We start from the raw sequence: 72,089 nt of genomic DNA, 5'->3' as shown, positions 1-72,089 counted from the left end.
TACGGTCCAATTCAAATGAAATTCCAAATGTGTTTATCCTAAATATGATGACAAAAGCAAAAATGTGTATGTGTATGAATAAAGTGGATGATTATAAAGTTTGAACATGCCCGTATGTGTATATCTCTAGGTTTGATATATGAATTTGAAATCACGAAATCCCGGCTTAAAAAATGTACCTCCGTTTAAATGAATTACAAAAGCTAATGATGGAGTCGAATTCCAAAATTCCAATCTTAGGTTTGTAATTCTGGTGCATCAAGGTATATCACGCATGTTCAAAAGTATCGTTATCTCATAGGACAAACTGTGAAACAAATTGATCAACCATGAGTGCACAATATCTCAATTACGCTAAAGTCCCTCAAATATAGACACCTCACTCTTTATCTGAAGTCAACCCCCCCACCACACACACACACACAGAGAGAGAGAGAGAAGTCATTCTCTCCCCCAAACACCAACACACGAGCACATTAACACCCCTCTCTCTTGTAAAGTCCGGACCCCAACATAGGTCTCTATCACTTTGTCTCTCGGGCATGCACACATCTCTTCCCTCACTCTCTAGGTCTCCCACTATCTCTCTTACCCAAGCACACGCACTATGTAGAGTGTATATTTCCCATACACACAAAACGTCGCCCCAAACGTCTATCTCCCTAGTTATGTGGTTCTCGCGCACTCACCTCACACACCACCCCCACTGCAAACAACCACACTTTGTCTCCTTGTGCACCACTCTCCTATTTCTATCTCTCCCACATGCGGACCCGCCCCAGCTCCTTCCCTGTATACATATATGTCGTGACTCTTTGCATAGCTCCCTAATGTATAATCGTTCTCGATTTCGCACATTGTTCTCTACACCATCTATTCTAGCTCTCTCATGAAGTCCCTATCACACACACGATGACTCGCTTCCCTTGCGTCTCCGTTCATAGGCCAATTTCGGACAACATCAACATTGTCTCCCTATCTATACACCATTTATGGACACAAACGACCCCTCTCGCCCCCCCTCTTCCTCTCTCTCTCCCCGTCGCTAGCTCTCTCTTTCTCTCGCTCTCACACCCCTCTACCACACACACACTCGATGTCTCTTCCAAATAGTCTGCTCCCCCCGCCCGCACCCGTGCTATCTCGCTACTACACATGTCACACCATTCCCCCTTCCCTTATACTAGGTTTACATCATCAGTGGTCTCTCTACTCCACATACACTCTCTCCCTCTCACACACAAACGCATGCACAAACACACACAGACACGCACAAACACCCATTTACCTGGATCCTCATCTCTCCTCATGTCTGCATGTGTATCTACACACTCACTCTCTAATTACGTATATGTGTCTCCATACAACACAAAGCCCCATGTACATGTCTCTCTCTATCCTCCACACACATAGACACAAAGAATCTGTTATCATTGCCTCAATCTCTAACATATCACACACGCTCTCTCTCTCTCTCTCGCAAACACGCTCAACAAGGGTTTCCCCGTGAATAACTTACCGTCTATTCATGAACAGTCGTGGCAGTACGGCGAACGCGAGACGTGAAAAAGAATAAATCTACACGTGCTTAGACCACCTAGTATGACTACTAGGACTAGAGCAAGCCAAAAAGCGCGCCGCCGTCACCCCCTCCTTGTCGGCGACGGGAAAATCTTCATTTTACACAGTCGAGAAGTCATTGTGCTAAGGCCCCACATGCCGAGGCGTTGAATAGAATGTAGATTCTAGTTTACGGAAGCAAGTGTCGATAATACGTTTGTATCTCCATACTTATATTTCTTCTCTTATAAAAAACCGAGTTGGTGATGATGGTACGTGTGCCATCTTGCAATATAGACTGTCCAATCTATACCTGACGGATGGAAATTAAAATAAAAGATACCCACACCCCTCTCCACATTTGCAGACAAGGCCTTCCCTCGTTCATCCTTATCTCCAACAAACCTCATTGTTGAGCAATTAAGAAAGGAAGCCTCTGGAACAAACTGGCCTGGTGGCCGCTGCCGGCGTCGTCAATCCCCATGCCTCCGCTCAGTTCGACCACCAACCACCACCACACCCCACTCCTCTTTACCTTATCTCATATTTCTCGAGATATCATTAGTTTTTACACGTGGGATTACTCCCGCAAGGGTCAATCACAACAAGTGTTTTATAAAAAATGCATCTTGATGTTCCGTGCAATTCACGGATCTTGCTAGTACTCCTACACAAGACTAAGTTGGTGATGCTGGTGTGTCTGCCATCCATCGTTTCTGACCATTAGATCTACATCTAACAATTGTGAGGTAAGTTGTTGCCTTTTCTCACCAACATCCCACTTGTCTACCAATTTGCAGAAAAACCCATAATTAGTATCTTAAAACCAACCACATCCCTCCCTGACCTCACCAAAACAGCCCAAGGAATATATTCTAATTGAAACATAATATATCTCTAGTGACATATGTATATCAAAATTAGAGTGTTTTTTACCAAGTTTGTGAATAAGTATTATTCTAATTATGATTCGTTGCAACGGACATGAACATTGCTAGTATTTCCAACCATGCATTTCTTTTCCTAGTATTCCATAGTTTCGAGTTTTCCATCAAGATATTAGTCACTCATGGTTGATATTTACTTTCAATCATGTACACATATGCACTATGTAACTAGCCTTGCTTATTGGCTTCCAAAGCTTAACTTTCACTCCTACTTACAATATGTAGAGTATTTAACAAAAAACTACCACTTTCAACCAGCCCTAGGAGGAATCTATTGTACAAAAAATAGCAAAAACATACCAAAATTTCTTAATCCACGCCAAAAACTACCTAGTACTCCTACCGATTAGGTTCGTTTAAACCCATTTATGACGAGGCAGCTTAAACCAACACATTTTGTTTGACCGTTGACACGAGGGACCCACATCTGACCTTCTATCCTGTTATTCCCCCTCAAATCATTATTTTTCCTGAACATTACTTCAAACAGTACCGATGCGTGTTCGTCGGTGGCGCCGGTGATGAGCGAGTTGGCCGCCGCTTCGCCGGACGGGCCGAACGCCGCGCTGGCCTCCGCACGGGTTGGCAGGCTGGCCCGAGCGTGACTCACGAGCGAGCAAGCCGCCGCGCTGGCCTTCGCTCGAGCCAGATGGCTGTCCTTAGCGCGGCACGCGCGAGCAAGCCGCCGCGCTGCCTTGCCAATCTAGCTAGCCAACCTTACAGACAAGCAGCTGGACGGAGCTATCTTGGCTAGCTAGCGGCCGCGAGCGCCTTACAGAGTTGGCATCCGGGCTGCCGCAACATGGGCTCCGCACCGCCGGCGGTTTTGACCTTGCCTTCTGCCGGCGACAGTAGCTGCGTCCCATGGCCGAGGATGACTAGGTGGACGGGCCGGAGGTAGGAGGTCACTCGAGGATTTTTGTTGGTAAGAGCATGTACAATGGTTGATAAGGTAGTCTTATCTTAAGTCTGCCACGTATGCAAGTGGTAGTAGTTTCTTGGCATTTTAGTGGTTTATTGCATTATTAGAACAAGTACAATAGAGCCGAGTCAACGGGCTATAAGAAATAAAATACTACTACATGTTGGCTATAAGATGGGCTGTAGATGACATGGCACTGGCTTATAGCCAGCAGGTGGCTATACTATTAACCATGCTCTTAGGGGTTTCTTGTAAGGAACAATGTATGTACTACTAGCGACAAAAGGTGATTCTAGGTTGCGTTGTACTCCAATGAGTACTACTAGTGGTCGCGGGAGTGTATACCTCGTTTTGTGGGTTCGATCCCGGCCGAACGCACGGCGGCCTTTTTTTAAAATAGTACTACTACACTTCACTGCGAGCCAATATTTTACACGGGTAGTTTGAGTTTTGAAGTCAAACGGACATGCGGCCCCACAATCTGGGTGCACTGAACAGCCTAGCCACGTGAACAGGTTTTCCTTCCCAGCATCCTGTGGCTCGCATGCTCGCCCTAGCCGCACCTCGCTTGCAGCTTCCAGCTAGTAGCATATTTAAACTAGCGCCTCCCAATTAAGCCCGAGGAGCCGGAAAAGCCTGGCGGGGCATTGGGAACTGTGCAATATGGCTCTGTACGTAAAGTGCTCTACTACTACTCTGTAGCTTGTGGCGTTGCATGCATGGACTTCACTCCATTATCGGCTCTACTATAAAAGAAATTCCTCTTGCCGTGTTTTTTTTAAATGGAGGCAAAAGCTTTGCTTCATCTCATTCATAAAGAAGGAACTACTAACAAAGTTCGACGAGATCCATTACACCTCCACAAAGGAAGCGAAAAGCCTAGTCTCGCTGTATCAAATAACTCAAATGTTCTGCCCCCGCAGTAACCGTCGCTGATAAACAGGCTGCTAGTGTGTGCGTGAGAGGAGCGGCTGAGTAGGCCAGCTACGTGAGAGGAGCGACTGAATAGAGCACCGAGAGTACCCACTAGGCCACTACGCAGGTGTACTTCCCCTGCATTGATAGTACAACGATGGTTCTAGAGAACAGTAGTACCCTCCACTTCCAACTGTAGCTCCTTGGCCCTGAGATTCAAGAGTTCAAAACTGGTGCACTATACAAGACTAGACTAGAAGTACAGTACATCGCACTACTAGTTGAGAAAAGTAGTACTAGTACTGCTACAGTACAAGTACGTACTCCTCCGTCACATAATGTACGACGTTTTTTGACACTAGTTGGCGTGTACAAAAAATGGCAAAAACATACCCAAAATTTCTTAATCCACGCCAAAAACTACTACCTAGTGCCAAAAATTTCTTACTAGTGCTATTATTTACAGTATAATGCAATCCCATAACGTTTCATAATGCTAGTACTAGTACTCCATGGTACCAAAAACTACTACCTAGTGCCAAAAATTTCTTACTAGTGTTATTATTTAGAGTAGTAAATAATAGCCTCACCCCTTCGCTGAGGAACGATCTACAGTTGGAAGGGACGAGGCCCTGCGGTTACTACGCTCTTATCTCCTCCTCGCCAGTTCCCCTCCCCCCGAAGATAAGGCAGTTCGTCGCTGCTCTCATGGATTCGCTAGGCGGTTCTCCTCCTCGTCGGGGCTGGGAGACCTTGGACGACGATTCTCTGGGAGAAATCGCACGCCGCTCCGACGTCCTCACCGCCGCAAGACTTGGTGCTTCCTGCACCAACTTTTTCAAGACGCTGCTTAAATAGGCTTGGGAAAAGGCCATGCTTGTTGGTCTTCCATGCGTCCTCGAGGAGAAGGTTCTTCTATGGGACAATTCTTCGAACAGTCCACCGCTCCCTGGCCATGGTTGCACGTTGACTCCGCTAGAGTTGACGACGTTGAGAGGTAGTCGGATTTTGTCCGATGAGCAGGTCAGTAATGGAGTTTGATCATGTAGCACTTAGTTATTCCATTTCCATCCCGTAATTTCTCCGCTGCCCGTCGTCTTATATATAGGTCTGGGTTGGTGCCAACGAAGATTGGCTTGCGTACCTCCGGCCGGATACCACCATGATTTTGCACAACATCCACAGCAGTGCGGCCATTTCGGTAGACCCCTTCTCCACCATTGGGATCGGCCTTCCGGACTGGCTGGGCAAGAATACGTATGATGATGCCTACATGGGATTGAAGAAGATACCAATTGCGGACCCGCCGACAAAGCGAAGCGGCTACGACGATTACTATCTCATCGCGGTGTTCGACATAAGGATTGCCATCAATGCAGGAAGCAGTAACGGCAGAGGCTGGCGCATGTTGCTGGCGGCAGATTTGTACCCCTACACGTTCGAAGACGCAGTGCGCCATGTAGGCCGCATCTTCGCGGTGACAAGCCAGGGGACTTGTTTCATCTGGTTGACATCCTACGGTACGGGAGATTACAAACAGAATGCACAAACCATCATTTGCATCCCTAACGGTACTCCATTATTTTGCAGGGACCAGTCATCCCCCGATCAAAATAAGATCGCCGATCCTGGATGTGCATTTGCATCCGTGATTCGGTCTAACCTGGAACCTTGTAGCTGACTTTGGCATATTGGGATCAACTATCTTAGCAGTCGTTACCCATGGTACCACTGATGTGCAACATGGTCACATAATCTACCACGATCGGACCATCACCATCTACCCAGGTATTCCATTTTTTAACCCTCTCGCCTTATCTTTCATTGTTGTACTAGTAGTATACTTTGTAGTGCTAGTAGGAGTACTTTTTACCTTGGAGAACGCGTATAGCTAGCTAGGCCCTTGAAGACTTGAACCCACTATCTGCCATCATTTTGTTTTTCCATGTCTTACTATCTCATCCATATAGCCAAGAGTGGCTATATATAATAAGCCGGTTATTTTACTTCCTCTATATCGGACTAGTACTATTTGCTGCACAGTATTACTGACCGCCACATTTCAGCACAACATTATTATGCATGGACCTTGACTATGTACGTCACCATGTGTCCAGATCTGGGATGTCGCGTGTACCAGATGAACGGCACCGAGTTCGACCCCCGTGATGCTACGTGGGTGCCGAGGAACACTCTTGGAGAGTACTCGCTTTTCATCGGGGACAGCTACCCCATTGTGAAGCGGATGCCACCTTCCGTGCACGACACGGAAGGCCTGCCGTTCATGAAGCATGGTTGTGTCTTCAGTGCGCACCGCTGGATGAACGACATGCTGGGACACGCTATCCCTGATTTATGCCGCTTCAGCTTGGATAAGTCTCCATCGTGTGGAACCGGGCTAGAAAGCTGCGACAATGATTCCCGTTGCCCACCGCTATGGATCGTGCCATCCATGAAGAACACCTGGGACTGGAACCTGGAGGAGGACATGTAGCCCATCTATAACGTGTAAGTGGAGTACGGTAATTGTGAACGGTAGCGCTGTGAATATATGTAGACCAGTCATGCACAAATTTATCACATGAGTTGGAGATGAACTTGTGTGGCATACTGGCATTTGTCCTTTAGTATTTATTACTAGTAAATGTGTTATGTGTACGTGCAACTTGTGTGGTTGTTGCACGGGCTCCAACATGCTCTTTGAGAAAAAAAAAGGTGGCACAACTTTGGATATACGTGACGTGGCGGCATCATACAGTAGCATCGTTCGCTATAGTTGTACTAGTACACTCCTACTAGGACGTCAACTCCTATAAAATCTTGCGCTTGGCTCTTTGCCTCTTCGGGAGGTTCAACAGTTCGTACTCGTGTGAACCTTGCACTTGGCTCTTCGCCTCTTCGGAAGGTCCAACAATGATGATACTACAGTACAATATGCTTCTGGCAATCTGACACCGATTGAACTGCTGCACGTCCACCGCGAGGGCGAGGGCGAGGGAGAGGGAGAGGGAGAGGGAGAGGGCGCTGTAGTCAAAACCCTCTCCTCGTCCTGCGAACCACCGCGCGCGTGGGCGAGGGAGAGGCGTAGTAAGCAAGCTTCTCCTCGTTCGGCGAGTTGACGGGACACATCAAAGCACTACTAGTACTAGTAGTAGTAGTCCATACTGCGTCCTTTCTGATTAATATGGCTTAATTTGAAACGAGAAAAATACACTGGCGGTCAACGTATGTAACAGTACGCTCTTTACGGTCACTATATATAGTTTTGCGGCGATTATGCGATCACTAGCTCATCGTAGAGCACCGTATTGCACCCTACTGACCAGCCACATAGTCGACGTGACACTTTGTTGACTGGTTAAATTGTCACCTGGTTTCTGGGTCCCACCTGTCAGTTGGCAGAGTAAAGAAATCAGTTAAACAAAACTTTACGCAGGCGCGACACGAGTCCAACCCTTGCGCGCGAACCGCCCTGGCTGTGTATGTGAATGCATGCACGTGTCCTCCCTCGGTCTTCCAACAAAGAGTGTACTACATGATGTAAATCTACACTTCCAATGCATTTAGCCTTTAATCTAAATCGATATTGATTGACTAATGCACCAACTTGTGCTGTAGGTATAGGCTACATGTCTATCCTTAATTACAGCATGCAACGACCTTCATTTAATCTTCTTATCTCAATGGTCGCATGCACACATAAGTCTGCTACTTTTGGGCGTTAATTATGCCCTGGTCAATGTGTAAATCTCTAAATGTACAGTCTTTCACGGACGTAGGGAGTAGGTTGAGCACTTGAGCGTGAGCGTGTGTGTTGCGTCGTGTGCTGTGTGCCGCATGGGTGCGTGAGTGTTGTGTGCGTCCATGTGTACGTGTGAGTGTTGCATGTTGCATGCATGCATGCATGGGGCTTACTCCCTCCCATTGACATGTTCATATTTCAAGCTTCCTCTGTTCCCTTGATACGTCTCCAACCTATCTATAATTTTTATTGCTCCATGCTATATTATCTACTGTTTTGGACTATATTGGGCTTTATTTTCCACTTTTATATTATTTTTGGGACTAACCTATTAACCGGAGGCCCAGCCCATAATTGTTGTTTTTTGCCTATTTCAGTGTTTTGAAGAAACAAAATATCAAACGGAGTCCAAACAGAAAAAAATCCTTTTTGGAACGTGATTTTCTTCTCGGATAAGACCCATGAGACTTGGACCCTACTCCAAGAAGTACCAGAGGCGGTCACGAGGGTAGGGGGCGCCCATCCCTACAGCGCGCCCCCTGCCTCGTGGGCCCCTCGGTGCTCCACCGACATACTCCTTCCTCCTATATATATACCCACGTACCCCCGAACGATCAGAACAGGAGCCAAAAACCTAATTCCACCGCCGCAACTTTCTGTATCCACGAGATCCCATCTTGGGGCCTGTTTCGGAGCTCCGCCGGAGAGGGCCGTCATCACGGAGGGCTTCTACATCATCATAGCCCCTCCGATGAAGTGTGAGTAGTTTACCTCAGACCTTCGGGTCCATAGTTAGTAGCTAGATGGCTTCTTCTCTCTTCTTGGATCTCAATACAATGTTCTCCCCCTCTCTTGTGGAGATCTATTCGATGTAATCTTCTTCTTTTGCGGTGTGTTTGTTGAGACCGATGAATTGTGGGTTTATGATCAAGTCTATCTATGAACAATATTTGAATCTTCTCTGAATTCTTTTATGTATGATTGGTTATCTTTGCAAGTCTCTTCGAATTATCCGTTTGGTTTGGCCAACTAGATTGGTAGTTCTTGCCATGGGAGAAGTGCTTAGCTTTGGGTTCGATCTTGCGGTGTTCTTTCCCAGTGACAGAAGGGGCAGCAAGACACGTATTGTATCATTTCCATCGAGGATAACAAGATGGGGTTTATTTCATATTGCATGAATTTATCTCTCTACATCATGTCATCTTGCTTAAAGCGTTACTCTGATTTTAACTTAATACTCTAGATGCATGCTGGATAGCGGTCGATGAGTGGAGTAATAGTAGTAGATGCAGAATCGTTTCGATCTACTTGTCACGGACGTGATGCCTATATACATGATCATGCCTAGATATTCTCATAACTATGCTCAATTCTGTCAATTGCTCAACAGTAATTTGTTCACCCACTGTAGAAAACTTATGCTCTCGAGAGAAGCCACTAGTGAAACCTATGGCCCCCGGGTCTATTCTCATCATATCAATCTCCGTCACTTTAATCTTGTTTTGTTTTTACTTTGCCTTTTACTTTTCATTTTGCATCTTTATATCAAAAATACCAAAAATATTATCTATCGGATCTCACTTCCGTAAGTGACCGTGAAGGGATTGACAACCCCTAATCGCGTTGGTTGCGTTGAGCTCTTTGTGTTGTGTAGGTACGAGGGACTTGCACGTGGCCTCCTACTGGATTGATACCTTGGTTCTCAAAAACTAAGGGAAATACTTACGCTACTCTGCTGCATCATCCCTTCCTCTTCGGGGAAAACCAACGCAAGCTCAAGACATAGCAAAAAGGATTTCTGGCGCCGTTGCCGGGAAGTCTACGCAAAAAGTCAACATACCAAGTACCCATCACAATCCCTATCTCCCGCATTACATTATTTGCCATTTGCCTCTCGTTTTCCTCTCCCCCCAATTCACCCTTGCCGTTTTATTCTCCCTCTCTCTCCCTATCCTCCCTCTCTATTTGCCTCTTTTTGCCCGTTTGCTTTTGTTTGCTCGTGTGTTGGATTGCTTGTTTGTCGTGATGGCTCAAGATACTACCAAATTGTGTGACTTCACCAATACCAACAATAATGATTTTCTTAGCACTCCGATTGCCCCTCTTGCCAATACTGAATCTTGTGAAATCAATACTGCTTTGTTGAATCTTGTTATGAAAGATCAATTCGCCGGCCTTCCTAGTGAAGATGCCGCTACTCATCTGAATAGCTTCATTGATTTATGTGATATGCAAAAGAAAAAAGATGTCAATAATGATGTCGTTAAATTGAAGCTATTTCCTTTTTCGCTTAGAGATTGTGCTAAAGCTTGGTTTTCGTCTTTGCCTAAAAATAGTATTGATTCTTGGAACAAGTGCAAAGATGCTTTTATCTCTAAGTATTTTCCTCCCGCTAAGATCATCTCTCTTAGAAACGATATTATGAATTTTAAGCAACTTGATCATGAACATGTTGCACAAGCTTGGGAGAGAATGAAATTAATGATACGTAATTGCCCTACTCATGGTTTAAATTTGTGGATGATTATACAAAAAAATTATGCCGGATTGAATTTTGCTTCTAGAAATCTTTTAGATTCGGCCGCGGGAGGCACTTTTATGGAAATCACTTTAGGAGATGCTACTAAACTCCTAGATAATATTATGGTTAATTATTCTCAATGGCATACTGAAAGAACTTCTAATAAAAAAGTGCATGCGATAGAAGAAATCAATGTTTTGAGTGGAAAGATGGATGAACTTATGAAATTATTTGCTACTAAGAGTGTTTCTTCTGATCCTAATGATATGCCTTTATCTACCTTGATTGAGAATAACAATGAATCTATGGATGTGAATTTTGTTGGTAGGAATAGTTTTGGTAACACGCTTATAGAGGGAATTTTAATCCTAGGCCTTATCCTAGTAATCCTTCTAATAATTATGGGAATTCCTACAACAACTCTTATGGAAATTATAATAAGATGCCCTCTAAATTTTAATCTAATATTAAAGAATTTATTTCTTTGCAAAAGAATTTTAATGCTATGATTGAAGAAAAATTGCTTAAGATTGATGATTTGGCTAGGAACGTTGATAGAATTGCTCTTGATGTTGATGCTTTGAAACTTAGATCTATTCCACCTAAGCATGATATTAATGAGTCTCTAAAAGCCATGATAATTTCAATTGATGAGTGTAAAGAAAGAACCGCTAGGATGCGTGCTTCCAAAGATGCCTTTATTAAAGCGTGTTCTTCTAATTCTTATGAAAATCAAGATGAAGATCTAAAAGTTATTGATGTGTCTCCTATCAAATCTTTGTTTTGCAATATGAATCTTGATGAAACTGAATATGATCTTCCTTTACCTAGAAGGCGTTCAAAAAATTCGGAGTATTTAGATCTTTATGATGAAATTGACGAAAGTGGGATTGAAAGAAATAAAAATTTAGATGTTGCTAAACCCACTATATTGGATTTCAAGGAATTTAATTATGAAAGTTGCTCTTTGATTGATTGTATTTCCTTGTTGCAATCCATGCTAAATTCTCCACATGCTTATAGTCAAAATAAAGCCTTCACCGAACATATTGTTGATGCCTTGATGCAATCTTATGAAGAAAAACTTGAGTTGAAAGTTTCTATCCCTAGAAAATTCTATGATGAGTGCGAACCAACTATTAAAATTAAAATTAAAGATCATGAGTTTTATGCTTTGTGTGATTTGGGTGCTAGTGTCTCCACTATCCCCAAAACTTGGTGTGATTTGCTAGATTTCCGCGATCTTGATGATTGCTCTCTAAACTTGCATCTTGCGGATTCCACTATTAAGAAACCTATGGGAAGAATTAATGATGTTCTTATTGTTGCAAATAGGAATTATGTGCCCGTATATTTCATTGTTCTTGATATAGATTGCAATCCTTCTTGCCCTATTATTCTTGGTAGACCTTTCCTTAGAACGGTTAGTGCGATTATTGATATGAAGGAAGGGAATATTAGATTCCAATTTCCATTAAAAAAGGGCATGGAACATTTTCCAAGAAAGAAAATAAAATTGCCATATGAAACCATCATGAGAGCCACTTATGGATTGCCTTCCAAAGATAGCAATACCTAGATCTATCCTCGCTTTTATGCCTAGCTAGGGGCGTTAAACGATAGCGCTTGTTGGGAGGCAACCCAAATTTTTTTGTTTTTTTTGTGTTTTTCTTCTGTTAGGGAATAAATAACCCATCTACCCTCTGTTTGGGTGTGGTTTTGTGTTTTAATTAGTGTTTTTGCCAAGCTAGACCTATTGGATCTTCTTGGATGATAGTTATTTGATCTTGCTGTAATTTCCAGAAACTTTGCATTCAGTGCCCGAATTACTAAAAATCATCAGAACCTGATAAAATACTGATTCAAATTGCTGCTGATCAATAAACAAATTATCCAGGTCTTCTAATTTTGGTAGATTTTTTGGAGTTCCAGAAGTTTGCGTTAGTTACAGATTACTACAGACTGTTCTGTTTTTGACAGATTCTGTTTTTCGTGTGTTGTTTGCTTATTTTGATGAATCTATGGTTAGTAAAATAGTTTATAATCCATATAGAAGTTGGAATACATTAGGTTTAACACCAAAATAAATAAATAATGAGTTCATTACAGTACCTTGAAGTGGTTTTATGTTTTCTTTCTCTAACGGAGCTCACGAGATTTCTATTGAGTTTTGTGTTGTGAAGTTTTCAAGTTTTGGGTGAGTTCTTTTGATGGATTATGGAACAAGGAGTGGCAAGAGCCTAAGCTTGGGGATGCCCATGGAACCCCCAAGATAATCCAAGGACACCAAAAAGTCAAAGCTTGGGGATGCCCCGGAAGGCATCCCCTTTTTCGTCCACTTCCATCAGTAATTTACTTGGAGCTATATTTTTATTCACCAACATGATATGTGTTTTGCTTGGAGCGTCTTGTATTATTTGTATCTTTGTTTGTTAGTATGCCACAATCATCCTTGCTGTACACACCTTTTGAGAGAGTCATCTATGAATTAAAATTTGATAGAATACTCTATGTGCTTCACTTCTATCTTTTGAGCTATGTAGTTTTGCTCTACGTGCTTCACTTATATCTTTTGAGCGTTATAATTTTGCTCTATGTGCTTCACTTAGATCTTTTAGATCACGGTGGTGGTTTGTTTTAAAGAAACTATTGATCTCTCATGCTTCACTTAAATTATTTTGAGAGTCTTAATAGCATGGTAATTTGCTTAATATAAATATGCTTGGTGTTCAAGATATGTGAAATTTTCTTTTGAGTGCGTTGAATACTAAGAGAAGATTGAAGCATGATAATTGTTTTGAGATATGGAGGTGATAATATTAGAGTTATGCTAGTTTAGTAGTTGTGAATTTAAAGAATACTTGTGTTAAAGTTTGTGATTCCAGTAGCATGCACGTATGGTGAACCGTTATGTGATGAAGTCGGAGCATAATTTATTTATTGATTATCTTCCTTATGAGTGGTGGTCGGGGACAAGCGATGGTCTTTTCCTACCAATCTATCCCCCTAGGAGCATGTGTGTAATACTTTGCTTTGATAACTTCTAGATTTTTGCAATAAGTATGTGAGTTCTTTATGACTAATGTTGAGTTCATGGATTATATGCACTTTTTCCCATCCTTCCACCATTGCTAGCCTCTCTAATACCGCGCACCTTTCGCTGGTATCATACACCCACCATATACCTTCCTCAAAACAGCCACCATACCTACCTATCATGGCATTTCCATAGCCATTCCGAGATATATTGCCATGCAACTTTCCACCGTTCCGTTTATTATGACACGCTCCATCATTGTCATATAGCTAGCATGATCATGTAGTTGACATCGTATTTGTGGCAAAGCCACCATTCATAATTCTTTCATACATGTCACTCTTGATTCATTGCATATCCCAGTACACTGCTGGAGGCATTCATATAGAGTCATATTTGTTCTAAGTATCGAGTTGTAATTGTTGAGTTGTAAGAAAAATAAAAGTGTGATGATCATCATTTTCTAGAGCATTGTCCCAAGTGAGGAAAGGATGATGGAGACTATGATTCCCCCATAAGTCGGGATGAGACTCCGGACAAAAAAAAGAGGCCATAAAAAGAAAGAGAAAAGGCCCAAATAAAAAAATGAGAGAAAAAGAGAGAAGGGACAATGTTACTATCCTTTTACCACACTTGTGCTTCAAAGTAGCACCATGATCTTCATGATAGAGAGTCTCTCGTTATGTCACTTTCATATACTAGTGGGAACTTTTCATTATAGAACTTGGCTTGTATATTCCAATGATGGGCTTCCTCAAATTGCCCTAGGTCTTCGTGAGCAAGCGAGTTGGATGCACACCCACTTAGTTTCTTTTGATGAGCTTTCATATACTTATAGCTCTAGTGCATCCGTTGCATGGCAATCCCTACTCACTCACATTGATATCTATTGATGGGCCTCTCCATAGCCGGTTGATACGCCTAGTTGATGTGAGACTATCTTCCCCTCTTTTTGTCTTCTCCACAACCACCCTTCTATTCCACATAGTGCTATGTCCATGGCTCACGCTCATGTATTGCGTGAAGATTGAAAAAGTTTTGAAAAAGTTAGAGTATGAAACAATTGCTTGGCTTGTCATCGGGGTTGTGCATGATTAAATACTTTGTGTGGTGAAGATAGAGCATAGCCAGACTATATGATTTTGTAGGGATAACTTTCTTTGGCCATGTTATTTTGAGAAGACATAATTACTTTATTAGTATGCTTGAAGTGTTATTATTCTCTATGTCAATATGAACTTTTGTCTTGAATCTTTCTAATCTGAATATCCTTACCACAATTAAGAAATTTTGCATTGAAATTATGCCAAGTAGCACTCCGTATCAAAAATTCTCTTTTTATCATTTACCTACTCGAGGACGAGCGGGAATTAAGCTTGGGGATGCCTGATACGTCTCCAACGTATCTATAATTTGTGATTGCTCCATGCTATATCATCTACTGTTTTGGACTATATTGGGCTTTATTTTCCACTTTTATATTATTTTTGGGACTAACCTATTAACCGGAGGCCCAGCCCAGAATTGCTGTTTTTTTGCCTATTTCAGTGTTTCGAAGAAACAGAATATCAAACGGAGTCCAAACAGAAAAATCCTTTTTGGAACATGATTTTCTTCTCGGATAAGACCTAGGAGACTTGGACCCTACTCCAAGCAGTACCGGAGGCGGTCACGAGGGTAGGGGGCGCGCCCCCCTGCCTCATGGGCCCCTCGGTGCTCCACCGACGTACTCCTTCCTCCTATATATACCCACGTACCCCTAAACGATCAGAACAGGAGCCAAAAACCTAATTCCACCACCGCAACTTTCTGTATCCACGAGATCCCATCTCGGGGCCTGTTCCGGAGCTCCAACGGAGAGAGCCGTCATCACGGAGGGCTTCTACATCATCATAGCCCCTCCGATGAAGTGTGAGTAGTTTACCTCAGACCTTCGGGTCCATAGTTAGTAGCTAGATGGCTTCTTCTCTCTTCTTGGATCTCAATACAATGTTCTCCCCCTCTCTTGTGGAGATCTATTCGATGTAATCTTCTTCTTTTGCGGTGTGTTTGTTGAGACCGATGAATTGTGGGTTTATGATCAAGTCTATCTATGAACAATATTTGAATCTTCTCTGAATTCTTTTATGTATGATTGGTTATCTTTGCAAGTCTCTTCGAATTATCCATTTGGTTTGGCCAACTAGATTGGTAGTTCTTGCCATGGGAGAAGTGCTTAGTTTTGGGTTCAATCTTGCGGTGTTCTTTCCCAGTGACAGAAGGGGCAGCAAGACACGTATTGTATCGTTGCCATTGAGGATAACAAGATGGGGTTTATTTCATATTGCATGAATTTATCTCTCTACATCATGTCATCTTGCTTAAAGCGTTACTTTGATTTTAACTTAATACTCTAGATGCATGCTGGATAGCGGTCGATGAGTGGAGTAATAGTAGTAGATGCAGAATCGTTTCAATCTAGTTGTCACGGACGTGATGCCTATATACATGATCATGCCTAGATATTCTCATAACCATGCTCAATTCTGTCAATTGCTCAACAGTAATTTGTTCACCCACCGTACAAAACTTATGCTCTCGAGAGAAGCCACTAGTGAAACCTATGGCCCCCGGGTCTATTCTCATCATATCAATCTCCATCACTTTAATCTTGTTTTGTTTTTACTTTGCCTTTTACTTTTCACTTTGCATCTTTATATCAAAAATACCAAAAATATTATCTATCGGATCTCACTTCCGTAAGTGACCGTGAAGGGATTGACAACCCCTAATCGCGTTGGTTGCGTTGAGCTCTTTGTGTTGTGTAGGTACGAGGGACTTGCGCATGGCCTCCTACTGGATTGATACCTTGGTTCTCAAAAACTGAGGGAAATACTTATGCTACTCTGCTGCATCATCCCTTCCTCTTCGGGGAAAACCAACGCAAGCTCAAGACGTAGCATCCCTCCATATGGTGATACTCCCTCTGTTCCCAAATAGTACGGAGTAAAAGCCTCCCTCTGTTCCCAAATACGGAGTATTTGTCTTTCTAGAGATTTCAACAAGTGACTAGGTACGGAGCAAAATGAGTGAAGTGAGCGTAGAGGCATAGGGATAATGTATAAAGGAAGTCCTCGCGATCCATTTATTCCCCATCTCGGTCAGAGAGAACTATTCAGCTAGTCTCTTCTTCTTCCTCCTCTCTTCCCCATCATCGGCTGCATACCATATCCCCCCACTCACTGCAAGACCACACGAGGAGAAGCTTCTTCGCTCGTCCGCCCGAATCCACTTCCCCGCTGGCTCGCAGGCACCGAAAACCCCAATGGCAGAACCGACTCACACGTAGAGCCGCGATTGGAATTCCCTCCCCGATGTTCTCTTGGAGCAGATCTGTAGTCGTATGGACCTACTCAGCATCGTCTGTTTGGCCACATGCTCAGTGTCTTTGTACCGTCTACTCGTCTGCAACCAGCTGACTCTTTTCAAGACACCCTGCTTGCTGATGCCCGATCCTCGCAGATGGCCCAGACACCGACTTGACGATCCTACGGAGGTTGCCGTGGTGCCCCTCGACATGCTACCACTACCCGTCCACCTGTCCTTCATGCGCGGCCACTACTGGGCGAGCATGAAGGCCAACTGGATCGTCCTCATCCACCACACCGGTAGTCCGTGGCGTCTCGTGGATATCTACACCAGCGAGAGATCACCCTTCCATTGTTGGATACCGCCGCCATCGAGCCTCGCGGCCCGCCGGACACTCCTGCCTACTACGCACGAGACGCGTCAAGCTTTTGGCTCGACCTCTGTTTGCAGAAAGTTGTAATCTGCGAAGTGCCCACACCATCAGAAGACTACATGGATTACAAGCTCATTTCCTTGTTCAACAAGGGATTAGTCTATCTGGAATCCGGTCGCCATACATGGTTATGGCTCATCATCAATCCTGTTGAGGAAACATTTCTGTCTGATGCTATAGTGCACGATGGCATCGTTTACGCGGTCGACGCACAGATTGGCTACCTATATTGGTGGAATCTATCGTCGTGTAATTGTTCTATCTCATCTCATCTTTACTGTATGAATACGACTGCCTGTTCATTTGTTACAAATTTAGAATGCATAGCATGTCTATAACCACATCATTGCTATATGTTCCTCTCATTTCCTAGATTTTTATGACCACACATGTTATTGTTAGAGTTGATATGAGAACAATTGGCATCTAATGATTGTTAGAATACATATTATGAGCATAACATCATGATTGCTATATGTTACTCTCGTTTACAAGATTTTTATAACAACGCATGTTATTGCTTAGAGTTGATATGAGAACAGTAGTAGTAAGTGCTATGGTAGAATATGAGTAGGCGCTGTCATAGCTGTTTTCCTCTCATTGTTACATGATGTTTGAACCATGACATATTGCTAGAATATGAAAGCCATTGGCTTATTTTTTTAACTTGGGGTATGATTATGACCACGACATTGCAATTCTCTGTCTATGATATGTGTCACTGTTATAATAATCTTAATTCCACACATACTCTGAACATGATTGTTTATTTTTGTCCTTTTGGTCTCCAATTTGAATTGTTGCAGCAGACGCAAATGCGCTGGCCTTCATGATTCCAGGACCTGGAATCATACCAGCTGATGGGTGGTGGTTTATCACTCGTTCAGCTGACGGCGGTCATTTGATGCTCATTCGCACGTATCAAATTGACCAAACCATTACATCAAACCACATGCAGTACAATGCGTGGGGCGTTCGTGACATTGATGGCTATGGCTGCTTCGTGTTCGAGAAAGATCCCAGCTCCATTGGGCCAGGCGTATTCAACTGGAGGCGGGTTTACAGCCTCGACAACCACTCCTTGTTCCTCGGGCTCAATTATCCGATCATCCAACCAATCATCGATCGTATCACCGGCGATGATTACTGTGCTATGCAACTTCCATTCATGAGGGGGGGGGGGCTGTGTTTACACATCATACCATGGGTTTCATGAATCACCATATCCAGATAGTCGTTGACACAACTTGTTGCCAGATAATCTTCAGTGTGTGAAAGGCATCAAGCTTCCATGCGATGGATGACTTTTGCAAACCCGACATGCGGCGTTGTGGTTCATGCCAACAGCAAATATGCACAACTTGATTCATGCTGATATCTAGACTGAGCCATGTATTCTGCTGCTATAGCACGACCCTCTTTTGTTGGATATTATGTACTATTGTTAGTTTGAAGCACTCCTCTGGTTTGAAGGATAGATACCTTCCTGGGATCAAGTGCATCCTAACTCACCTGCGTAGGATGTACTGATAATGATGATGGAGATGCTGTGCAGAAGCCATATATATATCAGTTAGGCTTCAAGTGCGTACTTCTTAGTTAAACCTATGTATAAATTGTGACACTAAATACGACTAGTAAGTAGTACAGTAGCAGTACTAGTATACATCGGTCAAATTATTCATCATGTCCATACATTGAATTGACGTGACAACACGCTGCACGTGAGGTGATACAAGAATCCCGGTGGCGTGTTCGGGTATTCTGGACTTCAGATTTGGAGTACCACTTATCTGTCAAAATCTTTCATCATTCACTTAAAACAGTCGATTGATCATACATTGAGTACCATATAACTGGAATTACCGATGCAAGTCGCAGAAGGATTGGCCTGTGCTGCCGGCTGGCGTCAAGTTTGATCCCATGGATCAGGAGCTGTTCGAGCACCTTGAGGCCAAAGTGAGTGCTGACAGCGCGAGATTTCAGTCTCTCATCGATTTGTTCATACCAACCATCGACAGCGAGCACGGCATATGTTACACCCAACCTGAGAAACTTCCAGGTAAGACACCGATCGGCCGTCTACTTGCACAAACATATTCCTTTGTTTATAGCTCTATTTTATTTTTAGACACAGACCTGGTGAAGCAATTACAATTTGACAGTTAATAAAAAGTGAAACAAGTGACTGCAACATGCCAAAGATGTTATGAAAATGCCAACTAGGTACACTAAAACCTGTATTCCACAATACTGCAGGTATCACACTAAGTGGCCTAAGGAAGCATTTCTTCCAGCGCAATTCCAGGGCGCTCAAAAGGGGCGCGTGGATGCGTCGCAAGATACAGTTGGAGTGCGGCATGCACGCGATGTGGCACAAGACCGGCAATACCTTGCCGGTGATGGTCAACGGCCGGCAGACGGGCAGCAAAAAAGGTTCTGGTGCTGCACACCAACAAGAACTTCGACCAGCAGAGGACCAACTGGGTGATGCACCAGTACCACCTCGGGGACCTGGAGCAAGAGAAGGAGCGGGAGCTGGTCCTCTGCAAGATTTTCTACCACACGAACACTAGGGCCAGGAGTAAAAAGATTATAAGTTGGTTTGGTATTGGTAGTTGTACTACCTTGTCGTCCGCAAGTTGGTATTGTTATTAACGATATTTTGGTATGAACTTGCATTTGCTTCCAACCATCATGCCGAGGGTTGACATGGATATAAAGCTGAATCATTTGTTTCGAAACGAATTTTCAGGCATCTGATTTTTATTTGATGGGTAGCATAAGCACCCGCCGTTCGAATTCCCAGTTCTCCAATTTTTTCGGAACAAGTGCATGCACTTATTATCATGATAAAAAAACAATATCCATGTTGCATCCCAGTTATCAGTCTGTACTTGCAGAATTCTCTCGTTTATTGAGCACGTATATTGTTTTTCAGGTCAAGCAAGTTTCAACTGGGCTGTAGATTGCCCAGGGTTGTTTTTTTTAATAGTCCCAACCCATGACGACAACGGGGCACAAAGATCCAGCAGGCATCTACTGGCCTCTGGCCCGCCAGCGTTAGTTATATTTTGTCTTACAACAGCCGCAGGCAGTTTTTTTACTGAATCAAACACACTGCCCAGTTCTATTTTCCTCTTGAAACGCATGTCCTACATCCGTTTTCTAATCTCTACATATAGTTTTACTAGTTCATATACACGTATCATTATATTGAAAACACATAAAATTCCCTTTTCATATTTACTTCCTTATTTTTGTTGTTTTTTCCCACCCAACGCTGATTTTTTACCACTGGTTTTCCCTTAAACCAACTAAATTGTCCCACGTCTTATTTGCTTACAAAAACAAAACAATTTTTTTGGCAAATCAATAAGTTCTTAAAAAAATGTTTATCATTTCAGGATTACAACAGTTCGGACTCCACCAAAATATGCAAAATAAGGTTGGACTTTTTGACCGTGGTCCTGGGCAGAAAATGGGCTGTAATAAATTACTTAAATTAGCAAATGGGCTGCAAATTATAAAAAATAGCAAATGGGCTTTATGTTGTCTGCCACAGATTTGGAGGCTGACTTGTGGGCCTACTAAGTTCATGCGTACACAAGGTTTTTCAAAAAAGAAACTTAGTCAACAATCGACTCTACCAGCGTCAGACCGTTAGATGTCAATCTAACGGCAATCGTGCTTCTTCAGTCTCTGATCTTCCTGCCCCAGCCATCCAAACTAGCGCCGTCGGAACCGCCTGCTCTCGCCTCCCGTGGTCGGCAGTGCTGCCGGGAAGGCCTCACGGCCCCATCATACTCGCACCCCTGGCCTGTCTATCCCTCTACTCACCCACACCTCCTGTTATTTTCCGGCGACGGCAACCGAACCAGTCAACCCTCGTACTCTCCACCGCGTGGGTAGCCACTGTCGTGTCTTCCCCGGCTCCGTGTCGTTCCCTTCGTAGGCCTCGCCGTCATCCACTGCCCTGGTGCTCTCGGCGCAACGTGGTCAACGATGTCCATCCAACGGCCGTAGTGCTTCTTCAACCTCTGGTCTTCTTGCCCCAGCTGCCCAAAGCAGCGCCGGTCGTGCCGCATGCTCCTGCCTCCCGTGGCCGACTGTGCTGCCGCGGAGGCCTCACCGTCCCCATACTACTCCCACCATTGGCCAGGCCATCCCTCCACTCACCCACTTCCCCTATTGTTCTGCGGCGACGGCAGCCTCACACCGCAGCTGAACCAGTGAACCCTCGTACTCCTCTCCGCGTGGGCATCCACTGCCGTGTCTTCCCCGGATCCGTGTCATCCCCTTCCTAGGCCTCGCCGTCGTCCACCGCCGTGGTGCTCTCGGTGCAGCGTGGTCAATGTGGTCAACGACCGACTTCCATCGGAAGAGTACTGTACGTGGAGAGGCTGACAGCTGGGTCCACGGCAGCCGCAAGGAAGTGCCTCCTTATTACGCGCAAAATAATTATTCCTCCACCTGACAGCAGGGACCCACCGGACAGGCCACTAGTATTTCGCGGAAAAAACATTTCCCCCTGACTGCTGGGACCCACCAGACGAGCCACTGTATTTCGCAAAAAAAAATGTTTGCCCCTGACTGTTGGGACCCACCGGATGGACCATCGTATTTCGCAAAAAAACGTTCCCCCCGCTGTCAGCTCGGACCCACCGAAAGTGCCTCCTTATTACGCACAGAAAAATGAATACTCCCCCTGCTAGCTGGGACCCACCATGGTGGGAGGATGACTTGTGGGCCTACTAAGTTGACGAGGATGGAGGGCTTTGTCAACTTAGTTAATATGAACGATTCTAGCTCCGGTGACCATACGATGTCCATCCAACGGCCGTAGTGCTTCTTCAACCTCTGGTCTTCTTGCTCCAGCCGCCCAAAGCCGCGCCGGTCATGCCGCGTGCTCCTGCCTCGCATGGCCGGCTGTGATGCCGCGGAGGCCTCACTGCCCCCTACTACTCCAACCGCTGGCCCATGCTATCCCTCTACTCACCCACACCCCCTGTTATTCTGCGGCGAGGGCAGCCTCACGCCGCAGCCGAACCAGTGAACCCTCGTACTCCTCTCCGCGTGGGCATCCACTGTCGCGTCTTCCCCGGCTCCGCGTCACCCCCTTCCTAGGCCTCGCCGTCGTCCACCGCCTTGGTGCTCTCGGCGCGGCATGGTCAATGTGGTCAATGAACGACTTCCATCGGAAGAGTACTGTACGTGGAGAGGCTGACAGCTGGGTCCACGGCCACAACCCAGTTTTTTTGTGATTTGCCAAGTCGCTTTGTCAGGCCTGTTGGGCTGCAAATCTTTCAAGACGAGGAGAGCTTCATTCGGCTGGCCGAGAAAATGGCCCATCAGTAATGAGAAATGGGCTGTCCATTTTTAAAACACATCAAACCGACAATTAGTTTAAAATATCTTTTTTTTCATTTCAAGATTTTAAATTACATTAATTTTTATGCGTGGAGAATTTGTTGGATGTTATATTGATATACATTTATTTTTAAAATCAGTTTGAATGTGAGTCAAAATTTCGGGATTAAAAAACAGTTCAGACCGCACCAAAATATGCAAAATTTCGTTAATTTTTTAACCGTGGCCACAATATGGGCTGTAATGCTAACAAAAAGAATATGGGCTCCAAAAAAACCATAAGAATTAGCAAATGCACTGTAAATTATTAGAAATAATGGCAGATGGGTTGTATGTTGTTTTCCATAGATTTGAGGCTTTCCTAAAAAAAGGTTGACGCACAAGCAGTGACTGTTGGATGTCCATCCAACGGCCGGCGTGCTTCTTCAATCTCTGCTCTTCCTGCTCCAGCCGCTCAAACAAGCACCGGCGGGACTGCCTGCTCCCTCCTCCCCGCGGCCGGTTGTGCTGCCGCGCAGGCCTCACCGCCCCACCGTACTCCCATCGCTGGCCTAGCCATCCCTCTACTCACCCACACCTGCTGTTATTCTCCGGCGACAGCAGATGAACCAGTAAACTCTCGTACAGTCGTACTCCCCTCCGCGGGGGAAACAATTGCCGAGTCTTCCCTGCCTCCGTGTTGTTCCCTTCCTAGGCCTCGCCGCCGTCCACCGCCCTGGTGCTCTCGGCGCGGCATGGTCAACGACCAACATGCATCTGAAGTGGACTGTACGTGGAGAGGCCGACAACTGGGTCCACGGCCGCACGCAAGGAAATGCCTCCTTATTACACACAAAATAATGATTCCTCCACCTGACATCAGGGACCCACCGAAAGGGCCTCTGTATTTCGCGAAAAAATGTTACCGCCGCTGACAGCTCGGACCCACCAGCTATATCTTCGCACGCAAGAAAGTGCCTCCTAATTACGCTCAAAAAAATGAATACCCCCTGCTAGCTGGGACCCACCTTGGTGGGAGGCTGACTTGTGGACCTACTAAGTTGACAGAGACGGAGGGCTTTGTCAACTTAGTCAATATGCACGATTCTAGCTTCAGTGACCGTACGATTTCCATCCAACGGCCGTAGTGCTTCTTCAACCTCTGGTCTTCTTGCTCCAGCCGCCCAAACGAGCGCCAGTCGTGCCTCGTGCTCCTGCCTCCCGTGGCCGGCTGCGATGCGGCGGAGGCCTCACCGCCCCTACTACTCCCACCGCTGGCCCATGCTATCCCTCTACTCACCCACACCCCCTGTTATTCTGCGGCGAGGGCAGCCTCACGCCGCAGCCGAACCAGTGAACCCTCGTACTCCTCTCCGCGTGGGCATCCACTGTCGCGTCTTCCCCGGCTCCGCGTCACCCCCTTCCTAGGCCTCGCCGTCGTCCACCGCCTTGGTGCTCTCGGCGCGGCATGGTCAATGTGGTCAATGAACGACTTCCATCGGAAGAGTACTGTACGTGGAGAGGCTGACAGCTGGGTCCACGGCCACAACCCAGTTTTTTTGTGATTTGCCAAGTCGCTTTGTCAGGCCTGTTGGGCCGCAAATCTTTCAAGACGAGGAGAGCTTCATTCGGCTGGCCGAGAAAATGGCCCATCAGTAATGAGAAATGGGCTGTCCATTTTTAAAACACATCAAACCGACAATTAGTTTAAAATATCTTTTTTTTTTCATTTCGAGATTTTAAATTACATTAATTTTTATGCGTGGAGAATTTGTTGGATGTTATATTGATATACATTTATTTTTAAAATCAGTTTGAATGTGAGTCAAAATTTCGGGATTAAAAAACAGTTCAGACCGCACCAAAATATGCAAAAATTCGTTAATTTTTTAATCGTGGCCACAATATGGGCTGTAATGCTAACAAAAAGAATATGGGCTCCAAAAAAACCATAAGAATTAGCAAATGCACTGTAAATTATTAGAAATAATGGCAGATGGGTTGTATGTTGTTTTCCATAGATTTGAGGCTTTCCTAAAAAAAAGGTTGACGCACGAGCAGTGACTGTTGGATGTCCATCCAACGGCCGGCGTGCTTCTTCAATCTCTGCTCTTCCTGCTCCAGCCGCTCAAACAAGCACCGGCGGGACTGCCTGCTCCCTCCTCCCCGCGGCCGGTTGTGCTGCCGCGCAGGCCTCACCGCCCCACCGTACTCCCATCGCTGGCCTAGCCATCCCTCTACTCACCCACACCTGCTGTTATTCTCCGGCGACGGCAGATGAACCAGTAAACTCTCGTACAGTCGTACTCCCCTCCGCGGGGGAAACAACTGCCGAGTCTTCCCTGCCTCGGTGTTGTTCCCTTCCTAGGCCTCACCGCCGTCCACCGCCCTGGTGCTCTCGGCGCGGCCTGGTCAACGACCAACATGCATCTGAAGTGGACTGTACGTGGAGAGGCCGACAACTGGGTCCACGACCGCACGCAAGGAAATGCCTCCTTATTACACGCAAAATAATGATTCCTCCACCTGACATCAGGGACCCACCGAAAGGGCCTCTGTATTTCGTGAAAAAAATGTTACCGCCGCTGATAGCTCGGACCCACCAGCTATATCTTCGCACGCAAGGAAGTGCCTCCTAATTACGCTCAAAAAAATGAATACCCCCTGCTAGCTGGGACCCACCTTGGTGGGAGGCTGACTTGTGGGCCTACTAAGTTGACAGGGACGGAGGGCTTTGTCAACTTAGTCAATATGCACGATTCTAGCTTCAGTGACCGTACGATTTCCATCCAACGGCCGTAGTGCTTCTTCAACCTCTGGTCTTCTTGCTCCAGCCGCCCAAACGAGCGCCGGTCGTGCCTCGTGCTCCTGCCTCCCGTGGCCGGCTGCGATGCGGCGGAGGCCTCACCGCCCCTACTACTCCCACCGCTGGCCCATGCTATCCCTCTACTCACCCACACCCCCTGTTATTCTGCGGCGAGGGCAGCCTCACGCCGCAGCCGAACCAGTGAACCCTCGTACTCCTCTCCGCGTGGGCATCCACTGTCGCGTCTTCCCCGGCTCCGCGTCACCCCCTTCCTAGGCCTCGCCGTCGTCCACCGCCTTGGTGCTCTCGGCGCGGCATGGTCAATGTGGTCAATGAACGACTTCCATCGGAAGAGTACTGTACGTGGAGAGGCTGACAACTGGGTCCACGGCCACAACCCAGTTTTTTTGTGATTTGCCAAGTCGCTTTGTCAGGCCTGTTGGGCTGCAAATCTTTCAAGACGAGGAGAGCTTCATTCGGCTGGCCGAGAAAATGGCCCATCAGTAATGAGAAATGGGCTGTCCATTTTTAAAACACATCAAACCGACAATTAGTTTAAAATATCTTTTTTTTTTCATTTCGAGATTTTAAATTACATTAATTTTTATGCGTGGAGAATTTGTTGGATGTTATATTGATATACATTTATTTTTAAAATCAATTTGAATGTGAGTCAAAATTTCGGGATTAAAAAACAGTTCAGACCGCACCAAAATATGCAAAATTTCGTTAATTTTTTAACCGTGGCCACAATATGGGCTGTAATGCAAAAAAAAGAATATGGGCTCCAAAAAACCATAAGAATTAGCAAATGCACTGTAAATTATTAGAAATAATGGTAGATGGGTTGTATGTTGTTTTCCATAGATTTGAGGCTTTCCTAAAAAAAAGGTTGACGCACAAGTAGTGACTGTTGGATGTCCATCCAACGGCCGGCGTGCTTCTTCAATCTCTGCTCTTCCTGCTCCAGCCGCTCAAACAAGCACCGGCGGGACTGCCTGCTCCCTCCTCCCCGCGGCCGGTTGTGCTGCCGCGCAGGCCTCACCGCCCCACCGTACTCCCATCGCTGGCCTAGCCATCCCTCTACTCACCCACACCTGCTGTTATCTCCGGCGACGGCAGATGAACCAGTAAACTCTCGTACAGTCGTACTCCCCTCCGCGGGGGAAACAACTGCCGAGTCTTCCCTGCCTCGGTGTTGTTCCCTTCCTAGGCCTCACCGCCGTCCACCGCCCTGGTGCTCTCGGCGCGGCCTGGTCAACGACCAACATGCATCTGAAGTGGACTGTACGTGGAGAGGCCGACAACTGGGTCCACGACCGCACGCAAGGAAATGCCTCCTTATTACACGCAAAATAATGATTCCTCCACCTGACATCAGGGACCCACCGAAAGGGCCTCTGTATTTCGTGAAAAAAATGTTACCGCCGCTGATAGCTCGGACCCACCAGCTATATCTTCGCACGCAAGGAAGTGCCTCCTAATTACGCTCAAAAAAATGAATACCCCCTGCTAGCTGGGACCCACCTTGGTGGGAGGCTGACTTGTGGGCCTACTAAGTTGACAGGGACGGAGGGCTTTGTCAACTTAGTCTATATGCACGATTCTAGCTTCAGTGACCGTACGATTTCCATCCAACGGCCGTAGTGCTTCTTCAACCTCTGGTCTTCTTGCTCCAGCCGCCCAAACGAGCGCCGGTCGTGCCTCGTGCTCCTGCCTCCCGTGGCCGGCTGCGATGCGGCGGAGGCCTCACCGCCCCTACTACTCCCACCGCTGGCCAGGCCATCCCTCTACTCACCCACACCCCCTGTTATTCTGCGGCGACGGTAGCCTCACACCGCAGCGAACCAGTGAACCCTCATACGCGTGGGCATCCACTGGCGCGTCTTCCCTGGCTCCGTGTCGTCCCCTTCCTAGGCCTCACCGTCGTCCACCACCCTGGTGATCTCGGCGCGGCGTGGTCAACGTGGTCAAGGAATGGCTTTCATCGGACGTGGACTGTACGTGGAGAGGCTGGCAGCTAGGTCCACGGCCGCAGCAAGGAAGTGCCTCCTTATTACGTGCAAAATAATTATTCCTCCACCTGACAGCGGGGACCCACCGGACGGGCCACCGTATTTCGCCCCCCTGACTGCTGGGACCCACCAGCTACATCTTCGCATGCAAGGAAGTGCCTGACAGTCAGAACCCACCTGGTCGAAGCGTACGTAGCGTTGTCATTCTGGTCGCGAACATGTACGTACATATATAGTGGTCGATGTAGAGGCGCGCGCGTCGTAGTAGAGGCGCGCACGTAGCATGTACACGTACGTACAATGGCAGGGTGCAAGAAAGAAAATACGGCCACGTATGAGTACATACGGGCGGGGTCTCGAATGCCTACTCGCGCATACGTACGGCCAGGGCTCGTGTACATGGCTGGGTCGGAACGGAGAAACAGCGTCGTCGTCGTGTTCATGGGGAGGCAACAGAATACGTCGTGTTCATGGGGAGGCAACGGAATGCGTCGTGTTCATCGGGAGGGCTTGGACGGAACAGATGATGGAAACGAGGCCTGGCGTACCACAGAACGGAGGAAACGGCCTTGTGTTCGTCCGTCCACGTTCGAAACAGGATCCTGTTCATCGGGAGGGGTCTGGTGTACCGCAAAACGGAGGAAACGGACCTCCTACGATCGAAACGGGGGTCCTGTTGATTGGGAGGGTTGTGGCGTACCGCAAAACGGATGAAACGGACTTGTGTTGGAGCGCTACGGTCGAAACGGGGGTCCTGTTCATCGGAGGGGTGTGGCGTACCGCAAAACATGACTCCACGGGATACTGTTCATCTCCACCGTCGACCTCCTCCAGCCTCCACGGGCTCCTGTTCATCCAGCCTCCACCGTGCGCTACTCCACCGGCTACTGTTCAACCACCCCTCCACCGTCTACTGTTCATCTAGCCCTCCACACCACGGGGTCCTGTTCAACCACCCCTCCATGGGCACCCCTCCACCGTATAATGTTCATCCAGCCCTCAACACCACGTGGTCCTGTTCCACCACCCCTCCACGGGCACCCCTCCACTTTCTACTGTTCATCCAGCCCTCCACACCACGGGGTCCTATTCATCCACCCCTCCATGGACACCCCTCCACCGTCTACTGTTCATCCAGCCCTCCACCACACCACGGGGTCCTGTTCATCCAAAGGCAACACCACCGCTCACTGTTCATCGAACCCCTCCCCCCCTGTTAACGCTCACTGTTCATCAAATCGATCGGCTTCAGTTAGCAGCAGTAGCGAAGGAATCGCTCGATCGGGTTCAGTTAACAGCCATCGATCGATCGCTCGGGTTCAGTAATGCATAGCCTGCAGTGCAATCGCTCGGGTTCAGTTAGAGCCCAACGCCTCGCTCGGGTTTAGTTAGAGCCAATGCCTCACACACACGCGCGTACGTGTACGAGAGAAACACGCATCGCTCGGCCCCTGACCTCCCACCATAACCGGGAACTCCCCGAAATCCCCCCCTCGCTTCTACCACGGGTTTTTCCGTCATGGACGGCCCAAAGAAGGTCATGCAGCTACGTCTCCGGCCCTCCCAGGACGAAAAGCCCATTTTCTGTCATGATTTTTTGTCATAGAAATAGGAGCCCACCACATCTATGATGATACCGGGTTTTGTCACAATTATCATCATAGAAGTGTCATATGTATGACAGAAAAAAAATGTTCGGCCCAAAATGTCACGGATGTGTCTTTTTTTTGTAGTGTTAGCTGCAGTCCAATACTCGCCTAAGTTGAAAAAATCCTACCGAGTGATGAGCAAGCCTCTCACTCGGGGGCTTAGCTGCAGTCCAGTACTCGCCTAAGTTGAAAAAATCCTACCGAGTGGTTAGCAAGCCTCTCACTCGGGGGCTTATCTGCAGCCCAGTGCTTGCCTAAGTTTCAAAAATCCTACCGAGTGGTGAGCAAGTCTCTCACTCGGGGGCTTAGCTGCAGTCCAGTACTCGCCTAAGTTTTAAAAATCCTACCGAGTGATGAGCAAACCTCACACTCGGGGGCTTAGCTGCAGCCCAATGCTCGCCTAAGTTTCAAAAATCCTATCGAGTGATGAGCAAACCTCACACTCGGGGGCTTAGCTGCAGCCCAGTGCTCGCCTAAGTTTCAAAAATCCTACCGAGTGATGAGAAAACCTCACACTCGGAGGCTTAGCTGCAACCCAATGCTCGCCTAAGTTTCAAAAATCCTACCGAGTGATAAGCAAACCTCACGCCCGGGGGCTTAGCCACAGTCTAGTACTTGCCTAAGTGGGAAAACCATCCCTATCCGTAAGGACAACGAGGTGCAGGTCGACTACAATCCTCTCCACGGAGCTGCGCCACAAGTACAACGTCCGCTCCATCCCTATCCGCAAGAACGACGAGATGCAGGTCGACTGCAATCCTCTCCACGGAGCTGCGCCACAAGTAAAACGTCCGCTCCATCCCTATCTGCAAGGACGACGAGATGCAGGTCGACTGCAATCCTCTCCACGGAGCTGCGCCACAAGTACAATGCCCGCTCCATCCCTATCCGCAAGGACAACGAGGTGCAGGTCGACTGCAATCCTCTCCATGGAGTTGCGCCACAAGTACAATGTCCGCTCCATCCCTATCCGCAAGGACGACGAGGTGCAGGTCGACTGAGATATCTCCCTCAGTGTTGCATCTCAAAAAAATATTCCGAGTGAAGATTAAATTCCACTCGAAGGCAAACGCAAGCACATGCAGAAGATAAACCAAGATCAGATAAAATCTCAAGAGTTTCAGAACGAAGATAAAAGTACTCGGGCGTCAGGCCCGAAGGAGTTTAATGGTTACAAAAACCACTCGGCATTCCGAGGCAAATTTAAAGCAAGTTTAAGTATCAAGTTTGTTCACTCGGCAGGAGGAGGACTTGCAGGCTCGACGAACTCGTCCAAATCAATCCCGTCCGCGATCTGAGTGGCAGCAGCAATAAAAGTCTCCATGAAGGACTGGAAGTCGTGCCTTTTTGTGTTGGCGACCTTGATCTCCGCCAACTTCTCCTCTCGAGCTTCTTGGCAGTGGACCCTGACCAGTGACAGAGCCACGTCAGCACCACATCGGGCAGATGACTTCTTCCATTCCTGCAGTCGACCAGGGATCTCATTGAGTCGAGCCATCTGAAGGAAATATGCCCTAGAGGCAATAATAAAGTTATTGTTTATTTCCTTATATCATGATAAATGTTTATTATTCATGCTAGAATTGTATTAACCGGAAACATAATACATGTGTGAATACATAGACAAACAGAGTGTCACTAGTATGCCTCTACTTGTCTAGCTCGTTAATCAAAGATGGTTATGTTTCCTAACCATGGACAAAGAGTTGTTATTTGATTAACGGGATCACATCATTAGTTGAATGATCTGATTGACATGACCCATTCCATTAGCTTAGCACCCGATCGTTTAGTATGTTGCTATTGCTTTCTTCATGACTTATACATGTTCCTATGACTATGAGATTATGCAACTCCCGTGTGCCGGAGGAACACTTTGTGTGCTACCAAATGTCACAACGTAACTGGGTGATTATAAAGGTGCTCTACAGGTGTCTCCAAAGGTACATGTTGGGTTGACGTATTTCGAGATTAGGATTTGTCACTCCGGTCGTCGGAGAGGTATCTCTGGGCCCTCTCGGTAATGCACATCACTTAAGCCTTGCAAGCATTGCAACTAATGAGTTAGTTGCGGGATGATGTATTACGGAACGAGTAAAGAGACTTGCCGGTAACGAGATTGAACTAGGTATTGGATACCGACGATCGAACTCGGGCAAGTAACATACCGATGACAAAGGGAACAACATATGTAGTTATGCGGTCTGACCGATAAAGATCTTCGTAGAATATGTAGGAGCCAATATGGGCATCCAGGTCCCGCTATTGGCTATTGACCGGAGACGTGTCTCGGTCATGTCTACATTGTTCTCGAACCGTAGGGTCCGCACGCTTAAAGTTACGATGTCAGTTTCATTATGAGTTTATGTATTTTGATGTACCGAAGGTTGTTCGGAGTCCCGGATATGATCACGGACATAACGAGGAGTCTCGAAATGGTCGAGACATAAAGATTGATATATTGGACGGCTATATTCGGACACCGGAAGTGTTCCGGGGAAGTTTCGGATAAAACCGGTAAACCGGGGGGTTACCGGAACCCCCCGGGGGGTTAATGGGCCTCATGGGCCTAAAGTGGAGAAGAGGAAAGGCAGCCAGGGCAGGCCATGCGCCCCCTCTCCCCCTAGTCCGAATTGGACAAGGAGGGAGGGGCGGCGCCCCCCCTTTCCTTCCTCTCCTCTCTTCCTTCCTTCCCCTCTCCTACTTGGACAAGGAAAGGGAGGGGAGTCCTACACCCGGTAGGAGTAGGACTCCTCCTGCGCGCCTCCTACTAGGGCCGGCCGCACCCCCCCTTGGCTCCTTTATATACGGGGGCAGGGGGGCACCCTAGGACACACAAGTTGATCTTCGTGATCGTTCCTTAGCTGTGTGCGGTGCCCCCCTCCATGATATTACACCTCGATCATATTGTAGCGGTGCTTAGGTGAAGCCCTGCGACGGTTAAACATCAAGATCGTCACCACGCCGTCGTGCTGACGAAACTCCTCCCCGAAGCTTTGCTGGATCAGAGCCCGGGGTGCGTCATCGAGCTGTACGTGTGTTAAGAACTCGGAGGTGCCGGAGTAACGGTGCTTGGATCGGTTGGACCGGGAGGACGTACGACTACTTCCTCTACGTTGCGTCAACGCTTCCGCTTCGGTCTACGAGGGTACGTAGATCACACTCTCCCCTCGTTGCTATGCATCACCATGATCTTGCGTGTGCGTAGGAATTTTTTTGAAATTACTACGTTCCCCAACACCATCAGAGACTCGAGATCATTCTGAAGCATTGCCCTTGGCCAGAGCGATGAGTCGATGCGTGAAACTGCAACCTTCAAACGGGCAAGATAACTTGTAACATTGGCGACGCGATATTCCAGTCGAAGCACATTCATGGCAGCCTCGTCACCGACTGGAGAAAGGATAGGGTCCAAGCCTGTCTTGACCCATCCAGTCTCCTCTTCAAAGTTTTGGCAGAATTCTGCAGAGTCAAGGAGTTAATGAGTCGACTGGTCGGGTCCAACTTGCAAACAGTAAAATAGTCGAGTAAAAAAGAGGTACCTTCAAGTATAAGAAAGAGTTTCTTGGCAAGAGCTTTCAGATAAGCCTCCAAATCGTTCCTCCTGCGAGTCATGCTCTCCAGCTGGTCGGTCAGAGCCACTTTATCTTTTTTCAAATGAGTCGCCTCTCGATTGGATTCAGTGAGAGATGACTTCAGCTTGTTGATTTCTTCCTCCAGTGCTCCGACCGAAGCCAGTTTCTGGTCAGCAAGGGCAGTCTTCTCCTGATGCTCCTTCTGCGCAGCTGCAAGGTCCAGATCCTTCTTCTCCAGGGCTAATCTAATTTTCTATGCAAAAAACACATTTAGATCAAATAGAAGAATGCAGAGATAACTTGAGGGATGGTCAAGATAAGCAGTCGACAGGCTGTTACCTTCCGTACCAGCGACTTCATCTTGAGCCTTCTTCAAGTTCTGCTAAGCCAACTCCAGGTCAAGGTTGAGTTTCCTTTGCTTGTCCTCAAATTCGACGAACTTGGAGATAAGCGTACAAGATTTCTACAGTGAGTAAAATACATATCAATCGACAAGATCAAGGATTATTTATTTCCGAATGAATAAAACTTCAAGACTACTCAGACCCCAACCGACTGCCAGCAGTCGACTGCGGTCTCGGGGACTACACCCAGTGGGTGCACTAAGCGTGCCCCCACTGGTTCGGATTCCACTCGGCTGGTCCGCCCAGGCCAAGTAAAAAAAGAGAGAAAGAAGTTCTCAGACCCCAACCGATTGCCAGCAGTCAACCGCGGTCTCGGGGACTACACCCAGTGGGTGCACTTGGCGTGCCCCTACTGGTTCGGATTCCACTCGACTACACCCAGTGGGTGTACAATCTCGAAGTGCAAGACAATGAAAGATTGCGTGAAGGAAAATATTCGGGTAACATATCCTAAAAGAACAAATTCAGTCGGAAGTTGACTTACCTGGACATTGGCTCGAAGAGCCGCGCTGGCGTCATAAGCAGCCTGACTATTTTCGTGCACCGCCTTCACCCGCTCCATCATTATGCCAGCCTGACGAATAGCCTCTACAGCGGCGTCCGATTGGCTTTCTGGAACATGATGAGTACCAAAGAAGGGGACGGACGGTCTAGACACAGCGGCTTGGAGATCCGAGGCATGAGGTTGGATGGTTGAAGCGAGCTCTGGAGCAGTCGATGATGCGGCACGCACACTCGACACTGGGTCAGCAAAGGTTACAGAAACCTTACTCACATCTTCGTGCCGTTGAACTACTCGCTCCGTCGTCGGCTCCGACTGGGATGTCTTGCTAGCTGTTGCCTTCCTCTTCCTGGGCCTCAGCGGCACGTCCTCGTCATCATCCAGAAGCTCAATGACTTTGAGAGGGGCTGCAAAGAAATCAGTCGACCCTAAATGAGTCGCTAGAATTTAACCAACTATACAATCGAGAACAAGATCACGAGGATTGTACCCGGGTTGGAGGTGACCGCATCTTCCATATCCTCATCTTCATACTGGCGGGTGGAAGTCCCAGAAGTAGCAGCACTACAAATTTCAGAATTCAGTCGGTCATGTTTGATGAAATGAGTCGACTCAAATCCAGATTCATACTAAAACAAGAAATCAAGTCCAACTAATACCCGGAAGCAATGGGGATGACAACTTTGATCTTCGGCAAGGCCTTTGGTGGTTTGGACGGCGTAGCTTTCGGTTGCTTCGACGCCTTTTCAGTCGGCGCTGGAGAAGATGTTCGAGGGCGCTTCGATGGCTGCCCAGTTTGCACGGTCGCTTTGCCGCGGGCACTTGCTGGATCGTGAGAAAACTTGGATCGTTTTTCCCTACGAGGAGGGGAGTCGACCTCTTCTTCATCACTCGGGTCGTCGCTGTCCTCGTCCTCTTCGTCGTCAGAGTGCCACTCGCCGCTTTCACCTCCACTCGCTTCCCCCTTTGGGTCTTGCTCCTGCTCCCCGTTGGGCATCGAGTACATCTCAGTGAGGGCCTATAAGACAACAACCAAGATAGGAGACAGTCGGATGACAGCAAACAACTAATTGATAAATCAAGAAGACACTCGACCACTTGGAGTCATACCTTGTCGGTTTCATACGAGTTGTTGAGCGGAGGAATCCTCCAAGATCCCCTGGGGTTGTCCTTGTTGCCAGTGATGCTCTTCAGCCACCCTTCCGACGTGGCATCGTCGACTTCCTCTGGATGGATCCGAGTGGTGTCGTCGATGCCCGAATACATCCACATCGGATGGTCACGAGCTTGAAGGGGTTGGATGCGTCGCCTGAGGAAGACCTCCAACAGATCCATACCGGTTACCCCGTCATAGACAAGCTGAACTACTCGCTCAACCAGCACTTTCACTTGCGCCTTCTCCTCTGGGATCACTTTCAAAGCAGAGGGCTTCTCCACTCGGGCCATGGAAAAGGGGGGAAGTCCAGTCAACTGACTGGGAGTCGGCTGGTCCTTGCAGTAGAACCAGGTCGACTGCCACCCTCGGACCGACTCATGAAGGATCATGGCTGGGAAAGTACTTTTACTCCTCATCTGAATCCCAAGACCCCCGCACATCTGAATCACTTGCGTCATCTCATCACTCCGGTTGGCCTTCTTGACCGACTAAGAACGGCATGTGAATATGTGCTTGAAGAGCCCCCAGTGTGGCCGACAACCCAGGAAGCTCTCACACATGGACACAAAAGCAACGAGGTACACAATGGTATTTGGAGTAAAGTGGTGGAGTTGCGCCCCGAAGAAGTTCAAAAAACCTCGAAAGAAAGGGTGGGGAGGCAAGGAAAACCCGCGGTCGACATGAGTAGCGAGGAGAACGCGCTCACCCTCCTCTGGCTGCGGCTCGGTCTCATTCCCTGAGAGTCGCGTCGATTCGTGGGGGATCAGGCCCCCCTCGACCAGGTCATTGATGTCGTCCTGGCGGATCGTCGAGCGGATCCAGTCGCCCTGGATCCAGCCCGGCGGCAGGCCGACCCTCGAAGAAGATCCGCCCCAGCCAGACTTCTTCCCCTTCGCCTTCGCCATCGCCTTCTTCGCGCGCTCCAATGCCATCGTCTTCTCCTTCCTCATCGCGGCAAGCAGAGCTCGAACGGGGCGGCGGCACTGGAGCAGGAGCAGATGCAGCGGAGAAAACTGAGAGGGAAAGACAAGAATGAAGACGCACTGTTCAAAGAAAACCCCAGCCCGACGCCTTATATGGGGCCACTTCCGAGTGGCTGACCTATGGGTCCGGACAACCCAATCAAATCCCGCAATAGTCGCGCATGAGGTACGTGGCGAAAAAGGTGGCGCAGTGATCGAGGCGGCCGCACCTAATCCCTTCCGATTACTGCGGCCTCCCCCGTCTCACGCGCTTCCCCAAAATCCAAATCCCATGATATCCGCGCGCAGCAGGGCAATCTGTCAGACGGAATATCTTCTCCATACCAATACTCAAGACATCATAGTAAAGTTCACTCGGCAGATTCAAGAATGGATCAAGGCGACTGAAAAGGAGTTGAGATCATTGTGGTTGTTCGCTTGGTCACGATAAGCCACTACCGGAGCACAAAAATTGAATTGGAGAAATTCTCAACTCCTTCTCCACTCAAGCCCCGAACCATTCGGGGGCTAATGATGAAGCTATGTACCTAGGGTAGGGTCATAGGCCTGACCTAGACTACCTCCCCAAGGACATCACCCTAAAGCCAGCAGCATTCAAAGGGTACCATCATCCACTCGACGAGAGACATTCCACTTGGAAAAATCAATGTCACTCGACCGTCACAGAAGTCACTCGACAAACAGAAGATCTGAAGCCACTATACACAGCAACGGTCAGGTGTTTACTCATAGCCTTAACTACCATTTATAGCACTTTAATATGGACGTTACCTGTAACGCTCCACCTTTATGTACATTGAACCTCGCATAACAGAGGGGAGCTGGGGTCCTGGCACACTCTATATAAGCCACCCCTCCTCCAGGACAGGGGTTCGCATCTTTTGTAAACACGCACACATATAATCCAGTCGACCGCCCCAGGGCATCGAGACGTAGGGCTATTACTTCCTTCGAGAAGGGCATGAACTCATAAACTCGTGTGTACAACTACTCCATAGCTAGGATCTTGCCTCTTCATACCTACCCCCCATTTTACTGTCAGTCTTAGAATCACGACAGCAGCCTCCGGGAACCAACTACGAAGCTCTAAGTAGTCCTCCCACGACGCCAATGATATTGGTTGTGACGCCCACTTGATCAACAATTGAGGTATCTTGCCCGCTCCCCTGGTGACGACTCGACATGCCCAGACTTGTTTCGGGATGGCTGGCACGGAGTGCTCTTTGGGCGGTGCAGGTAGGTCCGGTTCCACCGTGGTTGCTGGTGGTAGAGCTTCGCGAAGAAGTGATACATGGAACACCGGATGGACGTTGCTCAACTCTGGAAGTTGCAGACGATAGGCAAGACCAAGGTAGCGGAAGGATAGTTTATGATTAGCGCGTTCTGCAACTAAAACCTGGACATAAGGCTGGAGCTTGACGAACACCCAATCCCACACCGTGAACTCACGCTCAGACTGGTGCTTGTCTGCTTGGTCCTTCATACACTGACGAGCTCGTTCTAGGTGTTGTTTGAGCAAGTCCGTCACAAAGGGCACGTTCATGCATCCAAACTGAGAGGTCCGGCGGAGCAGCTGCAGATGCATCCAGGATGCCAAAATGTCGTGGAGGCTGGCCATAGAACATTTCAAAAGGCACATATGGTGGGAAAAGATCCAGACACATATGGCCATTCAAATATATTTGATCATGAATTATTATTGTTGACAATTATCTCTATGATAAATAAGTTGGGATGCGAAACATTAAGCCTGTGTAAAATGCGAATGGACTCAGGTCTAGCAACATGGGCATATGTCTCACCATAATCCATACCTTTGACTTGAGTGTAGCCTTGAGCAACGAGACGAGCCTTGTTGCGCACCACTTGTCCATCCTCATCTTGCTTATTCCGGAACACCCATTTTGTTACAGTGATGTTTTGATCATCCTTGGGCTTCTCAACCAATGTCCATACTTGGTTTCTCTCAAAGTTGTGTAGCTCTTCGTGCATAACATTTATCCAATCCGGATCTTCAAGTGCTTCTTCCACCTCCATAGGTTTAATGCTAGAGATGAACGAGCAATGTTCACAAAATTTAGCTAAACGAGTTTTTGAGCGAGTGATTCTCCCGGAGTTGATGACGTCGAGGATTTGCTCAACAGGATGATTCTTTGTGACTCTTGCTCTAACTCATGAGAGCTTTTACTTGGGTTGTGGTGGAACATCCGCATCTTCTTCTTCTTCCTCCTCTTCATTGTTATTGGCGTTGTTGTTCGCTTGTGGAGCTAGAGAAGGAGGTCGGGGTGGATCATCTTGTTGTACTTCCTCATTTCCTGCGTCTTGACGAGTTTCACTTGTGGATGCCTCCATGTTAACTTGTGGTTCACCTTGATGTGAAGTTGAGGCTTCCACTTGAATGGACTAAGTGTTCTCCTTCACCTCCGTTGGACGAGTTTTGCCAATAGATAGATCTTGAATTGCTTCCGATGGATCTCTGTCTCCTATATCAATTGACAGTTGCTCTACTTGCGAGCCATTAGATTCATCAAACTTCACATCTACCGTCTCTTCAACTTTTTGGGTTAAATTATTTTAGACACGGTAAGTGTGAGAGTTTGAGTCATAACCGAGTAGAAAACCTTCATGAGATTTAGGAGCAAATTTTGAATGATGGTGCTTATAAAAAATGTAACATTTTGAGCCACATACTTGAAAGTATCCAGCTTGGGGTTTGTTACCGATGAGTAGCTCGTATGCCGTTTTACCAAGAAGCTTGTGAAGGTAAAGACGACTTTTACCATGACAAGTTGTCTCAACCGCTTCCGTCCAAAAGTGTTTTGGCATCTTGTATTCATCCATCATCGTTCTCGGCATCTCGATGAGGGTACATTCTTCCTCTCAACAACTCCATTGTGTTGAGGCGTGTACGTAGCCGAGAACTCATGTGAGATGCCTTGTTCGTCAAGAAAGGTATCCACATTGGCGTTCCTGAACTATGTTCCGTTATCACTTTGAACCTTCTTCATCTTCACTTCATATTGATTTGGGCCTTCCTGGCAAAGTTCTTGAAGATCTTTTGTACCTGCGATTTTTCATCAAGAAAGAACACCCACGTAAATAGGAAAAAAAAATCAACAATGACCAATCTGAAAGAGTTACCACCAACACTCTTGTAGGCATCGGGACCAAATAGATCCATATGAAGTAGATCAACTGGTCTTCTCGTCGTCATGATGTTCTTCACGGGATGACTCCCTCCAACTTGTTTTCCTGCTTGGCAAGCACTACAAAGTCTATTCTTGTCAAATATAACATATTTAACACCAAGGATATGATCACCTTTAAAGATCTTATCAAGATTTTGCATGCCAACATGTCCTAGTCTTCTATGCCATAGCCAACCTCTAGAATATTTTGCAATAAGACAAGCGCGAGGTTGGGCTCTTTTAGTAAAATCAACAATGTATAGATCACCTCTACAAATACCAACAAAGACCGTACTATGATTATCTCGACGAAACACCTGGCAATCTACTTCGGTAAATAGAACACTGAAACCAAAATCGGCTAGTCTAGATATGGAAAGAAGATTGTAACCAAGAGATTCAACGAGCATAACATTTTGAATATCAATGGATATGGCCACCTTACCAGGGCCAAGTATCTTACCCTTGGAGTTATCTCCAAAAGTCACATACTTGCGTGGACCATCATTTTTAGTAAGCTCACGGAACATGTCTTTATCTCCGGTCATGTGATCGGTACATCCACTATCAAGAATCCACTCTTTTCCTTCGGCCATGTAGTCTCAAAGATTTTCCATGAGACTAAGATTTCTTATAGTCTTCTCATATTCGATGTCGAATTCTTTGTCCTCATCACAATAGCCATGCTCAACATCGTCATCATCATGCATATGATCATCACCTAGGTCAAGTGATTCTTTAGATTTATGACCATGACAATGTGCAAGTTTTTGAATTCTAATGGTTTTCATGATTATGTTGCTAATGGTTCCAACATCACCCTTAGCATGCATAAGATCACGGAGTTTAAATAGACATTCATCAAACTTAGGATCACTAGGCTTCATTTTATGAAAGGCAATGGACTTAAGGAGGATTTTATTTAGATTCTTCAAGGAATAATTTGGAAAGCGCCCCTCAAGGTAATTCCATATAGTGTATGCGCATCCAAAGTTTTGCAAGCAAACAAGCACATTTCTAGGTAATCCCCTAATGATAAGATTGACCGTCCTAAGATTACGAACCATGTCAAAATACTCATCGGGGGTAGGATGCAAAGGATCAATGGGGGCACATAAGGTAAAAATAATACTTGCTAAAATTATATTCATTGAAGATCTCACGCATTTTAGTTTCCCAAAAACCATAAAATTCCCCATCAAGGATATAGTCACTCCATCTAATACTCCCGAACATAGACTCATCCATCTTCCTCAAATGGTGATTAAACCAAAGCAATGGAGACCAACGCTTGGATACCAATTTAAAGATCAAGAAGAGGGGTCTGGAGGGGATGATTAGACCCTTAACAAGTAAAATTAGCAGTTTTTACAATTCTTCAAGTTAAGGATGAGTTCAGCACATGTTAAAGGGCACACAATACATTTTAGACAAGCATGACAAGAGTATAGGCAACAGAAAGAGTAAAGCATGCAAGTGCAAGAATGTATAGGAATGGAAATTGGAGAAGGCAAACGCAATGGAGAGGCGGAGATTTTTGGCGTTGTTCTGATAGGTGGTACTATCATACGTCCATATTGATGGAGACTTCAACCCACGAAGGGTAACGTCTGCGCGAGTCCACCGAGGGCTCCACCCACGAAGGGTTCATGAAGAAGCAACCTTGTCTATCCCACCATAGCCATCGTCCATGAAGGACTTGCCTCAATCGGGTAGGTCTTCATGAAGTAGGCGATCTCCTTGCCCTTACAAACCTCTTGGTTCAACTCCACATCATGTCGGAGGCTCCCAAGCGACACCTAACCAATCTAGGAGACGCCACTCTCCAAAAGGTAATAGATGGTGTGTTGACGATGAACTCCTTACTCTTGTGCTTCAAATGATAGTCCCTCCAACAATCAACTCTCTCTCACACATATTTGACTATGGTGGAAGAAGGATTTGATTGAAAAGCAACTTGGAGAAGGTTAGAAATCAAGATTCAAATGGTAGGATTGGAATATCTTGATCTCAACGCATGAGCAGGTGGTTCTCTCTCAGAAAACGAATGGTGGAAGTCTAGCTTCGTTCTAATGGCTGGGTAAGAGGGGTGGAGGGGTACATATAGCCTCCACACGAAATCCAACCATTACACACATTTGACCAAACTCGGTGGCACCGACTGAAATTCTCGGTGAGATCGACCTGTGCAAAAAATATGAACGTTGGAGGTCTTGGTAGGACCGACTATACCATCTCGGTGAGACCGAAGTGCAATGGAAAAGGCAGAGCCATTTGGTGATTCCAATCAGTTTCACTTGGTGATTCCGAGATGAAGCGATTTCATCACAGAAACTTGGCACGGCCATCTCGGTGGGACCGAGAGCCGTTTCGGTCAGATCGAAATGTTAGGGTTTGTCTGTGGCAGTGTCCAGATGAACTCGGTGGGTCTGGATAGGTAGAGTTTGGTGGGACCAAGTTGGCTTGAAAGGGTATTGGACATATTTGGATAGAAAAAGTAGTTGAGGGTTTGAAGCAATATCACTAAGCACTTGAGCGACTAGATCATTATCAAAACCTCATCTCCTTTTAATAGTATATTGGCTTTCCTATGGACTCAATATGATCTTGGATCACTTAACTAAAAATGAAGAGTCTTGAGCTTTTGCCAATTCATGTCCTTACATTTTGAAGGGGTCCATATGCTCGCTTCCTAGCCATGCCACTATTGAACTTGTCTGAGATATGCTAGATAAAATGTCAGTCCAACAAAAGATATGCTGACATTAATTACCAAAACCACCAAGGGTGCAAATGTGCTTTCAGCTTCGTGTAATTTGTCCCGATTGATGGACTTGAGAAGGATTGAAGCCCGGAAGACTTACTTGGAGAAGTAGTGTAACCATCCATCCAAGCATCGCTCCTACGGGGACTAAAACCCCTAACATATCTACTAGCTGGAGCCTTTCAGTCGGATCGTCGCTCCCGAGGCACCAAGATTCCCTGCCCTGCCACTGGTCGCCGGAGCGGCCAGCGCAGGGGTGACGAATCCGTGGGCTCGCCGACGGAGATCGACGGAAGGAAGACGCTGCCCTAGCCGCCTTGCGAGAAGGGAAAGAAAGACTACTCACTTCAAGGAGTAAAGATTAATGTGCACCCAATGCTCCTTCTTATAAGATCTCGAGCGGAACTCTTCCTTTTTCCGAGAATTTCACAGTAATTTTGTTTTTGTTGAAGAAGAAGAAACGGCATTCATCACTCGAACCTACTTTACGCAATTCGGTCGAGTCCTTTAGCCCGACCGAACACATAGGGCTGGGATGGTTGCCGCAAGCAAATGGGAGCAAAATGCATCGAAAATTTGAAAAAACCCCACATAGCCCCTCAAATGCCTGCATCAGTTGACAGCCTGAAACATTGCAGTACCAGTATCTACCGGCACGGTCACTCTGCATCTTAAGTTCTTCACAGCTACGACTAATTTGGTACCCCTGCCACTCGGCGGCGGCACATGACTTGCATACATTATCAATCTAGTCCTAAGCTCGACATACCGTGAATCTTAATTATTCATCCCTTACGTGCCTCGTCCTTCCTGATGCCCGCCCAATGGCATCTCCCTGATGGTAAAGATTGTTTTTTATCTCTCCACCATAGTCACGGAGACACTGATCTGCTTAACCGCATTGCGCCAGGAGATTAAATAACACCATGCCCATGGCCTTTTCGCACAATGCCGTGCAGACCAGACAACGGCGAGACCAGACGGAAGAAGAGCACCCAGAAAATTTACAAACATATTCTACTGCTCCCGCTCTGCTCCGTCGTGGACCTTTGTTTCTGTGCTGTCCCCTGGCGAATACTCCTACTCCACTCCAGCGATCGATCAGGCCAACTCCACCGCGCGACCTCAAACGGCCGTTTTGTCCAGATTCTGTTCATTTGGATAGCGATTTGGCGTCGTGTCTGATCATGTCCTGGGATACGGTGGCCGTGCGCCCAGCACGCGGCCGCATCCATTTACCCTATCCTGTCCGTCAGGATTAAAAATGCCCAAATTTTCATCAAAACTAGTTTCCAACCCAAATATTTGTCTGGAAATTAAAATAATTTTACAACTCAATTGAAATTGTCTTTAATAAAATAGTTTTACAACCAAATTGAAATTGTCTTGACTAAACATAAAATGGACCAATACATCTATTGGTTGCCAATGTGATCCCACACGTGCTCAACCAAGTCCTTTTGAAGATTCAAATGAGTGTGCCAATCACGCATCTCACGGTGGAATTGAGCAAACTGTTCAAATGTGGCCGGGTCTTGGTGCAGGGGCTCAATATTTTCACCTTGATAGTCAAATCCTTGGTCGAAGATACTCTCATCACGCTCGTCCTCGACGATCATGTTGTGCATGATCACACAAGCAATCATCACCTTCCAAAGCTTCCTTTCATCCCATGACAGTGCAGGGTTTCGAACGATACCCCACCGGGATTGAAGCACACCAAAAGCACGTTCCACATCCTTTCTAACACTCTCTTGCATTTGGGCAAATCTCTTTCTCTTCTTACTTTGGGGTTTCGAGATTGTCTTCATAAAAGTTGGCCACTGAGGATATATACCATCTGCTAGATAGTATCCCTTGTTATAATGGTGGCCGTTGATCTCAAAGTTGATAGGTGGGGAGTGGCCTTCTGCAAGCCTCGCGAAGACTGGAGAACGCTGCAGCACGTTGATATCATTGTGAGAACCTGCCATGCCGAAGAAAGAATGCCATATCCAAAGATTCTGTGATGCCACCGCTTCTAATATGACAGTGCACGCCTTGACATGCCCTTTGTACTGGCCCCGTCAAGCAAATGGACAGTTCTTCCACTCCCAGTGCATACAATCTATGCTGCCAAGCATGTCTGGAAAGCCTCTAGCTACGTTGGTCGCCAACAATCTCTCTGTATCAGCGGCAGTTGGCTGTCTCAAGTACTCTGGGCCAAACACCTCGATCACAGCCTGGCAAAACTTGTACATTAACATCAGACATGTTGTCTCACTCATACGCACATACTCATCCACCAGATTGCCTGGAATTCCATATGCAAGCATGCGGATGGCCGCGGTGCATTTCTGGTAAGAGGAGAATCCAAGCTTGCCAAGGGCATCCGTCTTGCACTCGAAGTATGGGTCATGAGCAACCACTCCCTCTCGGATACGATTGAACACATGCCTAGCCATTCGAAAATGACGACGTTATTTATCCGGCTTGAAGAGAGGGGTGTTGGCAAAGTAATCAACATAGAGCAGGGCGTGGCCTCTCTCCCTGTTGCGGTTCAGGTTGGGAGCACGGCCAGGGAGTGACCCCCTATACCGAGGAAGCTGCCGTTGAATGTGGTCGTGAACGACCAGTGGAGCCACCACAATATCTTCATCATCCAACGACGAATCGTCCGATGAACAAAGGAAGTGATGGAAGAAAAACTCGTCTCTACTGTCCATACCTTTGTGGGCAAAATGCCGAACACCTTGCGGGCGTGGTGGCGAAAAGGTCGCGATGATCGCCTCGACGCAGCAGGGGTGGTTGCTGGCCGGCCACTGGCCGCTGTGGAGCTCTCGTCGGAAGCTGCCGAGGACGCCGTGGTGCGTCGTCGGCGGTCCTGTCCCCTCTGCGACCGGCAAAGACGGCGACGGCCAAACCTCCGATCGACGACCAAAACTACGGCCAAGGCGCGGGCGTGGTGGCGGCCATGTCAAGACGTGGTTTGGTAGGGACGGCCGGGGGCTGCGCGGTGAGGAGGCGGCCGGAGAATAGCGGCGGCGCTGGCGGCGGGGCGGGGCGGGAGAGAGAGGGTGGAAGCGTTGGGAGCGGAGGGACTGCTAGTGTCCCCGACAGTCGGGCCACAGAGGGGACAAGAGCGTGCGTCCAGGCCGTCCGCGCGCGTCCGTTTCATCCCAAACCGAACGCAAGTTTGGACCGGGGATGGATCGAAAACGGACGAAATCCGGACATTTGTCCGTTTGAGACTGTATGTGGGCCGCGCTATTCGTCCGTTTTACCTCAAACGGACGGATGCAGACAGAATAGAGTCACGCGGTGGAGTTGGCCTCATCACATGACACATGTGGACGGACGGAGGGAGGGTTGGTTGGGGTTTGCAGCGGCGTGATGATGGTATAATAATGCAACGCATCGCCCACGACAAAACGCACGTAAGCTACACACACAACCACCGTAATGTAATGCAGTCCACTGTGCCGGTATCGGCGGTATGTATACACGGCATGCAAATTATGGCCCATCCCCCAACAAGGCAGCAACGTATAAATATACATTTACGCAGCGTGCTGGACTGCTGGTGGTTCCTCCTGTACTGTGCACGCACCCGCTCCCCCTTCTCGCCTGGCGTCGGGGAATATCTCCTGCTGCGTCAAGCAAGAGATTTTAAAGAGGAGAATATTTCGCTGCATAAACTAGTAGTAGTGGCGTACGCATGTGAATGGATTCGGCCGCTCTCGTTGCCTATACGAAATGCAAGAGATAACGAACGCCGCACCGACGGAGCTGGCATGTGGCGCTTCCCAAAACAACCCGACATGAGGATTTTGTCATTCTTCGGCCCGTTTTAGATCCAGAATTGTAGTGCTTTTGGGTCTGCTTGTCTCCGTGTGCGGAGGTCTCTTGCCATGTTCTTCAATCAGTTTTGTAATGCAGAAGCGTAATAAGGAATCAGCATGTCCAGCGCGGGTTGTACAAGTACAGTAGTGATTGGAGAATCATGAATCGAGTCATGAATGTATTTGCTGCTAGTAGTATTTCTCTGCCCATGGTCCAGCTATCTAGTGTAACAATAGTATCACAGCTAGCTAGGGACAGTATCACAGAGTAATAAGTATGGTGTACTCTGTACATGTATACCTGTTGTAGCCTATATAGCCTATGGACAGCTCACGGCCACGGGCAAACTGAACGAGGAAACGGATTTTTCAGTTCAAGAAGTTATGGCTGGGCAGTAGTGGCCAACGGGTGTTGGTTGGTTCGATGAGCACGGCAACAGCACTTGTGATGTGATCATGACTTCTTTTACCTTTGCGAACTAGTAGTTACCTTCATAATGGAGCTCATCTTGATGCATACCATCATCGCCGCCATGAAATGCAGTTGAGTTCATTCATTCATGCCGTAATCATATTCGACTGCCCTCGCAAAAAAATTAAATAAATCATATTCGACTCAACGCGTGGATAGCGCGAACAGACAACAGACACACTGAAGAGCTAATAACTTCGCGGTCTTCTCCCAGCAGGAAATGAGCCCATGTTAGGACGCAAGCTTCTACCGCAGCCGAAACCGTCACCGCGAGCGAAGGCGGCCGGTGGCCGTGCTCATTTCCTTGGGCCACGGCCTCACCCTGCAAAGCGAAAGCAACCGAACTACTCCTACATCGCTAGCCAGCCAGCCGCTGGAATAAGCACGCTTACAAAATCCTCATCGCCGGCCTCCGGAAACTGACATACAGACATATACAAGACACAAACCAAAAGCAAATAGCTATATCAGCGCGACGTAGCAAGCGCCAGGACGCAGCAGAAGTTACAAGAGCAAGTTTCTCGGGAACGTGTACTGAAGTTGCTCCATGTGCACAACAGCTTACGCATCTCTACAATTCTGCAGCACGAGGAGAGAACATTTGCAGCACAGCGCTAATTAAGTAGTACAGTACTTACGTTGGGGGGTTACTGCTATATGTCGCACTTGCTACGTTGAAAGCTAACCGGCAGCCGTCCGTCCGCCCCTCCCTCTAGCACGACGTGGCAGTGCTGACGCTGCTACTCGACGCCGCGCTAATGGAGTGGTCTCCGGCCGCCTTGTCCTTGGACGCTATATGGGCGTCCATCTCCCGTCGGTCGGCGAACGACAGGAACGCGCGGAAACTGCTGCGGCTGGAGCGGGAGCTGCCGTCGGCCGACACCTGCCGCCGTTGCTCACAGTACTTGTGGAAGAGGATGCCGGCGTGTATGGCGAGGGCGATGAGGCACGCCACGCCACAGATGAGGAACAGCCCTGAGAAGCTGTACACCTGCAGCCGGTCCGACTCCAGCTCGTTGTTCTGCGACATGGACCCCGCCACGTTGTTCGCCAGCCACTTGTCGTGGATCCGCTGGAGGTCGCCGTTCTCCGACAGCTCCAGGATGGACGTCGACAGGTCCACCGCCAGCGGCGAGTCCCTCGGGAACGCCTGACAATAAAATGCCCAGTTTAGCTCTGCATCATAACTTCACTGAAGCTAGGTGCTCTTACTTTCACCAGGTGGAAAGAAATAAAAACTCACGAAGCCCCAGCCACTTTTGGTGAACTCCGAGCCCACGACTGCGAATTTGGGATGCAGGAGCAAGAAGATCTCAACATAGGGACGCTCGTCAACGATGCCAGCGACGCCTCCATTGGCAGGGCCAAGCTCAAGCGCTTGCTTATACTCGTCCGGAGTACCGAGGGATTTAAGCCTGTGTCTCGAGACACCGAGCTCGTTCACGAGGTAACTTTCCGCAAAGGAGCCGACTTGAAACCCGATGGGCTCGTCGCTGGCGACCAAGCTATCGATCCCTGTGATTGGAGATATGAGCTGCTGCACGGTGAGTATGGAGGTCAAGCTGGCAGTGTAGCTGGACTGGATGATCAGAACCACGAAGAGCCATATGATGATCACGAAGCGGCCGAGGGTGCTTCTCGTGTCCTCTCCTAAGATAAAAATGCACACGAACTTTAGTGAATCGACTGGGACATCTTCATCAATGGTATGTACAAAGGTTAAGAGTTGCCTTTCACTCACTGTGCGCGAAGAACAGAGTTGAGAAACTGAACCTGCACAAGCAAAGTGAATACAGCATGTAATTAACCTCAAGCAATCAAGACACTTGCATCGTTCAAGAAACTAAATGTAAAGTGTGTGGGAAATAAGTCTAATCCCCGGGCTCACGTCTATACATATGCGTGTTAAAATGACAGCACAGAAGTCAGTAGCTACAGCCTGCAGCCACTAGACTTTGTATTGGCACATCTAGAATGGCACTGAGATGCCAACAAAAGACCCAACATAATTTGCTGGCTTTGTACAGGATGATCGGCAAAAAAAATGGGTAACTTGCAACACTTTGGGGTGGAGGGCGCTTTGCCCACTCTCTCTTCTTTAATGCATGATATGCACACTCGTGCGTATTCCGAGAAAAAAAACAGCAAAAAAGTGGCTCCAATTGGTATACTAGGAGACCTTACCAGAATACAGTGATAACCTGTTTCGCTGGAGGCCCGCGGAACTCATCATTGATTCTGTGCTCAAGCAGCCAAATCACCGTTCCTATGACAAGAAAGAACAGCCCTGTGATGCACCACATTTTGATGGTGAATGGCTGCAAAAAGGCCCATCCACTCGAGCTTTGCTTCTTAACAGAGGTAAGTACCACAAGCCCCGACTCAACGTATGGCTGAGTGAAGTCAACAACCCTTGTCCGATTTGTGACGATAGCTATATCACCTACCACAGCATCGAAGTCCTAGACATGAAAGATCATTAGTACTCCACCTGTACAGATACATTAACTGTAATAAGTGGTGTAGATTTTAAGAACGCGAACTTACATTCGTTAGAATATTGTTGATAAGGTCTGGATAGCTTGGATTCTGACTACCATCCCCAAACGGAACAAACTTAAATGGAACTGGATACTGTAACAAGTTGGCTGCAGCAACAAACACATCAATACAGAAACCACGCACCGTTCCGCTGTTATTGTCAACTGACACAAATTGACGGTAACTTGCCCTATTGGGAACTCCAATTTTCAGCTCAATTCCATTGTTGGGAAACACCCATCCACGTGGCCTTACTGTAGTCTCACCTGGCCATATCACAGTGTGGAGTTTCTGATCTCCCCTAACACGTTTTGCTGGTTTCATGTAAAGAGTCTCAGGCAACGAGGTGGACAGGCCAGAATAGTTGGACCAGTAACCAACTGTCCGCAGACCAGATCCTACTATGTTAACGATGTCGTACGCAGGACGGATAAGATTACCATCTGTATCAAATTTTACAGGGCCAGTTGCACCCGTGAAATTCACTTGCTGGATTCTTTCTAGTAACAGCCTCCCCCCATCAAAGACAGTCATAGCTTTCAATTGCAGACCCCCTGCCCCAACTTCATGTAGCTTGGTGTCATTTGAGAAAGAAATGTTTCCACCTCTACTGAAATATGCGTCCAGCGCATAAGCAAGGATCCAGACAGAATCATACGCATAAAAGCCATACGAATTAATCAAGAACTTGTCGTCAACAGTATCTTTCTTCACCAGTGCACTCCATTTTGAAGCTAGCATACTCTTCCTTCTTGTATTTTCTGTGTGCTGGCGTAATGTGAGAAAACCCTGCATTGTGCTCAGTAATCCGATGTCGAGACGTGGCGATGAATCCAGGAATGAACTGAGCCAATCTGTTGCAATCCACACATACCCGCTTGATGTCATGCCGAGATTGCGTGCCAGCGAGAGAAGTGCAAGCCCAGAGTCAGGATTTGCATGCAGAACTACCACTCGAGATTCCATCAATGCAACCCTGACTAGCGCACTAGCCATTTCACTCTTTTTTGCTCCTGGCCTAACTGCAGCTTTAAACGAGATCTTAGCCCGCCTCTTGACAAGTTCATCACCTAAAGAGGCCATGCCGTTTCTTCCATAATCATCATCGATATATATAGCTGTCACTTGCTTCCACCCATAGTAGTCGACCAAGTCAGCAACAGCAGCCATTTGAAAATGATCACTACGGGTTGTCCTCACCAAGAAAGGAAACTGAAGTGACGTGAGAGTTGGATCAGTTGCACCGAAGGACAGCATAGGCACTTGAAGTTCATTTGCAACATGAGAAATAACATGCGCGATGACAGAAGATTGTGGGCCGATGATTGCAACTGTATCTTTCTCCATGAATTGCAATGCTAACACATGCAACAAAGAAATTTGTAAGTCGTATACCATGTGGGTGATACTGTTATCATAACATAAATCTGCATGATTTGGTGGCTCAGAAAAAAAAACATGAAAGAAGTACCTTGCACAATGCCAACGAAGCCACTGCAATTGGAATCTTGCATCTCGACAACCAGGTTTGTGCCTGGAAGGATGCTTGAATCGGTGTTGATCTCATTGACAGCAGCAGAAATGGCAATCTTGGCAGCTCTCCCTATCGTGGAATTGAATGTGAAAAGAGCTCCAACGCTCACTGTATCGGGCCTTGCATAGATATTCTTACTTAGTGCATACAGACAACAGAAAAGACCCCAAAAATGGAGTGCGAACTTCATGGCGAGTCTAGAAGACTACTGAGGTGTTTTTAGGCGTCCATGCTTCAGCTCAACAACGGACAGGCTGGAAGAACAAAAACAAAAATTTCCTGATGATGCATGTCAAGCAGATATGATGACTAGCTATAACACAAAACAGTAGTGGAGCTATGAATTGAAAAAAAATGGGCAGTTGCATAAGCCTAGAATCAAAAAGGTGAAGGCCCAGGGAAAGAGAGGAGGATAAATCATATGTCAATATGAACTGGGGCTCAACTGAACAGAAATGGACGGCTCCTGACAAGAAATGTTGGGAAGGCAGCATCCCCAAGACAAAAATCAGCGGATGCTACCTTTGAAGATTCAGAAATTAAGAGACCCTTCATCTTAAGATATGCTTATCAAACAGAATCTGTATAAGAAGCATAAGAAAGGAAACAAAAGGAAGCTGCTGCGACGAACTCAACCACCGGGATCCCCATGAGTGCGAGGAGCAAGGGAAAAGATCTTCCACGAAGTTGACATGGAATTAAATCTTCTTTTGAGGAAAACAATTGGGGGGATCCAAAAGCGTGGTACATGCAGGATTAAACAAAGAATTGACCCCTCAACCTCTCTGTTTCCCCCTTTTCTTTATATAAGAATCCAGACGAAGTGACTCTTACCGCTGGGCCTGAAGAAGCTTTGGTCGTCAGTTGCTTCTAATCAGATGACACCGGTAGGCCGTGCGAACAAGAGGTGCTTGTGAAGCGTCACCAAATGTGACACCACCAGGGGTTTGGTGCCTCTGAAGTCGATTCACCGCAGCTCGACTAGTTATGTCCAGATATCGCCCCAGAGCCGAGATGCCAACGACTGTCTAGCCTGTTAGAGCCAGGCTGCTGCTTGCTGTGCCCCATGTCATTATCTGGAGCAACAAAATGCAATCTTATTCTCCAGAAAACTCTCCGGTCCTCATGTCAAACATGTGGTTGGAGTTTGCAAGAGGAACGAACTGGAATACATCCACGTACAACATAGATTGTACACATGTGAATATGGGATGCCAACCCCGTGGCACGTCCCACACGTCCTCTGTGGGGAGCTTATGTGCGTACCTGTCGAGAAGCTTGTCAGGTCGGCTGACTAAGCAAGGGCCCCATCCGATGGCAGCTGCAATCATGCACACAGGACGGAGTTCCCAAGAGATGGCCAACAGCAGAGCAGTTAGCCGAGGAAAAACTAAGGCAGTAAGATGTTTGCAGTGGGAGAGGGCTGGCACCTGAGGGTATGTGGATTCGGCGTATGGATGGACAAGATAGTTCGGCAATCCCGATCCACATTTCGTACCTGGAAAGGTCAGCAGCAGCAACAGCCTTCCGTTCGTTCGGAGCACCCGCTGTGCACGCCACAGGCTGCTAGAGCCAATGAAGACGACGTTAGGCAAGATACAACATCAGACGAATGAGATATTTTGTGGCTGTTTGCACCGTACCACATGGCATACCTCATAACACGCTGTATTTCATGTGGGCTCCAAACACTAATCTGTTGGCAGCATGAAGTGGACTTGCCAATATCTTAGTAGCGATTGGTAAAATCCAAAGTCTAACCTTCTAAATCAGGTCACAATGCCCTCGCCCACAAGTTAAACAACGTGGCTGACGTGCATAAACCAATCCGTCTTCAACAGAATCTTCAAGAGAATATCGTCGCACGATAGGCCAACAAATATGGATTATAAATATTTCCCTGTCCAACACTTGCACGATTGCTGAAGCTGAAACGGCATTTGTTACTCTACAATCTACATAAATAATTGGCAAAAAATTCAAGATTACATCTTAGACCGGCAGTAGCCAGAAGAATAATTTCCTCACATGGTTTTTTACTTCACTACTTTCAGCTCATATATTGTGTTACAACACTGGAGTACTGCTAAAATAGCTTTGAGACAATATTTCCGAAAACACTGCACTTGCAGTGAAATGTTACACCCTGTCTCGCCCTACTGAGATCTGCACACGTGACCTTTTAGCAGGTGAGGCATCACCGGTTTCTAGTGTGTGGACCGCATTTCCTTCTACGCTAGCTTGCGCCCCGCTATTCGACTGGCACCCAAAGGTCCATCCAGGAAAATCTGACTCTTGAAATAAAGATGTTGGCGTACTTCTGTAGAACGCAAGTGGGACTTGTTTTATCCGCCGCCGGGCCTACAATTCAAATTCAAGATTGGTAAATTTTAGCAACCCTTAGTGATGTTTAATAATGAGCATCAAGTGGCAGTAGATAGGACCCCTATGATAAGGACCCGGCTCAGCCTTGAACACAAACATTTAAACAGTTAAGCATAATAAGAGGGTGGCAAAGCTGGTTTTGCTAGACATGTTTTAGGCTGACATAAACCAGAGGGAAATATCTAGTGGAAGGTGTGGTGAAGACCTACCCCATCTCGGCAAACTATATAAGTAAACGCAGAAAGCTGTGGGTGAATGTAGTCAGACGGGTCCGATGCAGGCATACCTCATCTCGGAAAACTGTTGCATAGGAGCCTGAACTAAAGTCTGTGATCTTCATCTCCATTGTTTTGGCCCGAACAGTGAGATCAGTTTCAAGCGACGCAACAAATCTGGCAGTGGTACCACATGAAATGAGCTGAATAATCAAACAGGAAAAAGGAGACACCATTGAAATAAGGACACTAAGTTGTCTTCCTGATACCTTGAAACTGCAGGAGTGTAGTGATGGCGCAGCGTGTCTATTTCCCACAAAGAACTTCCTGTGGTGCATAATCAAAGATGAATATAAGATAGGCAATAAACTGTCCATGAGATTCTAGACAAATAATAGCAATTGTCCATAAAGATACAATCATGCTTGCATGTTGAATTGCAATGGCCCCCAGTAACTCGTTACAAAAGTTGCTTGAAGCTGTAATTTGGAAGAAGAGGCAAGTAAACCACTATCATTGTCTCACCACCACTGTTCATCAAGCAGACTTCCATCTAGTCCAGTCTAGTACAGTTGCAGTAGCAACCAAACAGAAGTATAGCTGGTTGTCAAGTTCATTTAAGTACCCACCGGTTCTAGCGAAGGTTATCAGTTCCTCCCTAGTTCTATTTCTATATCAAAGATATCAAAACCTTATGACAACCTGGACAACATGCAATAATCTTTCTACAGATAACCAAGTACCAAGACCTAAGGTGCAAAAGCCATAAAGTAAAAATATAGGCTGAATTATTTCAACACAAGAAAAACTTAACCAATATTACCACAAAACAACACCCAACTATATAATCATCAAAAAAAAAATCCTCTTTTCAGAAAGCCTTAGGTGCTATTTTTGCTCCAGGTGTCCTCATCATGTTCAAATCCTCCATCTGACATCAAGCCAGTTATCTTAAAAGGTATGCTTTGGGAAGAACAAAAAGAAACTTGAGTTGAGATCATTATTTTAATTGATTATGTTATGTGCTGGCTATTTTGAAGTCACTGGACTCTGGCAGCTGACTCGGGCCATATCCGTCAGACTCAGGTAGCCGACTTGGCCATGGTGCTACCCGCAAGTCATACTGGAGTCGGCTACACAGGACTAGTCAATGTCCTACATCCAGTTAGTCTCTACTCTGTAGGCCAATCTGGAGTAACGCTTTCTCCTAAGAAACAAAAAGTTGTAGCCAGGTAGGACTCATGTTCAAATCATCAACCTGTCATCGAACCAGTTATGTTAAAATGTATGCTTCGGGATGAACAAAAAGAAACTACAGTTGAGATCGTGATTTTTATTTTGATGTTATGTGGGGGCAAAAAGAATCTCGAGTTGAGATCATGATTTTTATTTTTATTATGTTATGTGCAGGCTCCGGACTAGGGTAGCCTACTCAGGTGTGATGCTACCCACAAGTCATATTGGATTCGGCTAGACAGGACTAATCAATGTCCTGAATCCGGTTAGTTCTACTCCGAAGGCCAAGGGGAAGTAACACTTTCCCCTTTGAAACAAAAAAGCTGTGGCCAGGTTAGGGTTTATCTTTCTTTTGAACAGCAATGGCACTTGGTTAATTAGATGATAAACTGAGCCGGATACTATACAAACCCAATGAATGTCATTAACAAGACACCCCCACCCCACCCCTGCATGCGCCCGCTCGCAAAGCCCTACCAGGCTCACACTAATAAAACTTTTCTATCCGATCCGCGATACCAGACAGCTGTTTGCCTCTTCTGTCTTAGGACAGATTGAGGATTGAAAGAAAAGGAAGTGAGAAAACAAAGTCTGTTTGATATGATTAGAAACTTACGCATTGCGCCAGATTTTGCAGGGTCTGTCTCTTCATTGTTAAAAGGATCAGCGCCAATCTTCTTAGGTAAACTAGCTTCTCCATCATCCTGAGCAACTTCCTGAAAGAGAAACAAAAGCATTGCAATTAGCTTATGGACAAAAATAATTACGAAACAAAAGGCTCTTGCGGAACACAACATAGAAAATGTGAGCTTAAGTGGATATGCTACCAACACATGGTTTATTAGGTACACAGAGATATATACACACTGGATCAATCAAGAGCTCGTATATGAAGGCTAAAAGGCTATAGCAAGCAACATACCCAATGAACCAAAAAATTAATTGATGGGTGCCTCCGCAGCAGATTATGAATTAAAGCAATGATGATAAGAGCTCCAGCTGGTGGCACTGAAAGGGCGAGTCTACTCAATCGTTTTGCAAATGAAGCGACAAGATATGCTTGAAGATACGAAGATTTCAGACAAGCATCCAGAAGCTGCAAGAAAACAAGTCAAACACAAAGTCATAATTAATAGATAACAATAAAGAAGAATAAACTGCAATCTGGCATATTCATAAGAATAAGCAACAAAAGAAACACGTTTGTTTGTTCAATCCATGAAATAAGAGTTGATATCATATCCAGATCCATGGCTGGAAGATTGATAATTCAGAGTTCAAACATGGTTAATAGTGATCCGCTGATATGATCCACTCGCTGCCACAGGCCTGTCACTTGCACAAGATTAAGGGCTGAGTACTGTAATCTATATTTGTTTTTCATCTACTGTTATGGACTTGTCTTCAATGGTGCAGCAATGGCTGGACAAAATAGATGGGTTACAAAGAAATGTCGAAGTAGGTGGCATCACATAGCCTCATTGTTTATGTGCATACAAATAACCTTAAGGTATATTCAAGTTTGGCAGGCTACAGGATTCATGGTTAACTAATAACCTAACAAAGTAACAAGTCTAATCTAATATAGAATGTACATTACTTTTCAACGGCATGCTAAACTTGTTGTTTGTTGGTTAAACACGACATCAACATGATGCATTCCTCAGCATTCCGCCAACAAATAGTTGATAAGCAGAATTAACGAAATTGGCTTTGCTGGACTTGGCTCTGGAACAGCATTCAAAAGATGCAAAGGTGTGCATGGCTAGACAGCACTTGTAAGATCATGAATGAAAATGTTAACGTGAAATGGATCCATAGCTTGGATGACTGGCAGTCCTTCAAAAACCCCTTTTAGTTCATAGAACTTAATACATGCTAAAGTATGGCAATATTCATTCATAACTTAATACATACTAAAGTATGGCAATATTCATTCATAGTGTAACCATAATATTACACTTATATTTACTGAGAGCTACTTACTTGCAAGAACACTGACCGATGTTTTGCCATGAACACAGCAGGAGTCAGTAATGCATAGAGCTTATCATAGAATTTTGGATATTCAAGCTGATGCTGTGTCATAAGGATGAATAGACCACTTAAGGCCATCACACTGATAACACCGCCAATGTCGTATGATGTAGTCAAGAAATCACTTCAACAGGAAAAAAAATTATGAAGGCGTGAGATACCACATCAAACAAAGTACAAATAAGAACAAAATGGACATAAACAACCTACCACAAGATGGCTGGGTTTGACATTGAAGGAATAACATTCTGATGAAGTGTAGCAAGGACCTGCAGATTACAAACTGTCACTCGAGATACATAACTAACATCGGTAATTCAAGCATTTTTATAATAACTAGAAAATAAAACCAATTATTCTTAACAACAATGGTAAACTACAAATTATTTCATCATCCTAAGTGGCTACACACTTCTTGTATAATAAATTCCCCTTGCATAGTAGACTGCATGTAAACATGGTCATAGTTTACAAGAAAAAAGGAGTCAGGAAATCAGCAACAACAATTTGTAAATTAAGGTGCAACGCATATAACCATTCATAGACAGTTCAAGAAGAAGCAACTGAGAAATTATTACTTATCAGATACTGAAAATAACGAAAGATAGCTTTACCTCCTTGTAGACATCAAGTGGAAGTGGTAGCTTGAGAAAGGCCAACCATGCTTTGGTGAACTTCAATTTTAGCTTTTTGCTTATACGCGTAGCAGAAGAGCCCTGCAACACTCGAAAGCTTAATCACTAGAAACTTGCCAGTACATTTTACTTCATGAAGTGTATGGAAGTACCTCAGAGGTGTCCTTCTCTCCTTTTGAAGAAAGGCCTTCACAAACACAAAAGGTTAGAACAAAAACACTCACTAACAAAAATGAATATAAGTACATAAGAGGCAAGTGAACTAACAAAATCTTAAGGAAAAAGGAAAATCAAAAATGGGGGGAGAGGCGGAGAAGAGCATAAAAAGTTTTTAAAAAATAACACAAATATTATTGAAGACTAGAGGAAGATCATTCCTACAGGATTAGCCAGAAAATACATACCAACAGTACTCCACATATCAAACTTTGATTCCTTCTTAAAATCCAATGCGGGAACATGCACCAAAATATTGTATACATTGCGTACACAGATAGCGCTCCTGTTAAAGCAAGAAAGAGAAGAGCATAAGAAACAGAACTAAAATAGCAGTTCGAACTTCAAAACTTGAAGGCATCAACATACTAAAAACAATCGCTTGAAAGCTTTGTATGGAATAAGCCTACAAACAACTATGACCTAAATAATTCACACCATTTATAATCCAACTGTAACTCTACAAATGACTTTGCATGGATAAAGGTAGAACATGGTACACAAGCAACATTAATGCTAAATTGTATCACTGCAGAAACGCAAGCATGATATGAGAACAACAAACACACTATATGTTCCTGCAACCATGTGAGCTGTCTATAATCAAGGTGTTGGAACTGTAGTCTGGAACATCATAACGTACAACTATAAAAGCTTGACTTTCCAGGTTATCCTTGTTCTTTTACAAGAAAACATGATCAGTATTGGGTGAGCACGTAATTGCAACATATCGGTAGATATGGTGCAGAATAGCATGTGTACTTCATAGGAAAAAAAGGTGTGCCTACGGAAATGTCAAACAATACAATCGTAGTTGGTTCACAAAGTTGCATTAACACGCTTATATCAATGTACAGGATTTAAAATATCCATGCATAAAACCTGAAGTATACCTGTCTTCAGCCCCGTCATCCCCATTCTGCAAGACATCTTTTCCAGAGCCTGGTTAAAAAAAGGGCAACTTAACCACATTGTAGGAAGTTACATGTGGCAAATCAAACTACGCATAGCAAGAGATATTACCAGTGGTTTGACTGACCAGACTGTTGGCGATCTTATCTAAGCTAGTATAAGTAAAAAAACTGCAGGAGCAATTGGAGAAAAATTAAGTGCATTGCAAAATCATACTATAAAAATATCTTGGGTATTTCACCAAGTTAGCAATATCGCCAGCTCTATACAATTGAAGTTCTTAGGGAAACAAGTTTTTCAAGGATGTGGTAATCAAATACACAAGAAATAATTGAAAGAGTGGTCACCAGTCACCACATACCAAACGTCAGCATACTTAGAGTACTTGGACCCAAGCAACTCTAGAACATCATCAATCGAATTCGTAGCATGAACCTGAAAATAATTTGAAACACATAAAAGAGCAGACACTAAACGCTACTTCTGGCTGCAGGAAGCACGTTACTAGGCAGGAAAACTCACCACAGCGTGGAGAAACTTGTGGTAAATTGCCGAGTGGAAGCTCCCGTCCTTCCCCAGCTTCACGAAATCCATGAACGCATCAAGCGCCACTTCCTGCCATGAACAAAGGTGTATACTAACTTAGCCAATTCACCATCGCCCAACACACAAATGAATAGTTAAAACTGCCACCAACTCACCCTGATCGCCTCGTCGCTATCCGGCGACACGCTGAGCTCCACGAGCGCGGCAACGAACTCCTCGAAGCGCTGCCGCAGCCACGCCCCAAACACGAGCTCGGGGTCGTCGCTCGCACCTCCTGCGGCGGCGGCTGCGGCCGAGGCGGAGGGGATGGAGGGGAGCAGGGGCTCGAAGAAGGACTGGAGCGAGATGAGCGCCTCGAGGGCGATGCTGAGCGGCGCGGTGGGGGAGAGGAGCGCGAGGAGGGTGGGGGCGTGGTTGAGGTGGGCGCGCGAGGAGAGGAGCTCGAGGCCGAGCGCCTTCACCTCCTCGTGGGTGAGGGCCCCGGATTTAGACTTCCGCTTCTTAGTGCCCGACGCCGTCGCCGTCGCCGTCGCTGACGATGATTTCGCCATGGCAGCAGGGGGCGGCGGCGGCAATGCGGGGGAAGAAAGGGTGCGGCGAGGTCTGATGGGTTGGACCTGGGTTCTGGGGTTTATTGATGGGCGAGACTGGCAAGCTGGTCTCACTTGTCAGTTCGGCCCACACACAACAAGGCCGAGGGCATGCGTGTGGGGCGGGCCTACCGCCTACGTGTTCGGCTGGATGGACCGTGCTAGGAAGCCCAATATTACAGAGCTCTCCAACAATTTCTCTCTAAAACCGCTCCTTGTCCTCATAAAAATAAAAAAAATAAACCGGTCCAGTATGGGCAGAATGATTTTTTTTATTTACTTATAAGATGTATGCAGAATGTAATTTTGCTAAGAAATATGAAAATCCATGTCAAAAAAAACATATATACAAATCCATTTGCTTGGATGGGATCCTTTTTCCAACACGAGGAGTAAACCCCAGGAACAACTACAGCTGCCGTCTACTACTAACACTACTGATGATGTCCAGCATCATGAGTTCAAAATAGGAAAGTAACTGCATCTGAGGGTCGCCGGGAAGTATCTGAAGTCGATCAAAATATTGAGAAGCGCATATACATCTTTTCAAGTCTAATAAAAAACTCGATGACAATACACAGAAAAACGAGTTGTTTTCTGTGATATGTCTCTCATCTCAGCAGGCATGCTCATTCTTTTTTCGAAAGATAAACATGAACATTCAAGGAAGTTATGTTTCATCCATACAGAGGTCAGCACATATCCGACTAATTACGACATCAAATTCTACTTACATCAAATTGAAGTTGGTAAAGTATGGGGGAAACACTAATGAAGTTAGTAGCCCGACCTTCCAGTTAGTTCTTTGATGAAAATGTGGAGAACACCTTATGCATGCTCCACTGTTCTCATTTCCTTTTGTGTTCCATAAGCATGGAATTTTATTAGTTTAGCGAAGAAAGGCTGCAAAACAAACAATTAAAATGATTAGATGCAACACCACCAGAACAAAAATATGCCGACTAGAAAGCTGCAGACACATGAACCGACAAAATTCCATCCGATCACATTTCTTACTAAAACAGTCTTCACGTCACTATTGGACATAATACCTGCAATTTTGTGGCACCCTCCAGGACAATGTCAACAATCTTTTCAAGCTTGGAGGCAGTGACAAATAGTTCCTCCAATCTTCCATCATAATCCTCAGATCATGAATCTTGCTCCGCAAACCGATGCAACAGTTAGCGTGCATAGTGCAGACCTTATTTAAATCTCTGCTTGGTTCACAAAATCCGCCAAAGTATGCTGTACTTAAAAACTTAATTTCCAGCCCAATGTCTGCGACATATGGATCATGCTTAATAGCATTGAAGACATCCTGATCATGGTAGCCAGGATATCTCAATCGTGATGAGTACCAGAAACTGTAGAACTCTATGGTCCGTTCATTCGATTTCACATAATTGAAGCCTCCATTAGCAATGTTTCTCAAGTCTGTTGCATTCACAACATAGTGGTCGCAAGCAATCTGAAGGTCACCATTAGGATAGAAGTGAGGAAATGGATTGCGAAACCACATTATGTCTGCATCCTGAAATGTAATGAAAATGAAAGATGGATGAACTAAACCTGATAAGCATGTTTCACAGAAGAAAAAGGATCACTATATTCCATCATGGGCAACAAGGCTGAATCTATCTCTGTAAAAAAGGTCAAGGTGACTGAGTAATTTACCGAGAATATGAAGCTGTAGCCCTTTTCAAGAACCAGCCGCAAGAAATCTAGTCGTTTCCACATCATCTCCAGATACCCAGAAGTCAAGAACCTCTTCTCTTCAGAAAAATCCACACCTTCAGTTCCAAGAGCAAAGCAATAGTGGTGGATCTTGACACATTGTCTGTACGCATCCCCATCAAATGCTATAATGACTAGATGGTTCAAGAGTGAACTTGTTCTAACACCAGAGCGAAAACTATCAACAAATAGATCTATCACCGAGCCAGGAGAAGCCCATGCAGCATTAAGTGTAGTCAATATAACTGTGTTGTCCCTCATTGAAGCCTTCTGCAAAACTCGGTCAAGTTTGAGATCCTCACTGTCCTAGAAAGGATGGCATATTAATTGAAGACCAATAAGTAAACTGAAGAAGCTATCTGATTAAGCATAAATATGCAAAACCAGCAGATTAAACATGAAAAAAATATGGGTCTTCTAAAGAAGTACATAGGTGGCAACAAATGATGAAATAGGCAGCTAAAATAAAACTCAAGGTAGCCTTGATTGTTATCAAATGATAAATAATAAACATCGCTGTTGCTTCTGTCAAGTATTCCTATACTCCTATTACGTGAATAGCCTCGTGTTATTCACCATATAGTAAGCATTCATGTGAACAATCAACATCTGTAATCAGTTGGGAGCCATGGCAAGCGAAACTAAGTGCTAGTGTGTATAATGCACTACTATGTTGTTTCTGAAGTCTGAACTTTCTAGCATGTCCAAATTACAGCGTCATCCCAATTGCTAAGGAAAATAACATCACTGTCCAAGAGAAAATATTAATCAACTTCTTTGGCGAAGTCCCAAAAGCTATCGACAAGATAATGTCATCCCAAGATAGATACTAATTCGGTTTTCAGTGAAAGTGACTCAGAAGTTAAAGAAATAGACTGCAGTGCACCAACTGATGTGTATATCTATCACATCTAAGACGTCCAAGGGACCAAGTGGACAGAACTGCTCCATCCCAAGGCAAATTCTCCAAGACCACACACACAGATGACGCAACCGCACATCGTAATTGTGTAAGCACTTGAAGGATTCAACAAAGCATTTTATTATGCACTGACAACTCTCGTTTAGAGTACATCACTGGACATGGGATAGCATAATCCAAGTCAAACACCGCACTGCAATTAGTAATCCCGTAGCTACATGGCAAAGCAGAAATGCCCAAATTATCCAGCATTCGTCATGATTTAACAGTGGATACAATACAACTACCGCGCCAAATACTGGGGACTGGACCAAGAGGGATGAGGCGGACTGACCAGATCATCACCTTGGGCGCTCTCCTCGTCGTCTGCGGCGAGCGAGGGAAGCGGGTACCGCCCCCACGGGTCCTCCAGCGGGTGCCGCGAGACGGCGGCACGGTGCAGCACGGCCAAGGGCAGGGCGACGCCGACGAGGGTTACAAAAAAGAGTGCCGCACCGAGTCGCGGGAGCGCGCGTTTCGGGATCCCGCGAGGGTGGGCGGACGGCATGGTCAGGGTGTGGCGCGGAGGTTTCGCCATGCCGGAATGGCGGTGGCGGTGGCGGTGGGTAGTTGCCGCAGCGGCAGACTGGACACTGGTACAAGGACGAGCCGGAGCCTCGAAGGCGTAAAGGGAAAGTACGCCGATGTAGTTTGAAAGCGGAGTAGGTGGTTTCGTGAAAGACGGCAACCGGACCAAAATTTGGAAAATGCGTTTGCTTGGATTCTGAGCCTTTGATCTCGCTTATTCGGCAGAATTAAAAAAAGTGAGCATTAAAACTTTATTCATCAAATAAGAGCAAGATCGTTACACAAGAATGAAGAATAAAGTCACGAACCAACCTGTGATTGAATGGTTAGAGGGACAGTGGTATCCACAAACCACCAGGTTTCAAGTCCCATGGACTGATGCATCGACATTAACTTTTACCGCTCCCTCCGCTGGCTTCTTCCACTGATGACTGATCGTATGTACCGGTTGATTTGGTGTGTAGGCTCGTACGGAGTTGGTGGCTAAAACTCGGATAGATATTGATGTTTGTTCCGGTGTCTGGACTGACTCCTCATTAGTTACTTGGCGCCTCTGCCACCGGATAAACCACATCACAACGAAGATGAGTTCAGCCGTTGGCAGCTCATGAATCATGGTATGCATGCGGACCAGAATTTCCAAAGTTATACAACCAGATCGATCTTGCCGCACGGCTCTTGTAATATCATTCTGCAATCCTAACTCAGACCAAATATCGGATGCCCATGCGCGTGTAAAAAAGGCAGTGTTGTATGTCCTTTAATCCGATCTTGCAAAGCGGACATTGTGGAACCAAAGGTATATGCCTGCCAGAACGCCGAGGCACGGCAAGGCCCCCTTTAGGACTTTTCAACCAAAATGTTTGATTTTTCCCGGAAGCCGCAGTTGCCACAGATCTTTCCAAACCATATTAAGGTTAGCAGTACCTGGGCTATTCGAGTTTGAGTAATGACGTTCAAACTGATGATCAAACTCCACTTGATATGCCGAGCGGACAGAGAAGGTTCCGGACCTCGTAAAGTGCCAGGCTAAAAAATCTTCAACTGCCTCAACATGTAGGGGAATTTGTAATATTCTATATACATCAACCGGTGAAAACACACTACGCAACAGTGCCTCATCCCACTGTCCGGTATGGGGATCAATAATCTCTTCCACCTTTGTTAACATAATTCCTCCTCAAGGGGTAATGACTTTTCTCGACTCACTAGGTGGAATCCATGGATCTTCCCAAATATTGATGTGTGAGCCAGATCCAATTCGCCATATGCAGCCCTTTTTGAAAGTCTGAACCCCGGCTAAAATACGTTGCCATGTAAATGAAGACCCTTTCTTCGGTCCCGCTTTTAGGATGTCCCCGTTAGGGTAGAATTTTGCACTCAAAACTCGTGCACACAAAGAGTCCGGATTTTGAAGAAGTCGCCAACACTGCTTTGCTAACATAGCAAGATTAAAGTGTGAAGGTCTCTAAAGCCCAATCCACCTTTATTCTTTGTGACATACATTTTCCACCATGCAAACCAATGCATGTTCCTCTTTTCCTGTCCATCTCCCCACCAGAAAACCGATATTTCATCGGTGATTGATTCACATATTCCTTTAGGCAACTTAAAAACTGACATAGCGCAAGACAGAATTGTCTGTGCTACACATTTCAAAAGAATTTCTTTACCTTGAATTGATAGAATATTTTATTTCCATCCCTTCAATCTCTGACAAATTCTATCAACTAGATGCTGGAAACAATAGCTCCGGTCCACACCAACCATAGTTGGCAGACCAAGGTACTTATCTGACAGAGTTTCTGTTAAAATATCCAGTATACCACAAACACTCTCCATGGTATTAACTCTAGTATTCGAGCTGAAGAAAATACTGGATTTTGGTGTACTCACTCTCTATCCTGAACTAGTACAATATGTATCAAGAATCCTCTTCAAAGTGTGAGCATTCTGGTCGGTTGCTCTCATCAAAATCAAGGAGTCATCAGCAAATAATAGATGAGAAATAGAGGGTGTGTTTCTGGATACTTTTATACCTTCAATCCCACCAATGTCTTCCTCATGAGCCAACATATTTGAGAACCCTTCAGAACAAATCAAAAACAGGTAGGGGGATAAAGGATCTTCCTGTCTCAATCCTCTAGGTTTAGTAAATTCTTCCGTTTCTGTATCATTGAATCTGATTCTATAGCTCACAGAGGAAACACACTCCATAATTAACTCAACCTATTGTGCATGAAATCCCAGCTTTTCCATCATCCGCCTTAGAAAGCCCCACTCTACTCTGTCATAGGCTTTCATCATATCCAATTTTACAACACAAACACCATTAGAGCCATGTGACTTTTTCTTAATTGTATGGAAACACTCATAAGCTACCAGCACATTATCGGTGATTAGCCTGACTGGCACAAAGGCACTCTGAGTAGGAGATATTACCTCTGGTAGGATTTTCTTAAGCCTGTTGGCCAACATCTTAGAAATTATCTTATAAATGACATTACACAAGCTAATAGGTCTGAATTGGGTTATTATGTCAGAGCTATCCACCTTAGGGATTAGCACAACATTCGTGGAATTCCATCCATCTGGTATCTTTTTATGACTGGTCGCATCAAGCACTTCTTTAGTCAGCTCGTCTCCCAAAATATGCCAGAAGTGCTTGAAAAAATAGCATGAAAACCATTCGGGCCGGGGGCCTTCATATCACCTATCTGAAAGAGAGCTTTCTTTAGTTCTTCTGATGTATAGGGTGCAATCAATAGCCTGTTCATCTGTGATGTGACCACTGGTTTGACAGTAGCCATAAGATCATCATCAATAAAACCTGGGTCAGAAGTCTAAAGTCTCTGGAAGTAATAAAAAATGAGGGGTCTGAGATTATCATTGCCCTCCACCCATCCAATATTATTATCTTTCAACTTCTTAATTAAGTTGCGGCGCATACAAGCCGAAGCAAAATGATTAAAATACTTCGTATTACGGCCGCCCTGGCGCAACCAATTCACACGTCCTCGCTGGGCCCAGTAAATCTCCTCACGCATGAGAAGGTTCTCAATAATAAGTGTGGGCTCTTGTTGTTTCGCCCTGATTTCATACGTACTATATGGCGCACGCATTAGTTCTTCTAACTCTTTCTGAGCCGACTTCACGCGATTACGCGGCCCCTTCAGAACCTTCCGATCCCACATATGAATATCTCTATGTACTGCCGCAAGTTTCTCGCTAGTTGATGGGCATAGACCCCGAACTACTGCTTTCTGCCAAGCTGTTTTCACAACCTCCTCTACAGCCTCTTCTGCCAACCATCGCGCCTCAAACTTCCAGCCATCTCGAGGTCATGGTGCAGCTACCCCTGCCAAGTAATCCGTATCCAGACAAATTGGCCGGTGGTCAGACTTGTGCATATCAAGGTTAGACAGCCCACACAATGGGTGTAGTTTCATCCATTCAGCGTTCGAAACAGCCCAGTCCAGTCGTTCCCCCAATCCTCCTATAAAGAAAGTGAATTTGTCACTATGGTAGCCAATATCTTCCAGTGATCAATCTGAGAGTGCATCCTGGAATTCCTGAAGCCGAACTTATTGTCGTGGTGCTCCTCCTTCCTTTTCAGACGAGAATAAGATCTCGTTAAAATCACCAATCGCAACCTACAAAAGTCTAGACTGAGCATGCAAATCACGAAGGAGTTGATATGTTCTCTCCTTATTATCCTAGCTTGGCTCACCGTATACACATGATAACCTCCACTCTTTCCCATCTAGTTCCTCCACCGCCACATCAATGCAACTAAAGGTAGTAGTCCGGGAGTAGATCCTAACCTCCTTCGTCCAGACTAGTAACAATCCACATTTTCTGCCACCAAGACTTGGTGCCACAATTTATAATCCATCCCCATCTACCTCGTCAGAACCTCTGCCTTATCCTCGTCTAGGTGCGTCTTAGACAGAAAAATGCATCTGGATTATGTTGCATCTCGGCAAAATTAAATTTGCATCATATAAAACATAATTTATAAACTATGGGAAAAAAGAAATAGTTTGGTTTAGCGACTAAGTCATGGCATGAGATCCCACTTCTCAAGACCACAACCATATCTCTCTATGTTGCTCTTGAATATGCACAAATGACACATTTTGGTTCTTAGTTTTGTTCACTGTAACTTGATGATTAGCATGGTGTTGTAATGTAGGATGTAGCTATGTCAGCATGTTACTATGCGACTCAGGGAGTCCTGGATTAGGGGTAGGAGTGTGTAAAAAAGACCGAGGACCGAAAACCGCACCAAAAAAACCGGGACCGAAGCCGATTAAACCAAAAACCGAAAATTTGGTGCTCTGTTCGGTACTGAACTGGAGAAAACTGAATTTCATTCGATGATATCGGTTTCCATGCATGATGCACCGAAGTGACCAAAAACACCGAACTGCAGGCTAAAAAGTGAATGAGCCCAGAAGGCCAACAACGAAAAGTGGCCCAGCAGGTCGACATCCTTCACACGCATAGTACTGGATACATAGAAAAGGATCTTACTTGCACACAAGGATGACACACCGAGGGACTCTCGATTCCCCAATCCTAACCTAGCCGCCATGCTTGCTCCTGCCCTCGTCCCCAGTAGACCACGGCAGTGCGCCAACGCCACAACAGCCTGACCGCCTCGCAGCCAGCGCGAGGCAGCTTATTTCTTCCCTCCCCTCGTATCTTCTTGTTCCATTGGGTTGCATCTTCTTCCCTTTATCTCTTTTATCACCCATTGGGAATTGTTTGTTTACTTCGTTCATCCCTTGACGAGAAGTTGAGTACTGCAGTACACAGGCATGCTACTGCTAGGAAGATTTGATTTCGCGTTCTTCCTTTATTCCACCGCTCATTTTTTCTGTCAATTTTCTTTCTTCCATCACCTAGAAGCCCTGCTATCAAACACGTTCGGTTTCCTTGGGTTAAAACCGATCGCTGAACCGAACTTTCGGGGCACCGAATTGTCGGTTAGTTGATTTTCTATTACCCGAGCGGTTAGCATTTTCTAAGAACCAAAATTGTAAAAGGACCGAAGCACCGAACCGTTCGGTTTGGGGGAACCGAATGCCCAACCCTAATTAGGGGGTCCTCGGGTGTCCAGGTTATTCGATATGGGTCGGACTGATGGGTCATGAAGATATAAAGCAAAAGACTTTCCCCCGTGTCCGGGTAGGACTCCCCTATGCGTGGATGGCAAGATTGGTGTCCGGGTATGTAATTTCCTTCCTTCACAAATCGAGTATGTACAACCCTAGGCCCCTCCAGTGTGTATATAAACCGGAGGGTTTAATCCGTAGAGGCTATCAGAATTCTCATAGGCTAGACATCTAGGGTTTAGCCATTATGATCTCAAGGTAGACCAACTCTTGTAACCCCTATACTCATCGAATACAATCGAGTAGGACGTAGGGTTTTTACCTCCATTAAGAGGGCCCGAACCTGGGCAAACACCGTGTCCCACTCGTCCCTTGTTACCGTCAATCCTCAGACACGTAGTTCAGGACCCCCTACCCGAGATCCGCCGGTTTTGACACCGACATTGGTGCTTTCATTGAGAGTTCCATTGTGCTGTTGATAGAAGGATCGATGGCTCGCCTTGTCATCAATGATGATATCACTTCTGGAAGGGCCCTAACTCCAGGACAGGTCCTCCAGCTCGGCGGTTTCACCATGGGCACTCACACGGCTGTTAAGCCAACAACAGCCCCCACAATCGCCAAACATCATTTCTGCATCGGCCTTGAACACTCCAAAAAGATGGATCCAATAGATGTCTCGTCCTTGAACGAGCTTCTAGACCGCATCGCCGCCCTAGGGCTTGCAACAGACTATGATCAGATCGGGCTCCAACCCGATCAGAGGGAAATCAAGTCCCCACCGATCACCCATCTGGTAGCGGTCGTTGAGGAACGAGCCGAGAACGCTTCTTCCCTTAAGTTAAAAACTAGCTATGTTCGGATCTCCGAGCCCCTCGAGCCGGACACCCTTCCTTGGGAAGAGGCTTCATGTCCTCCGAACTCAGGATCAGGCATTGAGCCCGGAAGCCACTGGACCTTCCTGGTCCTGAACTGGTGACCTCGGAGATTCTTCAAACTCTGAATTCAATCTTGGGCCAGGATTCGGTTTTTAGCCCGCCCACCGATACGTCTCCAACGTATCTATAATTTATGAAGTATTAATGCTATTATATTATCAACCTTGTATTTTTATATGCATTTATATGCTATTTTATATGGTTTTTGGGACTAACCTATTAACCTAGAGCCTAGTGCCAGTTTTTGGTTTTTCCTTGTTTTAGAGTATCGCAGAAAAGGAAAACCAAACGGAGTCCAATTGACCTAAAACTTGATGGAGCTTATTGTTGGAACAGAAGAAGGCCATGGAGTAAAAGAGTTGGGCCAGAAGAGTCTCGGGCTGCCCACAAGGGTGGGAGGCGTGCCCACCCCCCGGGCGCGCCCCCTACCTCGTGGACAGCCCGAAGACCCCCCTGACTTGGTCTCGACGCCAAAACCTCTTATATATACATAAACCTCCAGAAATTACCCTAGATCAGAAGTTCCGCCACCGCAAGCCTATGTAGCCACGAGAAATCAATCTAGGCCCTCTCTGGCACCCTGCCGGAGGGGGGCATCATCATCGGAGGGCATGTAGGAGGATCCCGAAGGGGCCATCATCACCATGAAGGCCAAGGACCAGAGGGAGAACCTCTCCCCATCTAGGGGGAGGCCATGGAGGAGGAAGCATTAGGGGAGAACCTCTCCTCCTCTCTCTCGGTGGCACCGGAGTGCCATCGGGAGGGGAACCATCGCCGCGGTGATCGTCTTCATCAACATCACCATCATCATCATCATCCTCATCTCTTTTACACGGTCCACTCTCCCGCACCCCGCTGTAATCCCTACTTGAACATGGTGCTCTATGCCACATATTATGATCCAATGATGTGTTGCCATCCTATGATGTTTTGAGTAGATATCCTTTGTCTTTGGGTTGATTGATGATCTAGATTGGTATGAGTTGTATGTTTTATTTTGGTGTTGTCCTATTGTGCCCTCCGTGTCGCGCAAGCATGAGGGATTCCCGCTATAGGGTGTTGCAATACGTTCATGATTCACTTATAGTGGGTTGCTTGAGTGACAGAAGCATAAACCCGAGTAAGGGGGTTGTTGCATATGGGATAAAGGGGACTTGATGCTTTAATGCTATGGTTGGGTTTTACCTTAATGATCTTTAGTAGTTGCAGATGCTTGCAAGAGTTCCAATCATAAGTGCATATGATCCAAGAAGAGAAAGTATGTTAGCTTATGCTTCTCCCTCATATGAAATTGCAATAGTGATTACCTATCTTGTTAACAATTGCCTAGGACAATTCTGCATACCGACCCATCATTATTCCACACTCGTTATTTATAATATTTAGTAATATATTCTAACTTTATGATAACAACACCTACTTTCATATTTTAGCTCTCCAATATCATGCAAAGTTATCCACTTCATACCCATAATGTAGTTTTATTTCTCGTTGCTAGTTGGAAGCAAACGTTCGGTGTATGTAGAGTCGTATCAGTGGCAGATAGGGCTTGATAGAATATTGATCTTACCTTTAGCTCCTTGTGGGTTCGACACTCCATACTTATCACTTCCACCTTTGGAAATTGCTACGATGATTCCCTGCACTTGGGGATTATCAAGCTCTTTTCTGGCGCCGTTGTTGGGGAGTAATAGCGTGGGGTTGGTATTCTCGTGTGTGCTTGTTTGCTTTCTTCACTAAGTAGATTTTTTTTTACTTTTTGTTTCTGTTTAGTTGTGGGTGAAACATAATTTTTTTTAAATAATGAAAATACAAAAAAATCTACTTGCCTCTCATACCTAAAAAGTTTTTCAAACAGAGAAGTGATTGGAAAGTTATGCATTGAAGAAGTGAGGGTCGACCTTGAGCACTTGTGTTCATGCTCACGGAAACAATGTAGAATTTTTCATGGAAGTTTCTCTGAAAATAATTATCCCCGTATATATATCTGTTGTATTATAAAAACAATGTGCCAAGCTTTGGTTTTAGGATGATTAGATTGCTTGTTTACTATGTGCAGAACAAAAAACAGAAACTGTGGCTGTAGCGCGTGATTTTACATTTTTTACTAGAAAATCAAATTGGTCTAAAACTTTTTGCACATTACGTCTGTACAAATTGTCAAATTTATTTCATAATTTTTGGAGTTACAGAAGTTTACTAAACCTCCAGATTACTACAGACTGTCCTGTTTTAGACAGATTCTGTTTTTCGTGTGTTGTTTGCTTATTTTCATGCATCTATGGCTAGTATCGGAGGGTATGAACCATAGAGAAGTTGGAATACAGTATATATAGTTCTAATATGAAATTGGAATGAGATCGAAATAGTACCCAAAGGTAGTGATTTGCTTTATTATACTAACAGATCTCACAAAGTTTTTGTTAAAGTTTTGTGTGGATGAAGTGTTCGGAGATCGAGGAGCTATCAATATGAGAAGAATAAAGAGAGGCAAGAGTTCAAGCTTGGGGATGCCCAAGGCACCCCAAGTAAATATTTCATAGGATACTCAAGCATCTAAGCTTGGAGATACCCCGGTTGGCATCCCATCTTTCTTCTTCAACAAATATCGGTATACCTCGGTTTTTGTTTTGTTCACATGATTTGTGTCCTTTCTGTTTTTCTTTTTCTTTAAGAACCATGCTAGTATGAGATGTCCCTTCATCAATTTATAGAATACTTCATGTGCTTCACTTATATCTTCTAAGTATGATCTTATAGAATTGCTCTTTGAGCTTCACTTAAATCTTTTGAGTATGGCTTTATAGAATGCTTCGTGTGCTTCACTTATACATTTTGAGCTTGGATATTGGCTAGTCTATATTAATTGTAGAACGCTCCATGAACTTCACTTATATCTTTTGGAGTATGAATAATACTATCATCTAAAGCGGGTTTGGAAGAGTGTCAACTTTAGGAACTAGTAATCCCGCTATTCCGAATGAGGAGAATTTTGCTTATGTGGAGAGTAGTAAAATTTCTATGCTCGTAGATCATGAAAAGAATGCTTTATGTGATGGTAATATTGTTGAACTCATTCATGATGCTACTGAAAATTATTATGAGGGAGGAATACATGCTTGTAGGAGTTGAAATAGTATCAAGTTTCTCTCTATGTGCTTAAAGTTTTGAAGTTATACTTGTTTTGCCTTCCTATGCTAGTTGATTCTTGTTCCCATAAATTGTGTGCTCACAAAATCCCTAGGCATAGGAAGTGGGTTAGGTTTAAATGTGCTAGTCATATTCTTCATGATTCTCTCTTTATGTTTCAATTCTTATCTTTTATGTGAGCATCATTGAAATCATCATGCCTAGCTAAAAGGCATTAAAGAAAAGCGCTTGTTGGGAGACAACCCAGTATTTACCCTTACTGTTTTTGTGTGTTCACATGATTAAGCTACTGTATTAATTATTTATTATAGATTTTGTTTCAATAAAGTGCCAAGTAAGACCCTTGGGAAGACTTGGGTGAAAGTTAATGTGATCTTGCTGTAAAAAACAGAAACTTTGCGCTCACGAGATTAGCTGCCATTTTTTATAGAAGAGTGCGATTGAGTTGATTCTTTTTTCAGAAGATTAATAGACAAATTCCTCACGTCCACCAATTTATTTCAGATTTTTTGGATTAACATAAGTATGGTTGGTGTTCAGATCATTACAGACTGTTCTGTTTCTGACAGATTCTGTTTTCATTGCATAGTTTGCTTGTTTTCTAGTTTCTATGGCTTATATTTCTCAATATAAATTGTAGAAATGATATGGTACAGTAGGCATTGTGTGAGAACAATTATGAGCCTTGTCTTTGACAGT

The 72,089-nt window shown here is 45.8% G+C and overlaps 1 protein-coding gene and 1 pseudogene across 3 annotated transcripts; both read right to left on the bottom strand.

Annotated features, from left to right (window-relative positions):
- Positions 1 to 46,181: 46,181 nt before the first annotated feature.
- LOC123190399 (glutamate receptor 3.1-like) lies at positions 46,182 to 59,004 on the bottom strand (annotated as a pseudogene). Its single transcript, XR_006496313.1, has 23 exons — positions 58,522 to 59,004; positions 58,343 to 58,435; positions 58,182 to 58,255; positions 57,932 to 57,990; positions 57,802 to 57,850; positions 57,097 to 57,194; positions 56,845 to 56,879; positions 56,672 to 56,773; positions 56,268 to 56,326; positions 56,007 to 56,181; positions 54,943 to 55,116; positions 54,637 to 54,736; positions 53,054 to 53,111; positions 52,856 to 52,961; positions 52,364 to 52,545; positions 51,682 to 51,747; positions 51,271 to 51,373; positions 50,122 to 50,321; positions 48,657 to 50,008; positions 48,294 to 48,571; positions 47,851 to 47,882; positions 47,353 to 47,759; positions 46,182 to 47,259 (listed from the first exon to the last, which is right to left on the bottom strand). The product of XR_006496313.1 is annotated as a glutamate receptor 3.1-like (transcript).
- A 207-nt stretch (positions 59,005 to 59,211) lies between these two features.
- On the bottom strand, positions 59,212 to 62,282 carry LOC123190398 (uncharacterized protein At4g15970). 2 transcript variants are annotated; one of them, XM_044603025.1, is made up of 4 exons: positions 61,950 to 62,282; positions 60,634 to 60,963; positions 60,009 to 60,490; positions 59,212 to 59,859 (listed from the first exon to the last, which is right to left on the bottom strand). In XM_044603025.1, exons 1-4 carry the CDS (start codon positions 62,190 to 62,192, stop codon positions 59,841 to 59,843), a joined length of 1,074 nt encoding a protein of 357 aa, XP_044458960.1. In that variant the 5' UTR covers positions 62,193 to 62,282; the 3' UTR covers positions 59,212 to 59,840. The 2 variants fall into 2 exon arrangements, with proteins under 2 accessions (XP_044458960.1, XP_044458959.1); XM_044603024.1 differs by having other exon boundaries at positions 60,634 to 60,999; positions 61,950 to 62,281.
- Positions 62,283 to 72,089: the final 9,807 nt, after the last annotated feature.

This window comes from Triticum aestivum, chromosome 2A (assembly GCF_018294505.1).
Source record: "Triticum aestivum cultivar Chinese Spring chromosome 2A, IWGSC CS RefSeq v2.1, whole genome shotgun sequence".
Classification (NCBI taxonomy): domain Eukaryota; kingdom Viridiplantae; phylum Streptophyta; class Magnoliopsida; order Poales; family Poaceae; genus Triticum; species Triticum aestivum.
Note: the sequence above shows the minus strand (reverse complement) of the source record. Positions and strands in the feature narration are given on the sequence as shown.

Excerpts from the sequence above, each read along its gene's own strand:
- LOC123190398 (XM_044603024.1), bottom strand. The coding sequence starts at position 62,192 with ATGGCGAAACCTCCGCGCCACACCCTGACCATGCCGTCCGCCCACCCT. Across the intron at positions 61,000-61,949 it reads GCGCCCAAGGTGATGATCTG|GACAGTGAGGATCTCAAACT; the intron begins GTCAGTCCGCCT and ends CATCCTTTCTAG. Across the intron at positions 60,491-60,633 it reads GCTACAGCTTCATATTCTCG|GATGCAGACATAATGTGGTT; the intron begins GTAAATTACTCA and ends ATTACATTTCAG.